This window comes from Ruditapes philippinarum, unplaced genomic scaffold (assembly GCF_026571515.1).
Source record: "Ruditapes philippinarum isolate M1 unplaced genomic scaffold, ASM2657151v2 ctg2363_1_1_1_1, whole genome shotgun sequence".
Taxonomy (NCBI): Eukaryota; Metazoa; Mollusca; class Bivalvia; order Venerida; family Veneridae; genus Ruditapes; species Ruditapes philippinarum.
In genome coordinates, this window is record NW_026853553.1 from 238544 (window position 1) to 310632 (window position 72089).

Consider the following 72089-nt stretch of genomic DNA (forward strand, 5'->3'; position numbering starts at 1 on the left):
TTACAATATTTCCTTTCTTTATAAAGAAATTGATAACATTAAATCAAGGTTTTCAATTATTTTAAAATACAAGAACAGACAACAATGGGTTAAAATAAAAAAAATGAAAATAGGTTTTTGCTTATCACGCCAATCAGGAAATTTTTTTTATCGTGGATTTGTCATGCTTTTCATTGGCATGGCTTTTTGTTGGGCAAAAGCAAGTCATTTTCCATCAATTTTCCCTTTTAGCAAAAAGTAGAAAGGTAGCTGGATGGGCGACTCGGGCTCGATTCCCAAACTTGACTTTCAGAATTATCAGTTACAGTTTTTTCGAAAAATAAGGCACTAACCTTGAAAATGCTTGAAGCCCATCCCGTAAGAAACGTGGGCATGGCTAACCGTGCCCTTTGGAAAATAAAAAAAGCTTCATGAGGGGGGGTAAAAAACCAAAAAACTTTATTTTCATCAGATTAGGGTTTTTTTTAAAGATAAAAATTTGTGTAAAAAAAATTTAAAATTAAAAAAAACATTTTTAAAATTTTTTAATTACACACAAAAATGAAAAAGGTTTTTTTTACAAAATTTTCCCCAGAAAATTTTTTTCCAATTTTTTATATTTTTAAAAATTTTTAAAAAAAAAAAATATATAAATTTAATATTTTAATTAATTTTGAAATTAAATTTTAAAGGGGTAAAATTAATGGTAAAATTTTATATTTCTACATTTATTGCGCGTAGAAATACATAATTGTTTTAATGTATTGATTTTATAAAACTAAATTATTTTTTTTAGACGTTTTTTTATAGAGTTTAAATTTAAAAGATACAAGAAAATTAAAAAAAAGTAGGAAAGGGAAACCATCTCTTTTGTAGTTTTTGAGAAACCAACTTGTATGCAAAACCTTAACCAAAACATCTCGAAAACGCTGTCTCGGTCGCCTTAGTAAGTTCAATAGTCCGAGCTTTTCATCGAATAAAACAGCCAAAATACCTTAAATCTAATGACAATATCTGTCAGACATGGATGTATTCAAACTGATATTAACCGTAACTCTGCTGGACATTCGCTCTTCGTTGAATTATCCTAGCTATTGAATTTGTTCATTAGATTAAAATGGTTTTAAAATTTGAACATGTTTTTTGGTATTACATGTGTTTTACAATATCACTTACTGTATTAGGACTATGAATCTATACAAACAGCAATTTAAAAAAAAAATCCGATCATGAAAACGAATAAGAACAAATAGCATGTGTCATATAGTAAACCATAACAAGTTACCTGTTTGTTTTTGTTGTTGTTGGTAAAGATAGGTTTTTGCGGGGTTTTAAGTTTTGATCTTTAATTAAATATTCATTATTTTTCTCTATTTTCATTATAACTTCTGGAGGCGTAGGTTCAGGTTTCTATGTGTCCTTTCTTTTCTCTTAATAGAAAATCAAACCACAACAAGAAAACTTTAAATTTCCCATGTATGTGCACTTTCAAAGATCTTTGTTTTTATTTCTTTTTCCGGAAAGTTCAAAAATAAGGTCAAATGTGACATGAGTTCATCTTAAAGGTTATTTTCACTTTATATAAAAATAAACTGAAGACATGAAAAGGCTTGCAATGTATTATTGCACATCTTAGTCTGAAAATCAAAAAAAAAACTTATAATGGTGTGAAAGAATGATTGTTATGTAACACTATTTCCAATTCTTTACAATTAAAATTACCCTTATGACTGCTTTTTTCCGGGTTGGATCTAAAGAATTGCAACACCGTTTAAAAAAGCTGCGTGTTCGAAAGAGGCGACTAAATGAGGGTTCGAATTAACTGGGAGTCCATGCATATTCTAGTTCCAACAGTCGGTTGGTGTTTGACCCCTCATAACATTCAAAAATGAATACCCCCCTTGGGAAAAAAAATATAATTAATTTTTTAATTTCTTTTTTTTTTTTTTGACGTACAAAGCTACGAATGAAAAAAGTTTCTGATAACTGAAACTATAGGGGGATTATTAAGTGTTCAGGGCGTCGTAAAATATGACTCACCAATTTGAAATGTGAAATTAAAAAAATAAACCCCAGGAAACAGGGAAAAAATTAAAGGGTTAAAACCCCAAAGAGATATTGCCCAAAAAACAGTTTTTGCTAAAAGGGGAACTATTTAAAAATTATTGAAATTGATTTCAAAAATCGATTGAGACTCTACAAAAACTGCAAAACCCTCCTTAAATTTTTGACATTACATTTTTGTAAAATTTGGGATCAATTATCTTTTCTCGGGCCCCCGGAAAGGAAGGCAAATTTAATTAAATAATTAATTATGTAAAATTCAATTTTAAAAAATGCAAAAGTGTTTCCCGGGAAAATTTGCAAAAAATGCTTTCAAAAGCTTAAAAATAACCCTTTTAATGATGAAAAGTTGTTTGTTTTTGTTTAGTTTTTTGAAAATTTTTATCTATTTCTTTTTAATTTTAAAAAATAAAATTTTATTTGATTACGAAATATAAAATTTAATTTATTTTAAATTTTTAAAGAACACATTAATTTATTCCCTTTTTTTATTTTAAAATTTAAAAAAAAAATTTTTTTTTTGATTTTGAAATGTAAAAAAATTTTATTTTGTTCTATTTTTCACCCTTTTTAATAATTAAAAAAATTTCGATTTCACAAATTGGGATTTAAATTTTCAAATAAAATAAAAAAATTTACAAAACAAAATTCAGTTTTTTTGTTTTTTATACATTTCCGTGAAAAGGGTGTATAGTGGGGAAAAATATTTTTTTTTCCCATAAAAGTTAAGGGATAATTTTTTTATTGCTGAAAAGTTTTCCTTTTTTTTTATTTTTAATTTAAATTTCATATTTTGACAAAATCTTTTTGTTAATAGCCAGTCCCTCAAAAAAAAATTTTGATAAAAAAAGAAATACGCATATAAAAAAAACTTAAACCCTTTGAAAAAGAGATTTTCTTGGGACGGATCACAGAAAAAAAAATGTGTCTTTTTTTGTAAGTAGGGAAATGGAGATTTTTGGGGCAATTCCCTTTTTTTTTATAGAAACACAAACTAAAAAAGTAAAATTTTAGTCAAATTAAAAAATTTTAGGGAAAAACATCCTTGAAATATATACACAGAAAATAACCTTAAGAAGGTTTTCAAAAATTAAGAAAAAAAGAGAAGGGAATTTTTTATTGTTTTTTTATGACTGATGATCGTTTTCCAAAAATTGATTGCAATTTGCAAAATTAGTGGTTAATATTTTTAAACTTAAAAAAGGCTGCTAAATTTCCCACTTGTTAAAATTTTGACTAAAAGGTTTTTGTCCCCGTAAATTTGCTGTTTTATTGTTGGCCCTTTTCCCTTTGATCCGGATCCACTTAAATAAGGGGGATTGTTATGTTTTTTTGTTGTTTTTTACCCCCACTTTAAAAAATTCTGTTAAAAATTAGAAAAGAAAGAAGAAAAAGGGCCGGTTTTTTTTTATTTAAACTATTTTTTTGGGAAAGGTACCCGAACTAACCCGCACGGCCCCTGGCGCCCATTAAAAAATTGGTTTTAAATAGATGAAACCATTTTCTAGCAAAAACAATGCTGGTAAAAACGGTAGTAAAGCAACAAAGAGTTTAATTGTTTTTTTTTTCAGGTGCTAAAAAAATGAAAGTATTTTTTAAAGGGTTTAAATAAAAAAAAAAAAAACAGGTTTTTAAAATTTACAAATTTTTACTTTTTCTTTTTGGTGAATTTCTTTTTAAGTTTAAAGGGGTATTTTTTACTTTGGATTTTTTACAAATTTTAAATACTAATATAAAAAAATAAAAAATAAATGTTTCTTTTTCTTTAAGTTGTTATTGCTAAAAAATTACAAAACAAAACCAAAAATTCCCTTTTATTTAAGGAATTGAATATAGCAATAGATCGTCCATTTAACTACTAATAACTAGAATGTGTTAAGCAATACTGTTGATTATAAATACTTCGGCCTTTTAAGGTTGGTTTATCAATTATATTTCTAAAACGTGCTTCTAAATGAATTTGTTACACTTGTTTCAGGACAGATACTTTATTTGTAAATCTTAGATTTTAAATGTTTTAATGTCTGTCAGGCGTGGTTGTAAACAATATCATATTGCCCATATCTGTTGATATTCGCTCTTTGTTGAACCATCGTAAATAACATCTTAAAAGAAAAAAATGTTAAACGCATTAGGAGTTTTAGAATTACAATTTTTAAATGGTTGTACTCAATATCGTATTGCTCATTACTGTTAGACATTCCTTTTTCGTTGACCCATTGGTAGACTTGTTATGAAAAGTAAACAAAAATATTACCTATCGCCTTATGAAAAAACTAATATTCATATATTGTGCAAACAGCAAAATGAATTTAAAGAAACCCGAAGATAAAAATAAAACTATTATATTATGAAGGAAACCTCAACAAGTAGCCTGTTTTTTTTTTTTTGTTGTTTATTAAGGTGTTGGTTTTTTTGTTCGTTTCTTTGTTAACGGTGCAACTTAAAAAATTCATTTATTTTCCTCTATTTCTATGTTAAACTTTCTGGAGGCGTTTAGTTTCGTTTTCTCGCGGTTCTTTTTTCTCTTTATAGATTATCCCATCAACAAATAGAATTTTTCAAATTTCCGGTGATTGCGCACTTTGTAGATTTTCGTTAAATTCTTTTCGAGTTGTTCAATTTATGGTCAAATATGTCAATGTTATAGTAACCATTAATTTCCCTTTTCTAAAACTATTATTAAAATAAGATAGGAAAGACTATTAATTGAATTTTGTTACGACAATCAGTGAAAAAATGAATTGAAAAAAGTAGAGCAAAACGAATTAGGTAAACGTTGATAATTCCATTAGCGGTAAAATTTTAGTAATATATTAAATCTGCTTTTTTATGGAAAAAATCATGGATTTTCCAAAATTTAAAAAAAAAGACTTTTTCCCAAAATTTTTTAGTCGTGCAGACTGACGGGTTGGGGGCAGGGGGGCTAGGCTTTAATGATGGGGAAAAAGTTTTACCATGTTTCGTTTTTAGCAAAGGGTTTTCCAATGAAAAAACTTTATCATATACATTTTTTCATGCTACGTACATGTTAAAAAGGACAGGCAGATTTTAATCACGGCATGATAGTATGCTATAACCGTGCTGCCCTGAATAACATTATTGGATATTTGCTTTCATAGACTTTCAAAGTTTCTCAATAACCTTTTGAAATGGCGTGTTCTATTTAAAATGTTGTTTTCTTGTTTGTGTTTATCCATTTCTTGTAAACAATTGTCACATTCTCTTAGAAAGACACGAAATTAATGCATGATAAATACTAAGATTTCTTTTTTACACAATTCTTTAAAAGGTAAATTGGGAATCTAAAATTTAGTGTTTTTAAAGGAGCCTACATATTTGACCTTTTACCTGATGAATTAGTGTAATGGATTGTCATCCTTTAAGTTTATGAAATTCTACAATAATTTAATCGGATCTCAATATCAAAATACAAACATTGAGCTACGAGCAGTATAGAGCTTGTATTAACTGCCCGCAGGCTTAGTTTGACCTGACTCTGTACACTTGTGGCAAAGACCAGTCAGTTTTGGTTTAAGCAGGCAAAGTGTTTAAACAACAAGCCGTTGGTTTCAGATGAGTTTGCACAAAACTCCATGACAAATGAGCCGCGTCACGACAAAACCAACATAGCACGTTTGCGACCAGCATGGATCCAGACCAGCCTGCGCATCCGCGCAGTCTGATCAGGATCCATGCTTTCGCTATCAGTATAGAGTTTGTAAGCGAACAGCATGGATCCTAATCAGACTGCGCGGACGCGCAGGCTTGTCTGGATTCATGCTGGTCTCAAACGCAGTATGTTGGTTTTATCATGACGCGGCTCAAATGCTCGATTCAATGACATTGATAGTGCAGTTTTTGAGCTTAAATTACCATCTGAACATTCAGAGGCAAATCACAATTGATACACTTGAACATAAAGGTGAAAAAACAAGGTTTGGAATACATCTTTTGTTGTTACACGTACGTATTTTCATTCCTTTGAATTTTTGTCAATTCCTTGACAAATGCAAAAACAAGTGTTTCATCTAAAGCATCATACATAATTACAACCGTAAATAATAATTTAAAACAACATGTATATATTGCAACAATATATTTTAAAAGTTTATTTGGTCGACCATGGACACCTTTGTATTTCAAATATTGATGTAAACAATAGATTTGTACCATTTGTATAATTCTCATAAAATATTACTTCAAAACAAAACATGTGGGTAGAGTTCTAAGTGATTTAGTATGAACAATTTCATTTTGTTCTTGAGTAAATTTTATATCGGATCATGCGTCTCACGTTTACCAACAACATCCATATATAATTGTTTAGTTGTTTGTTTTATGCTTGATACTAGATACTATCAACATAATTATTTATCGTATAACAGACCTTCCATTATAGATCAATTCACTTTAACAACTGCGTAGACGTTTATGATTTATTAAGTATTTTAAGTTAAGTTGTTATTAAGCAATAAATCTTCTGAAATTTTGTCATTAAATACATTGAAACGACAGACAGTTTGTGTGAAAGTTATTTATGACACACAATGAGTAAGCGGTAGTAACAGGTGTAAATAATTGTGCACCATTTTATGTTTCTTCATTATTATCATATTATTATTATTAATATTATTAAAACTGAACTATAAACGTAACAGTGAAACGTTTATAGTCATATTTCTGCAGGCCTGATTCTTGTATTAATGTTTTTGATTTCTTATATTTAACTAAGAATAACGGCTTAATTATTAATGTTAGTTTTGGTAAAACCGGTGCAATGTGCAAAGTTCTATTTTCTCTATTTCTAGTATAACTTCTAGAGGCATAATGTTTGTTTTCTGAGTACTCACTTTTTCTTTATAGACTTCCAATCACACCAAACAAAAGTTTTACTTTCCGGTGATGCGTAGTTTAAAGATTTTTGTAAAGTTTTTCGTAGAAATTCAAATAATGGTCTAATTTGGGTATGCCGTATAATAAGATTTCCTTCCTTTACAAAGAAATTGATAACATTAAGACGAACAATGAAAACTGATAAAATAAAACAAAAGGAAGTTGGTTTAGCCTTTATACATGCCAATGTTTTATCGTGGATTTGTCCTGCTGACTGTTCAAAAAAAAGGAATTTCAATATCAAATTACTAAAATTTAGCCTGGTAACACTGCACTGATGTGCAAGCTGGCCTGGGTCTATATGCTAATGGCAAATGTTCAACACTGTCGGGTCCAGTAGGTCAAGGGTTAAACGAATGTCCTTCCTATATCTGATTATAAATTACACGTGATAGACTTATTACCATTCTTGTTATATTGACACCTTAATCACATGAACGCTATATCATTAATCTTTTCTCGTGCAATGTAAAAAGGATAGGCAATTAATTAAGTCATGACATGAAAATGTATTATAATCATGCTGTACTTTTAAGTAATCTGAAACGAAATAATTGAATATGTGGTTACCAAGGCGTTCAGAGTTTCTCAACAACATTTCGAAATGACAAATTCTCCTTTTTATATTTTAAATCTCGTTTTATTGTGTTAATAAATTCAGTTGAACAACTGTCACACCCTCTGAAAAAGCCATATGATACGTTGGGGAATAGAGGAATAATTGTTCAAGAAATCATATCAACAGCTAAAAGTATATAGAATGGGGTGCAAAATTACGATGCGTTTAAGTAAGACTTCTTATTTAAATCTTTGGGATTTCAATATCAAAATTAAAAAAGAGAAACATATAGCCTAGTGAAACTGAACGGACGTGCAGGTTGGCTAGGCTTTACCTATGTTGGCAAGTGCAAGTCATTTCCAGTCAATATACTTTTAGTTCAATAGGTAGAGCGTTGGACTGTCAATCGGGCGACCCGGGTTGATTGTCGGACGATGCAGGATCCTTTCGTTGTGATTGGTCATGAAATCTTTTCTACGGTCGTTTGTACTATACCTCCTGCTCTGGCATGTAGAGAAGTTATTAAGTTACTGTTCCTTGCGAAAGTAAAGGCACTTGTACTGGTAACTGTGAGCCTAGGAACGGTGCTGGCATGGCTAACGTGCCTTGGAAATTCAACATGCTACTGATTACCCGGAGGTAAATCAACACATCTCTTAGTCAGATTAAGACGATTGTGAATGTCAAGTTCTGTGTTGCATGTCACATTTAAAAGAAAATTATGCTCTTACCAAGGAAAAAAGTTTGCTTAACATTATGAATGCTATTCACTACGCAGTTTTCCATAGATGTTTACAATTTCTACAATACGAAAACAATATATATTGAAGACTATAATTATATCGAATAAATTGATGTTTACTAGTGATAAACATTATATATTCTACATTTAATACTGGTAGCAGTACATAATGTTTTAATGTTTGCTAAGTGATCAACCATAGTTTCTATAAGTTATATTATTGTTATTTAGCCCTTTATCTTAGTTTAATTAAACGATACTAAGTAAGTTAAAACACAGTATGTGATTTTCAGAACTTAACACCCACTCTCTTAAGGTATTAGGACCCTAATGGGCACTATCAGGAACTAAAAAATTGACATCATAAGTCAGATGTATACCTTAAAGTACACCTGTATGCAAAATTTAAACAGAGTTTACCGTACGGAAATCAAGTTATGGCCACTTTTCTGAACTCAAGCTAGGATGTTATGAGGGCCCTTTTTTAGAAAGTAGGAACCTTTAAATAATCTGCAATAACATTCTAATGAAAAATGATTTCCCATTAATTTTTGGTAAGAAACAAATAGTACCATTCAGCTAACACTTCAAATAAGCAAAATTATGGTTTCTACTTAAAATTTATGAAATCTGTATAAAAATGTTACCCTACCCCACCCATTTTTACCACGTGTCTGACCATTTTTCTACTTAGGGAGACTAATTTAAAAAATTCTTAAAATTTATTCAAATGAGTGCCTGTTTTCAAAGTTTCCCTAAATTTTTAAAAAAGTATATTGGTTGATCTTGTAAAATATGAAATACTTTTACCGTCTAGTTTTGATTATATTACACTTTAAAAATATCAGGTACCATATTTATTACTATATTTAGCATAATTTAGCCAATAAATACCTATATAAATTAAAAAATCAAAATTAAACACTTTTTTCTTTCCAAATAGGACATGAGAGATACATAAATAATGTTAAAAGAAAAAAAGAAAGAAAAAAAAAGTTGACCCTTCTGGGGATTGAACCCATGGCCCTCATTTTCAATGTAGTTAACAGTAGTTTTAGCCTATTTGAATACTCTTCAAAGCGGAGGTAATGCATTAGGGTGCTAATACCTTAAGTAGTTTCGGTATTACCAACTTGCACGCAAAACTTTTACCAAACTGTCTCGGCGACGCCTACGCAGTCGAATTGGTGAGTACAATAGTCCACCCTTTCATCAAGTCAAAGAGCTGAAAACAGTTTATGAAAAATTCTTTTAATCTTATGACGATATCTGTCAGACCTGGATGTTTTCAAGATATTATTCACCATAACTCTGGTGGCCATTCGCTCTTCGTTGAACCATTGTAGCTATTGACTTTTAATTAGATTATAATTTTCATAACATGTGAACATGTATTTTTATTTAGTACTACGTGTTTTAAAATATCACTTACTGACTAAGAGAAAAATTATGATGTCATACAAAGATCAAAGTTTTTTAAGAAAACGAATGACAACAAATACTAGTAGAATATGTTATACGAATTATCAATTAATTTAATCCTTTAATGATTTCATTAATTAAATCGAGCAACGATATAATTTTATTTAACGTGCCGATGCACAAAATAATACAGAACATGCATCAGAATAAAATACACAATTAAACAGGTGCTGAATCGAGATCTCATCCGGGCGCTGAGGAAGAAGAGGAGCGACATCCCCGAGGAGCGATTTATACTGCATCACGACAATGCATCGTCGCATACGGCAGCCTCCACACAGCTCACAAATGGTGTCATAGGACTTGAACTCCTGCCTCATCCCCCATAATCCCCGGACCTTGCTCCGTTTGATTTCTCAGTGTTCCCAAATTTGAAACGCCAGCTGAAGGGCCAGCGCTTTGAGAATTTGGAGGAGTTACAGTCAGCGACAAACACCCTAATACGTAAGTATCCAGCAGAGTATTACATGAATATATTCTTCTCTCAGAGGCATGAACGTTGCATTGCATGTTCTGGCTCGTACTTTGAAAATGAGTGAATGTCATGTGCCAGTTGACACTTTTCCTTAAACACTTACGACACTGCGACGTCGCAAGAGTTTTTTGACGACGTTGGCCGGTACCGCGATAGTGACACATTTTCATGGTTTGTTATTCCGAATTATGTAAACATATTGTAAAACAAAATTGCATGTTGTTTGTTGATAAAACGTACTTTCATGTGATATAAGTTTTATGTACGCTTGTCAAACAATAAATGAGATATTGAGCCAGTCTACGTAATTCTTGATCACCCTCGTATAACTTGTTGGTTGTCAACAATAAAATACTTTAACTATCCGGTGATGCGCACTTTCAATATCTTTGTTATTTCCTTTTACGATAAGTTCAAATAATGGTCAAATGTGAACATGTCATGTAACATTATTTCCCTTCTATATAAAGTGAACTTTTGACATAAACGGCTCTTAATGTTTTATTGTATCATCTGAAGTTTGAAAATGAAAAACAAAAATAATGGTCTAAATTACGAGTGTCATAATTTATAAGATCGTTCTTTTCTGTACAATTTAATTGCTCCTTGTGGCGGAGCTGTTGCCTTTGCAATGTTGAGGCACCAGAAGTGCAGCCACCGTTTAACTCTGTGTAATCGTAAGAGGCCGCTAAATGGGTTAATATTACTGGAACATATGCATCTCCTAGCTACAGCAGGTGACATGATTTTAACCCTTGGTGTTGCTTTAACTTTGTAACATCCGTGGTGACTAAAAAATCATTTTCTCTGTTTCGGCGCCATATGACCTAATTATGTTATTGCTCCATAAAAACCAAACAAAAACAAACAAATTACAATAAATGTATTTATACTACATGAACAGAAAAAAGAAGTACATTTACGCTGGTTAACCATTAAACCTGCTGAAGTTAAAATTTACCCTGTTTTAAATTTGGAGCAGTCCATTCAAAGTTTAAACGATCCCGATATTAGAATAGAAAGAAGCTTCCAACAGTATACAGCATGATTTTGCAAGGTGGTCTGGCTCTATATTAGTCGCAGATATCAATCATTTACGGTTCTAGCAGGTTAAGGTAACAAGAGATGGCGTACGTGTGTGTAGACTTACTCCCATTCTAACAACACTAACATCTTATTCACATACAACTTTATAATTACTTGTTTCATGCATCGTAAAAGAACAGGTAATTTAATCATTACACGTGAACATTAAAGGTCTTTAATGAAATAATTGGATATTTGCTTTGTTTTTCTACAACCTTTGGAAATGTCGTATTCTATTTTGAGCGTGTTCTCCATGTATTTGTTTATCTGTATCTGGTCAAAGGAAATCACGTTCCTGATACAAGATACAAGATTGTCGCATGATACATATAAAATCACTTTTTTTAGATTTCTTATCAACAGCTAAAATGCGAAAAGAGGGATTCTGAATTACGATGATTTTAAGAAAGACATTAAAAAAAAACATTTAATCTGCTGAAATTGTGTAATGGATTGCCCTGATATAAATTTGTAAAATATAATAAACAAGATCAACAAGGAAACGTGGCGTTCAATGAACGCATCCCCACACGACCCAGCAATAAGGACCAGCGGCCAGGAGCCGAGGAGGACATGTAAGTCTATTTGAAATACAAAACATGATCTACCAACAACATAGGACACAAGACACAGTTATCCTGTACAGATGTGCAAGCTGGCCTGGCTCACTATATACTGGGGGTAAAGATCTGTCACTTTCAGTGTTTCAAATGTTTCAGTTGATTATACTGGTATGGTCTAACGTAAATGACAGATAACCAATGCGATTGCATTTGATTGCAAGTAAAGTCACATTGTACGAATCAAGGATAAAAAACAAGGTTTAGATTACATGTTTTTACTAGACTTTTACAACACTGACGTCTATATTGGCAAATTCAAAACAAGTATGTTATCCAAAGTATAATGTATAAACAGGCACGGAAATAATTTGATTTGATAGTATAAGTATTCAAGTAAATAATATCCGCACTACATGAAACTACTGCGTAGATGTTTATGATTGTTTAAGTGCTTTGCTAAGGTGGATCTTTCTCATTGTAGTATAAGTTATATTATTGTTATGGTATTAAGCAGTAAATCATCCATACTGGTTTTATTAAACGAAAAGATGAAATACAAAACAGAGTGTTAAATTTGATACTAGAATAACAAGAGTTCAATGTTTCATTTATTTCAAACACAATGAATAAGCCTTAGGTACATTAGTAAAAGAAGATAATTTTTGTTTTTTTTACAGAACTATATCCCAATAAAATGTCTTTAGTAAACGTTTTTTCCTGGTAAAACAAACGCATTATGTAATCTTTTCCTGGTTAAGATATTTTAGCGTCAATTGACTTGAACGTACAGTATGCCGCAGACATGCTTTGAATTGAATTCTTATTTTCCCAAACTTTTTTGTCCTGTTAAAGTTACCAAATAGTTACTAATTAGCCAATTACCTAAACCATCTTTATCTTATGTACCTAGTACTTTTTTAGAGATTTATGTATGGAAGTCATACTACTTTGTTTATTTTCCTAAAATATTAACATTAAGCGCTACTTCCTTCGGTTTATAAGCGTCTAACGTATTCTAAAACCATTATTTCAACGTTCTAAAACATGTTTGCCCTTTCTGATAAAAAGTAAAAATACATCCGTGTTTGCGTCATAATGTTCCTCTAAACTATTTCCAAGCTTCATGCTGATATATCTAACATTTTTATTGTACATAAAGTGTGCCGATGGCATTCATCATCGCACTATGAGGTCAATTGTTTTTGCCTAAATTTGGAAAGATGAAGCTTGCTTTTACTTAACAATATCGATTATTGGAAATGCTACACAACCTCGCCAGCTAGAAACAAAAAATCTTCTTTATACTTTTTTGCTTGGAAATGGAAACATTTTCTAAATATATCAGCGCGGTGGACCATTATAGGAATCTAGTAATGTTTATGTATGACTTCGTCATGTGTTCTTCTGCGAACAAAGAGAATCGGAAAATTCGCGTACAAACACCACAACATTAAATTAAAGAAAAATTGAGTCGCAAAGTCGACAACAACAAACGTATTATATACTTTATTTAAATGAAGCGCTAAATGTGATATAATAAAATGTTATGTTCTGTTCTCATATAATTCAATGCATCTCTCTGTTATTGATAAAGATTATGGCTTGCTGTTGATACACACTCGCCATTTCCCGCCATTTGAGCTCATCTGCTTTTTTGTTCGGTTCCCTCCTAGGGAGCCTTTGCGGTGGTCTTGTGTGGTTGAATAAGTCGAGGTCTGTGTTCTTGTGAACGTCACCCCAACTTGTCAATCTTTGTTCTCACATCTTGCTGAAAAGTTATAACACTAATTGAAACATCATTGGAATCTTGTACAGAGCGGAACAGAAAATAAATTTAGTTTCTGAATTCAAATTTTCACCATTTTCGAGCTTAAAAGTTAAGTTCTGCTTAAGCCGGTGCTGGGGGCGTGGACGGTCACTTGCACTTTCCATTACTGTTCATGAGCAGGCTCAATCAAACCGAGCCTGCTACATTTTCAATTTGTCGTTTTGGGAGTTCTTTATGGATTCAGTTTTTCTCCATATTGGTATACATTGCTATAATGTCATGAATGGTAAATCTTCTTATTAAGAACTCATTGTCCTGTCAAGCATATCCGTGAATCAAAATGTCAAATATACCTTTTTGCGTTTTAGCTCACCTGAGCTAGCTCAGGTCGAGCTTTTAGGATCGTTGAATGTCCGTCGTCCGTCCACACTTGTTCGTTAACACTCTAGCGGTCACATTTTTGCCTCTATCATCATCAAACTTGGTCAGGATGCTTATCTAGGTAATAGCTCGGATGAGCTTGAATATGGGTCATCTCAGATGAAAAACTAGAGCTAAAAATAGAAAAACCTCGTTTACACTCTAGCGGTCACATTATTGACTCGATCATCATCAAACTTTGTCAGGATGCTTTTCTATGTAATTGCTCGGATGAGTTCGAACATGAGTCATCTCGAATTAAAACTAGGTCACAAGAGCTAAAAATAGAATAACATTGTTAAAACTCTAGCGGTCAAATTTTTGACTCAATCATCATTAAATTCTTTTAAGATGCTTATCTAGGTAATAGCTCGGATGAGGTCGAACATGGGTCATCTCGAAAGAAAAACTAGGTCACAGGAGCTAAAAATAGAAAAACCTAGTTAACACTCTAGCAGTCACATTTTTGACTCATTTATCATCAAACTTGGTCAGGATGCTTATCTAGGTCATAGCTCGGAAGAGTTCGAACATGGGTCATCTCGGATGAAAAACTAGGTCACAGGAGCTAAAAATAGAAAAACCTTGTTAACACTCTAGCGGTAAAATTTTTGACTCAATCATCAATAAATTCTTTTGGGATGCTTATCTAGGTAATAGCTCGGATGAGGTCGAACATGGGTCATCTCGAAAGAAAAACTAGGTCACAGGAACTAAAAATAGAAAAACCTAGTTAACACTCTAGCGGTCACATTTTTGACTCAATTTTCATCAAACTTGGTCAGGATGCTTGTCTAGGTAAATGATCAGACGAGTGCAAACATGGGTCATCTCGGATGAAAAATTAGGTCACATGAGCTAACAAGAGCTGTCGGTAGGACAGCAACGCTCGACTATTCTTAGTGCTTGATACAGTTACCTTCTCCTGTTTACAGGTTGGGGTAATGATGGTGAACAAGTGTGAAAAGTTTCAAAGCCATATGTTAATGGACTTTAAAAATATTTGAACTATTACAAAAACTTTAACGTAAATTCTAAGTCGAAAAAGGGGCATAATTCTGTCAAAATGCTTGATACAGTTACATCCTCCTGTTTACAGGTTGGGGTAATGATGGTGAACAAGTGTGCAAAGTTTCAAAGCCATATGTCAATGGACTTTGAAAATATTTAAACTATCACAAAAACTTTAACATAAGTGGTTACGCCGACGCCGACGCCGACGCCGACGCCGACGCTCGGGTGACTACAATAGCTCTACTTATTCTTATCGAATATCGAGCTAAAAATAGAAAAATCTTGTTAACACTACTGTTTTGATACAAATACCCTGGAAATTGGTCTTAAAGTTTGTTTTGATGATTTCTAGGTCAAGTTCGAATATGGGTCACCTAAGAATAAAAACTAGGTCACACTGTCTAAATATTGAAAAACCTTTTTAGCACTCTAGTGGTCACATTTTTGACTCAATTATCATTAAACTTGGTCAGGATGCGTGTCTAGATAATTGCTCGGATGAGTTTGAACAAAGGTCATCTTGGATAAAAAAACTAGGTCACAGGATCTTAAAATAGAAAAATCTTGTTAACACTCTAGTGGCTACTGTTTTAATCCAAATATCCTTGAAATTGGTCTGAAAGTTTGTTTTTAGTGATTTCTAGGTTAGGTGCAAATATGGGTCACCTGGGGTCAAAATCTAGGTCACACTGCTCAAATATGGATATTTTTTGTTAACACTAGTGGTCACATTTTTGACTCACCTGTCATGAAACTTGGTCTGAGAATGTTTGTGTAGGTAATTGCTTGGATGAGTTCGATGGGTCAGGTGAGCGATCTAGGGCCATCTTGGCCCTCTTGTTAAAAAAGGTTTTGTTTTTTTTACTTAAAGGATACAAATTATACAGCTAATTCTTATGAAATATTTTTATAAAATTTATCAGCACTAAAATTATATTGGTTTCATAATCTATATAAGTTTCTTAATCTTATGGTATTTTTGGGGGGAATATGTAACATTGAGATTTACAATGTTACATACATGAATATTGTACGTAAGCAGAGCTGCATTACTGGTACTGGTACTGGTGCTGCAGTATGTACTGCAGTGATTTTGCGAGTACTGGTACTGATACTGAATTACTCTTACAAAATTTTGCTACTACTGGTACTGGTACTGCATTACTGTCTTAAAAAGTGGTACTGCTACTGCATTACCATGCAGTACTTTAGGTTTTGATAAAAATTATATAAATATTTCTCAAAAAGTGCAGCTGTAAATCCCTTGAATAGTATTTTTTTTTATTTTTGTGAAAAAGTAAGTTATCAAATCTAAAGATAATTTGCTGCAATATTCCTTCAAATGTTAACATTGTATTTATCATAGTAAAAAGCGCCAAAAATTAAATTGAGTTAAACAGACTCAATAACTTCTTACCTTAAAATGTCCTTATAACTATCTTTTATTACTTTGTATTTACTAGCAAAAAAGAGCAAGATAAAAACAAATTTATTGCTTCTATTCCAAATAATCCTACTTTAAGTGATATTGTTAGCACCATAGTTTTTATTTACTTTGGTATAAATTGAACACAGGTGTGAAGGTGTGAAATAGAGGATATTTGTTTGTTTTGCATGTAAGATTGAAATATAATTTCACTGAGTGAACACCAGATGCAATATTTTCACGAGTGGCGTAGCCACGAGTGAAAATATAATAGCTGGTGTTCACAAATGAAATATATTTCAATCTTATATGTAAAACAAATAAATTTTCTTTTTATTTTATGCTTTTTCAGCGATTTTAAGTATTTTTTTACTGATTTTGCCGCGTAACGTCACGCATTCTCCTTTGTGACGTCATATATATCATGACGTCACATCATCAGTTTTGAAATCTAGTTCCGTTGAATTTCTCTAATTTTGTTAAATTTCTAACATGATCTATGATGACATTGACTTTCTTTTCCTAAAGAAGCAAAATTTACGTATGACGGCATTTATTTCTGCCTGTTATTCCATTTAGTTATGATTTTCTGTTCATCCGCATTCAGATATAGTCCGGCTACAGTGAAACTTATATTTTATAAATTTCACTAGTGGTTTATCAGAATTTAATCATCTGATATATTACAATAAAACACTGGAAAGCATGAAATAAAGGCAACTAAAGACTGTTCTGTTTTAAATGAAAGTTGATTGCATTGTATTACAGTTGACTGGTTACTTAACAATAAGATAAGACATGAATATGATATGTTGTAAATATTGTTTTTAAAAAGTATGTTAAATCATAAAAGTTATAAATATGTAATGTTAACTATAAAGTAAAACTAAAGTAATTTTTTTTCCTGAATGATGTTTGCCTTTTTCTGAATTGAAACTATACATATGTTGTTTTTGTTTGACACTGTGCATTTATTCAAACTTCGATGAATACATAAAACTAACGGTACTGATAATTAGTTACTTTCCCCAAAAAAGTACTGGTACTGCAGTACCGAGCTAGAATCTAGTACTGGTACTAATACTGCATAACTTGGCAAGTACTGGTACTGGTACTTAAGTACTACACCCTTAGTACTGATGCAGCTCTGTACGTAAGTAGAATAAAATGTTCTGGAACAAGAAGATATATTATGCTGCTATTTAAGGTAGAGTTTTAACCGTTTAGGAATTTATAATACATGCACCATTCGCTTTTAAGGTAATTTTTTTCTTTCATACAAGCATTTTAGAATGGAAGTATTCGTTTTTAAAATTTAAACAATAATAGCCACGAGTGAAATGTGATAGTGTTCATACTACAAGATAAGAATAAAATCCTGTTTTTAAAGGAAAACCCTGAATTATCTGTTTATTATATACATTTTGTCTTTTTTCTCCCCATTTGAAAACTTTCCCTTAAACTTTGTGTACTCGCAGAATCTAGAAGAAATTAGTCCGGCAAGACACATGTGAAAACATGGAAAATATGCTTCACTGCAGTGAAAAAGTATTTTTTACAGCGAAAATACGGAACATTGAAATACACATTTTATTTCACCAATATATCTCAAGATTCCATTTATAAATATATTATAATATGGCAGTATACACTTTAAATATATGATTTTCGTGAAAAGTGAAATAGAACACTGAACCTTTGGAACTCATTTTTTCTCTTATCGTTTGCGTGTTCTGTGTGCACATTCTTAATTATATGACGTCATCCTAGGAACTTGTTAATATGTATAAAATGTCTAATTGAAATCGCATTTTTAATATTCTTTTTAATAAACAATATTCAATAGTTAGACTACTGTAGTTGCCACAGACAACCAATATGAGTGACCTACGCTAAAACATTGTCAGTATTTCTGTTAATGTCTAGTTCAACAGAAACAAATAAATCTCAAGTCAATGAGAATAAACTGGTTTTATAGCAACATGACACAGAACCTGGGTTTTTACATCGTCATACGAAGTAATACATATAACTGAATAATAATGTTGGGTCAACTAGGATCAGTTTACAAAACCCGGATCTGGTTGCTCAACCTGTATCCGTTTGTTCAACTTTTTATTTGTTTGTTACCTGGATCTGGTTGCAAAATCTGGATATGAATGCTCAAACTGGATCTGATTGCTCAACCTAGAGATATATTTACCTAATTAACCTGAATTGGTTGCTCAACCTGGGGATCCTCTTCTTTCTAAACTACGCGTTTAATTTTTGGTGAGTACATTAATAAGAAAATGTTACTTTACATTTCAATGCCATTCTCTTTTCAAAGGTAAGGAATTCAAATATCCACTTTTATATACTACTCAACTTTTGCTAAGCACCATTTGTTTGAGTGTGAAACTTTTTGGGGAACGGACCCCGCAGCATAAGCAATGTCATTTCGAAGAGAAGTTGTTATCGAACCTTTCACGACGTGCCTGACCGACCAAAAACCAATCCTGAGCTGGTGTTGTGACCATTTGCCGACCTCCAGCATGCCTCCTGGCGGGTATACCATGTGGCCGGTATCTTTCCGAGGCTCTGGTGATGACAGTGTGGTGTACACCAAGCGCCGCACCAACCTGGTGGAAGATGGCCCTCTGCTGCACCATCTCTACAGCCCTCCATTACTATGCTTCTCTCAACTGCCACTTAATATTAGCATTCGCCATATCAAAGAAATGTGAGCCCATTGAATGACAATAATGCCAGAAATGTCGCCGGCTAACAAAAGAAATGTGATTGTACACACCACTAAAAGCATGAAAATATTAGGGTGCATGCTTTACATGCTACCTAGACGAGTTTTAACGGATTAGTCAACAAGGCTTCATGTCAGGGGACTGTTTGAAAACATTGCTGAATCAGAATTTTATAAAAATTCGAAAGAAACCTGTTTATTACTTGTGATAATTTAATATGCAAGTTATTGTGCTTAGCAAAAGTTGAATAGTATATTATGCTACTATAATTTGTTTCCATATTAATCCAAGTGTATCATCTGCATAAACCACAAAAACGTTTCTATATTTCTTACTTAAATTTCGGAGTTATATTCCTTCTACAGTTTAAAAAAGACATTGAGATGGAGTTTAAAGAAGTATCTAGTGATTAAATTCAAAATTGGACAAATTGAATCGAGCTAACTTTTCTGTATAATTTATTATCTTTGTGCTAAGTTTGTGTTATGTTATGTTATGCTATGCTTATGCTATGATTATGCTATGCTTATGATATGCTATGCTATTTATGCTCTGCTATGTTATTTATGCTATGCTATGTAAAGGCACATTTAGCCTCAGAAATTAACACATTTCCATTCTGTAAAAAGAACATCCTTGTTTTTTATTATTTTGATATGATGAGAATACTAATCACCTGAAGAAAATATTGCTTAATGTGGAATAATGTTTAATATATACGTGTACATACATATAGCAAAATGTAAACAAAGTGGTATTTTGACTTCCATATGTGTTAGTGTGCGAATTGTTTACTTGTATGTTTGAAAAATGATACATACGGTGTCCCGGTACACTACACACATTACTTCAAACAACAAAAACGACAAGTTACGAAAACACGATGGTGAAAATTTAAAGGTACTGTGTTGAAAAGTCAAAAGTTCTATGTATGAGAGTCGAAATAACGACAAAACGATGGTGAAAACACGATGGTGACAGATAGAAAGTACGACACGCGAAATCATATCGTGTTTTCTGCATACACTGAAAAGTATAATAATAAATATAATATGATTATAAAGTTGGATCGACTGGTTGCGTTATTTCGACTTTTCACAATCGTACTTTCGATTATTTTATCACAAAACCTAAGCAAAAAAACCACCTTATCTTTGTGTTGTGTTTCTCTCTCCCTCGTTTATTTTTGAAATCATTTCCAATGATGATTTACTTTACGAGTAGTGTACTGATACCATTTATCATCGCATGAGAAATCTAAATCATTTGGCCTAGACTTAAGCAAATGAAGCTTCTCGCTATCGACTATTGGAAATGTTTCACGCCCACGCTCACAGAAAAATCCTCTTACCGTTATTCTTGGAAAAGAAGCTGTAATTTGCTTGAAATATCACCATGGAAAGCCATTATAGGAATCCATTCATGACAGCTGAATATGTTTATGTCTTCGCCATTTTGCTCTGTGATGAAATATCATCCGAAAAGTACACGCAAACAACTGACATAAAATCTTTCCTACAGTTTCGTTTATCTGAACTAAGAAAATATTTACAAATGAACACCAATTTGATGAAAATTATATACCATATTAGTATACATGAGCAGTAGTTAATGTTTCGGTCCAGTAGAGGGGGTTTGACAAAAAATTTTATGGTAAATTTGAAATACAAGTACTAACGACATCAACGACTAAATAATTTAAATACTTTGCGCCTTGAGACGTTAGAATTGCAACCACCGTTTAACCCTGCATGATCGTAAGAGTTGACTAAATGGGTTCGAATTACTGGCATCTGTGCATCTCTAAGCTCCAGCAGGTGATGTGGATTTGATTTCTGGTGGTGATGCTTTTAAGGTGGTAACACCCGAGATAGACGAAATCATCTTTCCCGTTTCGACGCCGTATGGCCTAAATTGTGTTGCTGCAAGGTAAACCAAACAAAACAAACATACTTATTTTCTAAGGATGTTCTAAACCGAAATATTTGAATGCACGTTCACAGTTGGCCGTGCATCATCAAGGGAACTGTTTGCGTTGTCACCAGTTATCATATGATAATTAAATCGGTTGTTTTTAAATAAAAAGAGTATGCTTGGGTCTGTTTTAAAGTACTGTTGGCTTGAGGACGGATTTTTCCTTCACCGTAGAAATGCAGTCTCGCAATGTTCATACGAGTGTCTGTAAAACCCCGGCGGCATATGACAAAAACAAAACATAAATTGCAATTGCAGTCGGTTACTGGGAAATAAAGTCAACACAGTAATTTTTTCCATGTCTTTATTTAACTTTTATACATACAACCCTGTTTAACATGGTTCGGTTAATATAATAAATACTCCGAAACCTACGCTAATATCAAATAATACTGACGTGTGTATATCGTTCTAAAGAATCACAATGTCAAATCCTTACAAATCGTGTGTGATACTTTTATATTAACAATATAACAACAATATATATTATACATACAAAACGTTCTAGGCCATTTATTGCGCAAATTATTTTAGCATTATTTGGTTAATAAACGGTAACGTATAATAACACTTTTCCGTTTAACTGCATAAATATACCAAATAATACAATAAAAACCTTTTAAATACCATTTGTTTTGTATAAGAATTGCTAAAATCATTTACATGTGTTCAGAATAGCAGACGAAAACGTAAATCGAATATGCATTGGTAAACAAATATGATTTAAACTTTTGAACGACATACTTTTGTTACTATATAAATTAAATATCACAAATTGTTTACGAATCAAAAATACAAAATGATATTTGATGGAATGCTCACATTGGCAAATGTGGTGGTACTACTTTTATTAAGTAACAAAACTATTAAAAGTGTATATAGCTTTATACATGTGTATAATGAAACATTTTTATTCTATTTTGTAAACAGTAAAAAATGTGTCAATCATCTTAAGGTCGATTCTTAAAAGAGTTACAATAAAGAATATCCCTGTAACTTAACGCAAAGGGGTATGTTTGAAAGCAGAAAATGAGCCGCGTCACGACAATACCAACATAATGGGTTTGCGACCAGCATGGATCCAGACAAGCCTGCGCATCCGCGCAGTCTGATCAGGATCCTTGCTGTTCGCTATCAGTTTCTCTACTTATTATAGAGTCTGTAAGCGAACAGCATGTTGGTTTTGTCGTGACGCGGCTCAAATGTTACATGCTATTTTAAGTAAGGTTTTAACTATTTAGCGACGATTCTGTGCATGTGCTATTTGTTCTGAAGGAAAAATTCAAATAAATTTCTATACAATTGTTTTGGAATTAGCCTTTAAAAAATTCAAACGACACTTTTGAAATCTATAGGCAGCATATACATCTATATATAGCTTTATACATTTTAAGAACACTAGTTTTTGTTAAACATTAAACCATCCTACCCGTAACATTATTTCTTAGATGTTTTTATATTTACTGATCTTACAACGTGATTCCTGAATTCTAAACACGTTGTTATCATTTATATACATAACTCATAATATAATAATAATGTAAAGTAAAAAATGCACAGACCATTTAACCATCCTCGTAAGGTTGTAAACACATTCATATAATATCATATACATGTGCAAGTATCATCCTGACTTTTGCAATGAGAGCTACATTAACTGTATAAAAAAGAAAACAATAATCTTAATAAATAATACATTTTCTACCTTTTTTAAAGTAGCTTGTCTTAATAAATATACCTTCAATTTCCAAACGTTTTACAAACACAACAGGTATAAATGCAATACTTATTTTCATATTAATTGCAGATGCAGATATATACAAGACAAAACAAAACAATTACTGAAACAAAGTTATTCAAGTAAGTTTCACATTCAAAATATGGCATAGATTGTGTTCACTAAACACAGAAGAACCTGAAAACTCGTTGGCATTAAAATTTCAACACCATCTACATTTCAACTGTTTATTGCTTAATCACGTTTTGTCTTAATATTAACAATAACATAGTTCTTCATCAATTCTGTGCGCAAACGTTGAAGCTGAAATGATTTGAAACCACAACCGGTGAACGCTCTGACGTCTTGGAGCATGACAATGGTGTCCGAGGAGACTTCCTGTCATGGACGGAAGGACATACAATCTCGCGCATGCGCTGTACAAGAAGCATGCGTTCAAATTCAAAAAGTTGTTGCATAAAGTTTAGATTTGGGGAGATGATGTCCCTCCGTGCACGGACGAACTCAAATGCTTGGTCCAATGTAAAGGACTGATTTGCCATGAGATAGGCAATACATATTGTAGCTGAACGGCTGATCCCTGCTCTACAGTGTACAAGAATAATGCCGCCTTGTCTACGGATGGATTCTGAAATCAGGACAAAATAAATATGAAAACAAAAAATGTTAAATGTAATGAATATTATTATATGAACTTTTTGTTAACTTTGTAGTATTGTATGTATATAAAAAAATAGTATTGTTATTGAATGGAAAGATATCAATTACTAGTCAATACAAAAAACACTCATAATTTCTTTCGCTAAAGTGTGGTGTCAAGCATTAACGTTTGTGCGATGAACAGAAATATTTCCATGTCATATCACAGGGTTATATTGTCAATGAAATTTACAATTGTAATATATGTTTTCTTGTTTTTTGTTTGATTTTTTTTATTTTAAACGGATTATCGGTTTTCATAGATTTTATACAAAAACTTAATATATTTACCTATAAAATGGAAAGCTTCGCTGAACCAGCTCGATATATTTTCTGATTCGTTGTCTCGGACAGGGATACATTTGTACTCGAATTCAGATATCATTTGATTTGAACTCTGCGTTGAAACATTCAAGATGGCGGTGACTCCGATCTGTTTGAGGAGATCAGTGTCGAGTGAATTTCGTTCATTTCCGATGAACAAATGAGGTAAAAGTTGCGTAGGGGCATGCTGTAATAAAACAGATAAGAACTTGAATAAAAATATATAAAAAAATATTAATGTTTAAGGTTTACCACTTTACATGCTGACTGCGGAAGTTAACCTAATTTTTGTTTGAATTTAAAAAAAAAAGAAGAAGAATATTATATGAAAGAAATATGTTGGTATTTTCCGTTCCGAGCAAAATACACATGCACGTAATCATAGCTAAACGAAGCTATCTAAAAATGCAGCATAATATTTTGCTTTGGAACATTTTATTCTGTTTACGCACAGTTTTATGAATGATAAAAACTGAAGTTTTGTATAATAGATGTTACAACTCTTTTGAGAATTAGCCATTATATTATCAAAACAAAAATATTTTACAGTTTTTAAATGTTATGAAAATATTTCTTTAGATAAAGCTTCATATCCTTTAAGATAACGTTTGTCTCATTATTTGCAATGTTTAATGTTTCGCAGGAATGCAACAATTGTACAAAAGTAACGCCAAATTTGTGAACGAGTAACGTGGTAAGTCAACGGACCAGTGCATTGTATACCTTGTCCTAAATTAAATTAAAGAAAAATGAATTATTGCATATGACTCGTGACATTATGTTTGAAACCATATTCGAAATATTTCTAGAAAAATGTTTGCGTATCAAGATCATTGTTTCACTGCCTGGCTACCAAATCATGTGCATGCGCTAACTCATTGTTTTTTCAATTTGAATAACTATAAAAAAATATTGGTCTGTTCACATTCAGTGCTAGTTTCTTCGGTTATAAGCATCCAACATTCTCTAAAATCATTAACTAAACGTTTAAACACTCCTATTTACCCTTTCCAAGGAAGGGACTTTTTTATAAGGCATAATGTGTCTTTCACAGTTTAAGGAATACATCCGGACGGCATATTTTAATTAATTTACATTTACTCTCGAATGACGTAGGTTTAATTATCGAAAGGATTGTCATTTTGTGAAAACTGTTATTTCCAATTAATATAGTCCTTTTGTTATTAACATATATAACTCCTGTTATTTTCATTATTATTATTTTCATTATTATTATTTATTTATTTATTTATTATTATCATCATCATTATTATTATTATTCATGCATATTAAAGCGAAATGTTGGAATAAGCCGAAATGTAAATTGCATACTTAAATTATTTTTCACCTTTTTTCATTTAATACTTGTGATAAGACCCGTTTTGATAATATAACATATATTAGATTTAGTGTTGATTAAAACAGACTATAATTTATTATGATTATTGTTTTAAGAATTATTTTTAACGTTAAAATAAAGATAAAACTTTATTAACATTCTGGTAGCTTTTGTTTAGACAAGAACGTCAGAATGTTGCAACAGCGGATATAAAATTAAAGTGTTTCACAAATTCAAATTGTTTTTATCAAAACAAGAATTCTTTGAAATAAAAAGTGATATAGTAAAAAGGAAAAGCAGATTAAATTATAATTTTATTGGACATTTATCTTTAACTTACCTTAAAATCAAAGGGTTTCTGGTGACGAATGGCTTTCACGGGCGATAACTTTGATATGGCACTGGACGGTATATCACGTGGTCCTTTCTGACCAATACAGCACGAAGGATATTTCGCTCGGAATTTTTGAAAACCACCTGCAATAGAAAAAAATTATACAATTACATCTAAACACAAAAATTCATTTTGAAAATTTAAATTACCATCTCTATTTCAAAAGTTTTGTAAGCAAAGAAAAAAATTAAAATAATCTTTAACTAGTCATTTGATAAAAATAAATAAGTGTATTACAAACTACATATTACAGAGGTATGGAGATGCTTCTAATGTATTCAAACTCTATATGGTACTTTGATATAGCAATTGCATCAAAAGAACGACACTTTTTAAATTAAGATTCTCTCTTAAACTTCGATCTTATAATAGTTTTTTTAACATATATTACTTCAAGGGTGAATTGTAACGACGTCTTTATTCCAATTCAGTGAAAAAGATTCGAGCCCTAGTCTGTAAATGACCATTGTTAATGGCCATGTTTCCTCGTAATTATGGCAACAATATTTCTTAGCTCTTAAAAGCGGGCTTCTTGGTTAAGTATAATTATGCTTCTAAAGACAAATAATTAAGATTTTGTACATGTTGTTATAATATTACCTTTGAGGACATAAACTGTTTTGAAGCCGTATCTTTCATTGTTCAAACCCTGAAGGACGACGGCAAGGTCGGAGGTATCCCTGATAATATCATCTTGGTCATACAGTACAAGCTGCGTGTAGTCTCCGTTCCTCAGTCTTTTTCTCACTTCCGGTGTAAGGACCGATTCTAGACGTAAATATCCGGTAGCAGCGAAACGGCGTTTCAGAATGGGCGGACAAAAGACATTCACAGCGCCCTTAATTCTGTCATTGTTGTACGCCAAAAATGACCGGAAGTCCAACAGCAACAATTTTGCTGATAGTTGAGAGTCAATTATTTGTTTAAGATGAGCAGCTGATAGTTTATTTACTTCCATCGGCATTGTCGGTGTAGATCAAATATCTCTTAAATTCTTAGAACGGCTTTCCTATAAGCGCTCCTTTTCTTATTGTATGATGACTTACTTACCAGAACACCAGCATCACTAACTTACTTAATGTGTAGTTTCCTTTCATATAAATAAATTACCAAAATGTCCTGTATATATCACTAATGAATTATACTATTTTTTTCCTTTTTTCAGAGTATTAATCCGCACACAATAAATAGTTCCTGTCTTTTCATTCATGAAAACATTATGCAGTGGTAGTTATTGAGAAGTGGCGACACATAGCGTTGTGAGTTCAATAGACTTAGTTAACGCTGTATATTGGGCTATATAAATGGAACAAAAATCAATATTGGGAAGAAGCGGGAGAATGAAGAAGGCGTTCAATCAATATAGAATCTGTCGTCTGCTACAGAAACTCTCGTCTGCTGTCATTCAAGAAAATAGTCTATACCTACAAACAAAATCTTGGAATCGATTTGAAAAAAAAACGCTTCTCTTGTAGTTTTGTTTATACAAAACTGGTCGATACGGTTCTGTTTACTTAGAAATAGATGAAAACATTCGTAACTAATGTTTGTCCTTAAAAGGGCTAGATGAAAGTAAGTTTTGACCACTATTTAGGTCATCTGACTTTTGATATATTTCTTAAACTATTCATTGATGCAAAATTGTGAATAAAAGGGGAAAAACTCATTGATACACAATTGTGACCGGTTGCGTTCATTGGCACTATATAATTTTATATGCCCTGGCATATACAAAAGTAACCAGCTTCTTGCGAAAGTGGGGGCACTTGTACTAGTAACATACTTGAAAGTCTTCCCAGGAAAGATGCATTGACTTTGCTCTGGTAAATTCAAAGCGGTTTACTGTCGTGATCAGGAAAGTAAACTACAAAAACCATCACCACCACCAAAATAACATCAGTACAGGTACTCACAAGATACATCTATTCAACCACTGTTCGGTTTTTATTGTTAATAAAAATATACTGAATTTAGCATTGTTTCGTTATAATATCTTGCTTTTTTGTTGTTGTTTTTTTTTTCAAAGTTGACAAATATTACAAGGATTTCGGCCCAGTATTGTCTCACCTTTCTTAGCATTTGTTCATTCTGGTTTCTATGTTCATTTTTGATTGAATCATAATTCGCCTTGGCAAAGATATGTTTTATTATTCAGTAGATGTACTGTTTTGAATTAGTCAAAATATATAACATTTTAGTAAATAAAACAGTACAATGATTTTTTAATGATATTCTTCAAGATTATTGTTAATGTCTGTTATAAGAAGACCGTTCATGGTTGAACCGGAAATAGAATTAAAGGCGCCCATTGATTGGCCTTTTGAGCTGCATGTAGGCGTGGTTTACAACAGAGCTATTTGTAAACGTATTTAGAGGCAAAGTATAAATTTTTCAAAATTGCTAGCCCATAAGGTCTCTTTCTGGTGGCGAGTGTAAACAAACCCAAACACACAAATTTACGCACGGGTGACACTTATAAATAAAGTACAACGTGACTTTAGAAAAATAACTTATTTGTTCAACAAAAAGACGGAAACGAACAACCTAAAGTACTGCAAAACGTTTTTTTTTTCTAATAAAAGTTTTATTTGACAATGTTTTCTTTTTCTTTTCATGATTCACAAAGAAGATATAGAATTGTTTACTTATTAAAAATGGAAGTTATAATTGTAAATCAAAAAAAAAATATATATATACTGTCCCATTATTATGGAAGATAATTGCTGCCAAATTTGCACCCTGCTTTCTTACATTGCAATTGAGGATTTTATATATCTGCATTGAATATTTAAATGGTTATATAGATTGTAGTTGTTTTTTTCTGTCATTTCATTGGAGAGTGTGCTTTCTCCCTACTCACTTAATCAGTTTTTTTCTGACATGATGTTGTTTACTTACTGCTAATGAATAGATAATACTTGATGATTAGTCCTTCATTTCACTACTGTAAGCATTCGTTGTAACATTTAATGAAGTATTCAATATGGTTATTATGATGTGGTTGGATTTTATCATTTATTTTCCTAATATCGTCTCTTGATAATGGTGTGTCTCTTGTTTTGTATCGACCTTGTCAATAGTCAATAAATGTATTAATTAAATACCATAAAAATACACTACGCAGTATTGAGTGTTAACTACGCTTTTTAAGCGAAATAATATGCTTGTATACCGCAACAAGATGGAAGTGATCAGGTGTGTCACGGTTAGAAAGAGTACCACCAAAAATAACTGCCGACCTCGGTCAATAAAAAAGCTATATGAGCAAAGGCGTACAAATCTATATGAAGCATCAATGACCTTGACCTAACTGATTCCTTACTACACCTAAAGTTAGAAAACTAAGGTATCTACCTACCAAATATAAAATACCTCGTTTAATGAATAAAGGTTTTACAATAATACAAGTAATAGTTTAACAAGAATTACTAAGCAATCCTTGACACTGCACTTCCTCAAGGGATATAATTATAAAAATTAGCATGGTAGATAGGTCAGGGACACCTTACTGGTATATATTACGAAATTTTAATCATACTTCAAAGATGATGAACACCGCCCCCACCTCCTTTTTTATCACAGAAATTCACTGCTGATCACAGGACTGGTATAAACGGACCAATGTAAATACTCTAGTAAAATATTATTCTACAGACAAACTAATGAAATACATTGTACTTTATTCTTTCTGGATTTAATGAAGTGTTACTTTCTAAAATAGTTTTTTATACTAATACACATTACATTTTCATCCAATCACATGATGTCCCATTAAATCGTACGGTTTTCCCTGCACTTTTTTTAGCTAATAGCTGCGCGTGAAAAATACCATAATTTTACCAAGTGACAAAACAAACACCAAACTTATTGAAGATTTTACGGAAACTGTCGAGTATTCATTAGAGCAGCACCGCTTGGTGTAATTAATGCAACTAACAATTATGTTTTCGAGGAATTATTTGATGCTTACTGCTTCTTCCATAACTTGATTAGTGGACGTACGTTCGGTTTGCAGTATAACACGTTATTTTGTTTAAAATTTATGACTGTACAGTGCATTTCCAAAACCTTTGATTAATGCATGTATTGACATGGTTGATACAAGAACCACAGATATAACAAAAAATATTCACTAATGGCCATATTCAATATTCAATGTAATGTCTCAGAATAAGAAAAGAGTAAGTGCTTACAGGAGTGAGATTAGAGACTCACCATTAAGCATTATCTATTTGACCCGCATCATGACAAAACCAACACAATGGGTTTGCGACCAGCATGAATCCAGACCAGCCTGCGCATCCGCGCAGTCTGATCAGGATCCATGCTGTTCGCTATCAGTTTCTCTACTTGTAAAAGGTTGGTAAGCGAACAGCATGGATCCTGATCAGACTGCGCGGACGCGCAGGCTGGTCTGGATCAATGTTGGTCGCAAACCCATTCTGTTAGTTTTGTCATGACGCGGCTCATTCATTAGCAGTCAGAATAAATTATCATGACTGTAAGAAAAACTGACGTAGCGAGTAGGATAAAAGAATACTCTTCAATGATAAAAAACTTTAACTTACAATGTAAGAATGCAGCATGTAATAACCATTTCAATTACATTTACTTGCAGGAATGTGTAAAATCTACTATTTACAATGCAAGAAAGCATGATGTTATTTTGACAGCGATTATCTCCAATTGTTTGTTGGGGACGGGTTGTTGGTATTTGTTGGTTTTTTACTTTTGTTGTTGTTTTTGTGTTGTTTTAGTGTGGATGGGTTCTTCTTCTTCTTCTTCTTCTCCTTCTTCTTCTCCTTCTTCTTCTTCTTCTTCTTCTTCTTCTTCTTCTTCTTCTTCTTCTTCTTATTTGTACTGAGTAATAAATACATTTGTGCACTGAAAGTGTTTATTTTGTTTTGATAAAAAAGTAAAACAATAATAGGATCGGATGGTGAGAAAAGTAAATCAGAAAGTGTTAATTAGATGATCACGTAGGTAAGTGTTGACAGCGCAATGATATTGTTGTTAATGTGACAGGAGCGTTAATATTTGTTTGACGCATGAAATCATCGTAAAAGGCACGTTATGCCTCAAAAATGATTGTGTTTTTTTTTCTTCTTTAGAAAAAACATGAGTTATAAAACGTTCAAATCATGAGTTTAGGACATATAGACCGCTATTTACCTGAAGAAAGTGTATCGCTAAATAATTATTTGTCATAAAAGTAGCAAAATGTAAACCAAGTACTATTTTGACTTCCATACAAAATACTAGACCACTACTGCTGTAGTTATTGTCAAAAGCAGCAAAAGTAAATATAAACAGGGTTCAGGTAAATGGCTTACTATATAGCATTTCTTCTTTCTTTTTATAAACAATAACAGAACACCAAAAATAAAAAGCTTTTGAGAAGTAAAAAATAAAAGCATTTTCGGGTAAAATAGGACTTTAAACGACTGGAACTTAAACACTTAAAATGTATTTGATTTTACGTGCTTATTATTTAAATCATTTCGCTGTAATCTAGAGCAGGGATTTTCATTGAAATACCCTTTCTAGAGCAAAAATATAAACTAACAAAGAAAAAAAATTAAAAACACAAGATCGAATCATTATATTGAATTTGTGTCTCCATGCATTTAACAAAGTTTAAAGAGGGAAGATATTGTATTGAGGAGACAGACCCTACTGTTAACATGGCGTTGACATTCAAAGATAAAGTGGTAATGTTCAATTGTAAATGTTTAAATGGTTCTGCATTGAATCAAAGAGCAGGATTATTTCATTATTTATACACTTTAAAGGTTTTTGAAATGAAAAAGGTGGAAATCAACAATGTATAACATTTTTTACATTTTTTTCCCTTAAAAAATGTGACGAAGATATCAGTGTTTCTTTCAAAGGGACCTTCACATTACAAAAACCAATAACAAATTCAAGTATAGTACAATACACTCCGTAAAATACAGAACACATGTATATCCATGACCTTCATGCCATTCCTTAAAACGTCTAAATTATCACTTTATCATGGTTTCGGTATAACTAAAACAGTTATACAACATAATGTATTTACCTGTTTTCTAATGAAATCAACAATATTGTATTTACCTGTATTATCTTATACATTATAATTATATCATTATACTGGTAATTACATTATTATAATTATAATTACATCATATTATTACATAACATTATATGTCCTTGGTATTTCTAGAACAGTTTTGGTTTTGCAAACTAATGAATGAAATAAACAAATAAATCACAATAAAACACAAAAAATTCAAAAGCTATTTCATTTCCGTCATCCTTTTTACTTTGCTTATACAACAATACAACGTGTGTTCTAAATAAGCTAAATCTCGGGGTTTTCATTGGTCAGTGTGTATTCTGTGACAGTTTCTGAACAATCAATTACCTGACAGCTTGGAGCATTTCTTTATGACCTTGTCCCCTGGTTAGTTCCAGGAACGAATTCGAAAGTGTGTCTATAAGCTTATAGCTTCCTATACGAAACTGAAATATATTCTGTAAAAACCAATAAGTTTTTATCATAATTTGGGCCTTTTGACTAATAGAATTGTCAATCGAAACATGTTCTTACTTCATCATCATATTTTAGGATACAGTTCCTTCTATGACATGGTTTGGACTTAAAAGGACTCCACTAAGATTTTTTTTAAAAAAAGGTTCGGCTTTAATAGAACTCTACTTCTGTCCCATTTGATGGAGGTCTGGACGTGCAGAATTTCAAATCATTTTGCTCTATTGTTTGCTTTTTCCAGACTTATATATGATTGTGCAACACGAATGAGAATTGAAAACATTTAAAACGCTTATCACTAAAGTCAGACTAAAATTCGCATTCCGCTCCACATGAAATTAAAATCGGGTTTTGTTTCTTTTTTATCTGAGATACACTTACTTCCGCTTAGTGTCCCAGGTATTCAACAAGTGCACTCGGTTCTCCATATAAATTTGTTTTATGTTATCTTTTATTTTAAACAGTAAGTGCCCTGAGAAAAGAAAATTTAAAGTGGCTAAAGACGTATGCTGTTATTATATAAAGACATGAAGACAGACAGAAAACTGTTAAAAAGAATTTAAATGACAACAGCAGTGGAGTTCGTGCTTAAAATAATAATTAAGGGAGATAAATCGTATGTAAACGTAGTTATACATGGTAACGAGGTTATTTCCCTTCGTGAGCAATTCATTCACTCCGTTAAACTCGTATATATTGCAGAATCCATTCTTGATTATGTCTGGGTTACACTGTAAAGATCTAATTATAACTTAAGATTTATTTCTTTGTGACTTAAGGTGTTTGGTCGTGCATTATTTAAAGCACGAGAGGACGCCTGAGTAGAATCTTCTCCCTTTCATACGATATCTTGATAACTTTCTTAAAAGTGGAGATAATTCAAAAATTGAGCAAAACAGAGTTCTGTTTTTCTTTGTTTTGTTTTTTGTAATGCACTTTTGTCTGGCTGTATTGGTACAGCCGTAAATAAATTATTCAGTTTGCTATGTCGCTTGTTCGAATCTGGATGTTAAAAGAATCTGTTATACTGTCTTAGTTCCGCCCATCATAGCTGTCAAGTAAGACAGGAAGTTGTCATAGGCTTTAAATAATAAGAAGTAAAAGAATCATCCCTTGGCCAGGAAAAACGGTCTTAGATTCATTTTTTGTAAGTTAACAGGGTTAATTGTGATTTTGCTAAAAGAGGAGCAATACACCAGTAAATTGTAGCCTCCTTTCGCGACAATGCGGAATGAGCGGTGTTAATTATCTAAAATATTTGTTTCTGCGGCTGTCGGATCGGTTGTTTCGTTTTATCTGCAAAAATGATACTACTGTGGGAATGCTGTTTTATTTTATCATTATTATCAGTATTATTTGTTTTGTTTTTCTTTTTCAAAATAGGAACCACGTAAAAGGTCCGATTATTTAGCTATTTTATTAGTTTACATGATACATTCATTTTTAAATGATCATTTCAACATACAAAACATACAGGTCTCGAAACTATACCTACATTTATATGCATATATATACTAGTGTATAATTGTATGCATACTACTTTATATTTGTATGCATAATAGTATATATTTGTATAATGTGAATATCTTATAGAAAACTACTTTAATCACAATACGAAAACGGAGAAACTTTGTAACACCAGTCCATAATGGGGACCAAACTCCTCACACTGATTACCTCCCTTGGCAGAATTGTAATCACTGCCTTCACAGACGTCACATGATGATGAAAGTCACATGACGTAACGTCGAAATTCAAATGTAAATATCTACCGTTACATAGAAAATCTAACGTCATTTTTCTCTTTCTGTTTTATTTTTATTTTGTTGTACCTACGTCCGTTATATTTTTTTCAAAAAATTATCAAAAGTATACAAAATAATGAAAAAATAAATTTCCTTTATAATATCTTTTTCAAAAGCGGCCATTGTTTTGGAATGAAACGGTGCATTATTAAAAACATTCTCATAATATTGATAATATTTAAGTTTTCGAAATTATTTTTTATTTTAGTTCACATCTAATACATTATAGTCTTGAAACATTAGCAAAACCGTGTTTACTTAAAAAATTGAAAAAAAAAATTATATCGTCAAAAATCTTCACGAAAATGTTGTGATGGCAGAAATCTAATCCTGCTGTAAGGGGAGATCACTGCGTAGGAGATTGAATGGGGACGTGAACATATTGTTACACTTGGTTTATGAACCTTTTCGCTAGCCTTTATATATATCAAAGGGCTGCAAGCTCTGTGGTATTTTCTGATCTTTGCAATCTAAATCATACTGACTATCTGTATGTATTTTCCTATATAAGTTTATTTTTATATACTATAATTTATCTTACGCAGCGACTGCGTTAAGATTTTTTTCTATAACAGTTTGAGATTGATACATATGGAATTTTGCATGACTAGAGTTGCATCAAAAATCTTTTTTTTTTATGACAGCCACACTTTATCCTTGCATATCGTGGCTACTTCCTTAAAAAAGACACTTCAAAAAAAAAGTTGCCTCGACTAGGATTTGAACCTTAATTAGGCCTTTCACACCCTAAACGAGCGCGATACAAGCGCGATACCCCTGCACCACGGTGAAGTAATACGTAATATGTAGCCTGAATAAAAACAAAAACATTGTAATTCTAAATTGAGAATTTCCATTTCGTGTTTGTAATCCTTATCAATTTCGAGGTATTTTGTTCACGATAAACCTGTTTAACACTGATAAAAATAATTTAGCGAAAATCTTCTCGCCAAAACAGTCCGACATGTATATATTCCACTACTCGGCAGTCAGATTTATTTGTGTACTACGCCCTGGAGTATTCAGTAATCGACATAGCTAAAATAGCATTTTCATTGATTAAAATGATATTCATCCGCGAAATTTGTGATTGTAACCTCATATTTCTATTGACTAATCTGAACTTTCAATGCACTGTAATTCGTTAAATGCCTACGTTAAAAATTATTCTGTCTTTTAAATTGCTGGTTTTTAAGCAGTTTTGAGTGAGAACTACTTTGCGTTGTTAGGTCATTAGGAAATTTTGTGTTAGACCGTGGATGTTAGCTATGTATTTACTGATCTTGCGATCAGAAAATACAACTAGATGAACCCAATTTATTATTAACACAGGCACATTTTCATTCAATTTGTTCACACCTGGTTTTTGAATTGATGTCAAAACTTTCATCAACAGTTTATAAACTGAATTTAAGTATAACAGAACAGCTAATGAATTATTCATCGACTCGAGTTTAAAGTAACTTCTAATTGAACTTTGTTGTAAAATGGAAGAACTTGTATAAAAAGCATTCAAATTGCATTATACACATTGATCAAAAGAACTTCTCGTTTCACCCATTTGGTTAAGGCCATCGTTAAAGACATTTGAATTGAAGAAAGCGCATTTGATCATTTAACATTTAAACTTTATTGTAAAAAGGCTACAAAAGGCATGAGCCATGCTATGATAAAAGCTATTGTTTTTGTTTTATTGTTAAACCAACTTATACTTGTGTACAACTCATAGATGCAAATATTTTTTATAGTAAATTTATGTACAATTAGATTCCAGTTCTGTGGGGTCAGGTTAAATACTTGATTTGGTTGATACTCTTATTTCATCATCATTCTCTGCGACTGAAATATTTGATATATTTTAATATTTTAAACTTAATTGAACTGTACTTTTTCTGAAATAGCAGGTTAAGCTATAATTGTACATCTGCCTTATGCATGATGACAAAACTGGTTTTAAGAATGCTAAAAGTGGGATGTTGGTTTAAAAAGAGTCTACAGTGGCCCATGGAAAATATACACGTAGTTCAGTTTATACGTAATTAATATTGTTGCCCAGAGAAATGTTTGAGCCGCGTCATGACAAAACCAAGATAATGGGTTTGCGACCAGCATGGATCCAGACCTGGATCAGGATCCATGCTGTTCGCTATTAGTTTCCCTACTTCCCAATTTTTCTTCTAATGTTGCAATTCATTTTAATTCCGTAGATCATTCACAAGCTAAAATATTGCAGCGAACAGGTTTTATAGTACTGCTAGACCTGTTTACTGTCGCAATGTCAAAATAAAGGCGACTTATTAAGTTATAGAAGCCAGAACTAATCATTCACCAATCGCAACTACTCGGCCCATTCCGTCAGTCTTCGGATAAGGACCTCGAACACAATAGTATGAATACACAGAACGGATGCGGTTTTCGGTCTAACCTACGCTAAGAAACTAAACATGTAAACAAATAGTAATTTAATGCTGGGAGTTGTTGACAAGTTTATTTCCAATATATGTAGTAAAAGTCCACCTAAAATAAGTGAATTCATAGGTACAAAAGAAAACAATACATTATTTATATATTTATTATTATGGTTGTAGAAACCGAAAGTACAAAAAACCAACACGTTGGCATTTAGTCGGATTTGTTTAAAATTGAACCTCAGTGGCCATATTTAAATTACAAATTGTTGTCAGACATATTTTCAAGCAAAAGAGTACCGGAACACACATTAGATGTCAAATATATACATTCGTTTTACATTATCTCTGTTTTTGTTTACATCTGAAACCACGTGGTAGAACTACTTTCAATCCGTATTGTTTCCGAGGTTATTATAGATAATAGCCGAGGCAGTTCCAAATGATCATTCACTTGATGTATTTTCCTTTTTGCCGATTGATAAACTTCATGATAGTATATGCAGACTTTAGAAGGAGACATATTCTAAAACATTTTTCCCTCATGCAATTCATAAAATTGTTTTTCAAGTATATATGCTTGTAAATTTTTAAAAACCTGTCAATATCCTTTTTAGTACATCGGCATAAAAAGACTATTCTATTTTAATAGTCATTCACTGCATCTAGAAATGTTATTTATTTATTTTAATCAATACAAATACATTATTTATGTCAATGATATAAGTATTTAATTACCTCCCTTTATTCACGCATAGTTTTGATTGCTATGTTTATATACTACATTATTCATAATGTATTCATATGATTTTTTATTTTTTCATATTACATAAATTGATTTTGAGCATAATATCATAACTTGAATAGATAATAGATAGATCATTTTAATTTTATTTGATAGCTTTATAACATATACTGAGTGATAACGATGTTTCTAAATTATTATCTCCCTTTTTTACAATTTTCAACATGTGATAAAAGAACTTTTTATTTTCGAAATTCTAAACTTTCACATAAGAAACTGTTATTTTCATACTTGTAATTATTTACTAGCTTAGTTTCTCTATGAAAATATATGTATCTTTTGATCCAGTTATTTTATGTAAACTTTTCGAAAATTATATATGCTATGTCAAAAAATTACGTTTATACATACATATGCACATGTTTTATTGTATTACTTATGGTAAAATTATTATAACGTTTCTTTTACGCGCCAAGTGTGACGTCTATTAACGTAGACGTTTGTTTTGTACGTTTACGTCATTTCTCTTTATGTATCACCTGAGGAAGCTGAATAAAGCGAAACATGTTTTGTATATGATACTTAATTTGTGTTGGTTTTTGATCCAATGTCATGTCCGAAAATAAAAAAACGCATTTTATTTCGTATTAAAAGTTTTCTCTGTATATCCAAATATAGTTCACTAATAAATCTAGCTGGGCAGCATTGTTCACTATGAAAAGCTGCTTAACTTATTATTTAAAATAGTTACTAATATTGTATAAAAAAAATTAAAACATTTACGTCTAGACATAATTTTTCCTTATGTATCTAATGTAAGTGGTCAACAATTTTCACTGTAAGTTTAACTGGTCACCAAATTGTTGTATATGTTTAACAGGTTATCAGTTTTTCGCATGACAAGTTAAGTCAAGTCAAAAAATATTTATTTCTCTCATACAAGCAAGACATAATGAGGTGACAAACATGGATAAAAGTACAACGAGGCTCAAATAGCAGTTTATTAACATATAAGCGAAAAACGATGATTGGAAATAATTTGATATCAAATGTTAGGTTTGCATACTTTAAAGAATCATATATGAAAAGAGCAAAAACGGTTAAATATATTTATCACATAAACCGCGGCACAGGAGTGTAATAAATAGAGGATATTCAAGTTTTTTCTATAAATACATGATTTATTTTCATCGAGTGGAATGAAAATAAATATTTCATGAGTGGCGGTAGCCACGAGTGAAATATGGTAATTTTCATGCCACAAGATGAAAACAAATCATGTATTTATAGAAAAAAACTTGAATTTTCTGTTTATTATATACAATTTTCTCTTTTTTTTTTTGCGATAAAATTTGAAAGACTTTCCCTTAAATTTGTGTACTGACAGAATTTAAAAGAAAGTAGTCCGGCGAGACACCAGTGAAAATACGGGAAAATATGTTTCACTGCAGTGAAAAATAATTTTTTACAGTGAAAATACGGAAAATGAAAATATGCATTTTATTTCATCAATATTTCTCCATATTTCATTTATAAGTATATAATAAAGCCATTTAATAATCAAAGGGCTGCAAGCTCTGTGGTATTTTCTGATCTTTGCAATCTAAATCATACTGACTATATGTATGTATTTTCCTGTATAAATTTATTTTTATATACTATAATTCATCTTACGCAGCGACTGCGTTCAGACTTTTTTTTCTATAACAGTTTGAGATTGATACATATGGAATTTTGCATGACTAGAGTTGCATCAAAAAATCATTTTTCATTTTTTATGACAGCCACACATTATCCTTGCATATCGTGGCTACTTCCTTAAAAAAGACACTTAAAAAAAAGTTGCCTCGACTAGGATTTGAACCTTAGGCCTCTCACACCCTAAACGAGCGCGCTACCTCTGCACCACGGTGAAGTAATACCTATATAGCTTGAATAAAAACAAATACATTGTAATTCTAAATTGAGAATTTCCATTTCGTGTTTGTAATCCTTATTAATTTCGAGGTATTTTGTTCACGATAAACCTGTTGTTTAACACTGATGAAAATAATTTAGCGAAAATCTTCTCGCCGAAACAGTCCGACATGTATATATTCCACTACTCGGCAGTCAGATTTATTTGTGTAGTATTCGGTAATCGACATAGCTAAAAATAGCATTTTCATTGATTAAGCTTTACGGAAATAGCCGAACATTTTTCATTGGGTAAAAAAGTTATTCATCCGCGAAATTTGTGATTATAACATCATATTTCTATTGACTAATCTAAACTTTTAATGCATTGTAATTCGTTAAATGCCTACATTAAAAATTATTCTTTCTTTTAAATTGCTGGTTTTTAAGCAGTTTTGAGTGAGAACTACTTTGCGTTGTTAGGTCTGTAAGGAAATTTTGTGTTAGACCGTGGATGTTAGCTTTGTATTTACTGATCTTGCGATCAGAAAATACAATCAAAGGGCTGCAAGCTCTGTGGTATTTTCTGATCTTTGCAATCTAAATCATACTGACTATCTGTATGTATTTTCCTATATAGGTTTATTTTTATATACTATAATTCATCTTACGCAGCGACTGCGTTAAGATTTTTTTCTATAACAGTTTGAGATTAATACATATGGAATTTTTGCATAACTAGAGTTTCATCAAAAATCATTTTTTATGACAGCCACACTTTACCGTGGCTGCTTCCTTAAAAAAGACACTTCAAAAAAAAAAGTTGCCTCGACTAGGATTTGAACCTTAGGCCTCTCACAGCCTAAACGAGCGCGATACAAGCGCGATACCCCTGTACCACGGTGAAGTAATACGTAATATGTAGCCTGAATAAAAACAAAAACATTGTAATTCTAAATTGAGAATTTCCATTTCGTGTTTGTAATCCTTATCAATTTCGAGGTATTTTGTTCACGATAAACCTGTTTAACACTGATAAAAATAATTTAGCGAAAATCTTCTCGCCAAAACGGTCCAACATGTATATATTCCACTACTCGGCAGTCAGATTTATTTGCATACTACACCCTGGAGTATTCAGCAATCGACATAGCTAAAAATACCATTTTCATTGATTAAAATGATATTCATCCGCGAAATTTGTGATTGTAACCTCATACTTCTATTGACTAATCTGAACTTTCACTGCACTGTAATTTGTTAAATGCCTACATTAAAAATTATTCTGTCTTTTAAATTGCCGGTTTTTTAGCAGTTTTGAGTAAGAACTACTTTGCGTTGTTAGGTCTGTTAGGAAATTTTGTCTTAGACCGTGGATGTTAGCTATGTATTTACTGATCTTGCGATCAGAAAATACAATCAAAGGGCTGCAGCTCTATGGTATTTTCTGATTTTTGCAATCTAAATCATACTGACTATCTGTTTGTACTTTCCTGTATAAGTTCATTTTTATATACTATAATTCATCTTACGCAGCGACAGCGTTTTGATTTTCTTCTACAACAGTTTGAGATTGATACATATGGAATTTTGCATGAAAAAAAAAAAATAGAATTGCCTCGACTAGAATTTGAACCATAGGCCTCTCACACCCTCAACGAGACCGCTTACATGTACCTCTGCACCACGGCGAAGTTATACATATGTACCTTGAATAAAAACGAATACATTATGTAATTCTAAATTGAGAATTTCCATTTCGTGTTTGTAATCCTTATTAATTTCAAGGTATTTTGTTCACGATAAACCTGTTTAACACTGATGAAAATAATTTAGCGAAAATCTTCTCGCCAAAACAGTCCGACATGTATTATATTCCACTACTCGACAGTCAGATTTATTTGTGTACTACGCTCTGGAGTATTCGGTAATCGACATAGCTAAAAATAGTATTTTCATTGATTAAAATGATATTCATGATAATCCGAAGCTTTGCGGAAATAGCCGAACATTTTTCATTGGGTAAAAAAGATATTTGTGATTGTAACCTCATATTTCTGTTGACTAATCTAAACTTTTAATGCACTGTAATTCGTTAAATGCCTTCATTAAAAATTATTCTTCCTTTTAAATTGCTGGTTTTTAAGCAGTTTTGAGTGAGAACTTCTTTGCGTTGTTAGGACTGTGAGGAAATTTTGTGTTAAACCGTGGATATTTGCTATGTATTTACTGATCTTACGATCAGAAAATACAAAAACGACATACACTAGTGTAATAACACTTGCGCTATGTTTAAGCGCGCTAATGTGAGCGTTACACTATAAACGCGTCGTTGAAAATATACTCATTTTAACAGTTTACTGTTCTTATTTTATGTGTGTGATAAAAAGAATATTCTAACACGACTCGCAATTTTCCCTATTGAACATAGAAGAATCGAAAGTGTGTGTTATTATGCTATAAAATCACTGTTTGAAATTCTATATTTAGACATGTGACGTAATCATAATACACATGACGTAACAACTAAAAATGTGACGCGCTGACAATTAGTACGGAAACAAATCAGACGCAATTTAGCTAAATATCAGGTACGGCAGCATTTATTTGTTGATGTCGTGTTAGAATCGAAATAATATATCCAAATCGGTGATTTTAATGCTTGATAACATCACTGTTTGTCGTTCGGATGCGCATCATTATATCACTCGGGCTACGCCCTCGTGATATAATTCCTGGCATCCGAACTCCAAACAGTGATGTTATTGAGCAAAAAAATCACAGTTTGGGATATATTATTTTAGATTCAATACTAATTTATTGAACTCGTTGAATAAAACAATATTATGCTCGCCAGAGGCTCGCATAATATGATTTTATTCAACTCGTTCAATAAATTTGGTATTAAACTATAAAAAAAAATTAATTTTAATTCATGTACCAGCTTTATTTATAGAATAAATATTTGTTTCTACATGTTATCATAGTTTTGCCGCTAAACGCCATAACGTTTTTCGCGCGTTTAACGCGTGTTCCGTTATGACGTCTTTTCCGGTAATTTTATTATGTTTTGCACTGATGAAGGCATATAGCCGAAACGTTGCACAATTAAATTAAATTACTAAATGTTCGTGTTTGTGTGGCTTGTCTGATTATTGTATTAAACTATACTCATTCAATATCTTCTAAATATTACTAAAACATATGAACTAATAGAGAAAGCTGATCTAATATTCAAAGATAGTTTTTCATTTTTGTCGTTTAGTATGTTAAAACTGCATCCCATGTGGTATAAATAGAAAATACGGCAAAAACCAGCATTCTGTTTTATATTTAAGTTGCTCAGGAGTGATTTTATCAGCTTTCGAGATAAAGAATCTGTTACAACTGGGGGTGGTGAGTGTGGGGGTGGGGGTGGGACTGTTACATGAAGATTGGAGTTCTTATGATAACTTGTCAGGAGTTATTGTAATTTATTACATGCTTTTCGGTGCTTTATAGAAATAAATCAGTTATTAAATAGAGGATATTTGTTTGTTTGTGTGTAAAATGAAATTTTACGCCACTCGTGAGAATACTGTTTTTAAAATTCACGAGATGAAATAAAATTACATCTTATACAACAAACAAACAAATTTTCTTTTTATTCTATGCTTAAAAACAAGTAAAAACGAGATTTCCATAATTTTAACATTAATATTAAAATTTGTTTTCCCCATTGAGAGCCCGCATTTAGTCAGAATTTCTCATTCAAAACAAGAAGTCTTGAGCTGAAAAATAAGTCCGCCAATCAACGTTAAATGATGGTGATATTTATTCATTTTATTAAAAAAATATGAATGATCTCTTGTTTTAATAATAAAAACATACAATTCTTGTAGGAGAAAAAGTCCAACCATCCATCCATATTTCTGTTACTTACTGCGAATTTATATTTGACCTGGCTTTGTAAAATGTAAACGGCAGCCATTTTTTAAAGTTGAGTATTTTATGGGAGGAAAATATTTGTGTAAGATTCAGAGGGATATAACTTGGATTTGTTAGTCATACACCTTTTTAAAAGAAAGAAAACTTATTTGAGGATTGTAACAGACAAAAAATAAGTGTTGACAGATGTAAAAACATTTAAAAAAGGAGATAGGAATATGTAAAACTTGGAAGCTTGCTATAGAACGCTGGATTGTTTTACTTATTTTTCGAGTGATGGCTGTCAATGCTTTTCAGTTTTTCATAAAGCAGACGGCAGTTATTGCTCGTAGGATACTTTAATATGCCCAGAAGTCATCAAGAGCAGTTTTGCATGGGGAAGGAATGTATTTTTCAGACTGTAAAAATGAAACATAAAAATTTAGAGACGAAATTTGGTGATTGGAATTTGAATGAATAGAAGTAAGTTTTCTTCTTTTTATTACTTTTGACATTTAAGTTATTTATCAATTTCAGCTTTGCTTTTTCTTTACACAGCCTGACAGAATTGTCAGTAAAAATAAAATTGAGGAATCACATGGAGAAAATATCAAAAAAGTAGTTTCGTCATTGAAAAGAGTGAAATTATATTTTGATAATTTTCACTGTGAAATTATCAAATATAATTTTCACGGATAAATCAGTAATCCACTGAAAAGCATAAAATAGATAGAGGATATTTGTTTGTTTGTGTGTAAGATGAAATTTTATTTCATCGAGTGGGCTTTAAAAACAGTATTTTCACGAGTGGCGTAGCCACGAGTGAGAATACTGTTTTTAAAGTTCACGAGATGAAATAAAATTACATCTTACACAACAAACAGACAAATTTTCCTTTTTATTTTATGCTTAAAAACAAGTTAAAACGAAATTTCCATAATTTTAACGTTAATATTAAAATTTGTTTCCCCCATTGAGAGCCCCATTTAGACGGAATTTCACATTAAAAACAAGAAGTCTTGAGCTGAAAAACAAGTCCGCCAATCAAGGTTAAATGACGGGGATATTTATTCATTTTATTAAAAAAATATGACTGATCGCTTGTTTTAATAATAAAAACAAACAATTCTTGTAGGAGAAAAAGTCCAACCATCCATCCATATTTCTGTTACTTACTGCGAATTTATATTAGACCTGGCTTTGTAAAATGTAAACGGCAGCCATTTTTTAAAGTTGTGTATTTCATGGGAGGAAAATAATTGTGTAATATTCAGAGGGATATAATTTGGATTTGTTAGTCATACACCTTTTTAAAAGAAAGAAAACTTATTTGAGGATTGTAACAGACAAAAAATAAGTGTTGACAGAAGTGAAAACATTCAGAAAAGGAGCTAGAAAAATGGAAAACTTGGAAGCTTGCTAAGGAACGCTGGGTTGTTTTACTTATTCTACGAGTGATGGCTGTCAATGCTTTTCAATTTTTCATAAAGCAGACGGCAGTTATTGCTCGTAGGATACTTTAATATGCCCAAATGTCATCAAGAGCAGTTTTGCATGGGGAAGGAATGTATTTTTCAGACTGTAAAAACGAAACAAAAAAAATTAGAGACGAAATTTGGTGATTGGAATTTGAATGAATAGAAGTAAGATTTCTCTCTTTATTACTTTTGACATTTAAGTTATTTATCTATTTCAGCATTGCTATTTCTTTTAACAGCCTGACATTGTCAGAATTGTCAGTAAAAATAAAATTGAGGTACCACATGGGGAAAATCTTAAAAAAGTAGTTTCGTCATTGAAAAAAAAAGTGAAATTATATTTTGATTATTTTCACTGTGAAATTATCAAATATAATTTTCACGGATAAATCAGTAATCCACTGAAAAGCATAAAATAAAAACTGGTTATTTCACTGTTTGAAACAGTGAAATTACCACTTTGATAATTTCCCTGTTTTGAATTGAAGCCCTTTACGTTGTTTCAGTGAAATACCAGCGTGCACAGAACTGGGTACCAACTTAATGACGTGACATCATAAATGACGTCACGTTGAATTATTATTTGGCGCGCTTTACATTGAACACCAAAAGTTCATATTTCACTCGTGGCTGCGCCACTCGTGAAATATACCTTTTGGTGCTCACTCGGTGAAATATATTAATCCGATCTAACACTGAACTAAACAAATATCCTCTATAACTTTCACGGCGGGTAACAGTTCCTCCCCCGTGGTTATATTTATATTCCCCCGCCGATGGAATCGGGAGAGGATATTGTTTTGGCGTTGTCCGTCCGTCCGTCCTTCCTTACGTCCGAATTTCGTTTCCGCATTAGTTCTCTGAAACTACTGACTGGAAAAATCAATGAAACTTTATGGGAATCATCAATATCAAGAAGAGATGCGCATATCGTCGGCTTGTTCCAGATCTTAAAACTCAGAGTTATGGTCCTTGATTACTTATGCATTATGCATATAGAGCAAAAATCGTTTTCGCGCTACTTCTCTGCAACTACTGGCTAGAATTCAACAAAACTTTATGGGAACCTTAAATACTAAGAGGAGATGCGCACATCCTTGGCTTTTCCGGTCAGACACTTTAACTCAGAGTTATGGCCCTTGATTAGTTATGCAGTATGCATATAGTGCAAAAATCGTTACGCGCTACTTCTCTGCAACTATTTGATGGAATTCAACGAAACTTTATGGGAACCTTAAATACCAAGAGGAGATGCGCATATCGTCAGCTTGTTTCGGTCAGACACTTCAACTCAGAGTTATGGACCCTGACTAGTTATGCAGTATGCATATAGAGCAATAATCGTTTCCGCGCTACTTCTCTGCAACTACTGATTGGAATTCAACGAAGCTTTATGGGAACCTTCAATTCAAAGAGGAGATGTGCATATCGTTGCCTTGTTCCAGACAGACACTTTCACTCAGAGTTATGGCCCTTGATTAATTATGCAGTATGCATATAGCGCCACTATCGTTTTGGTGCTATTTCTCAGCACCTACCGGCTGAAATTCAACGAAACTTTATTGGAACATTCAATATCAACAGGATATGCGCATAACGTTGCCTTGTTCCGGTCAGACACTTTAACTCAAGAGTTATGGCCCTTGATTTGTTATGCATTGTGCATATAAAACAATAATCGTTTCTGTGCTACTTTTCTGCAACTATTAGCTGGAATTCAACGAAATTTATAGGAACCTTCAATACCAAGAGGAGATGCGCAAATCGTTGGCTTGTTCCGTTCAGACACTTTAACTCAGAGTTATGGACCTTGATTAGTTATGCAGTATGCACATAGAGAAATAATCGTTTCCATGCTACTTCTCTGCAACTACTGGCTGGAATTCAGTGTAACTTTATTGGAATCATCCACATCAGAAGGAAATGCGCTTCTCGTCCGCTTGTTCCGGTCAGACCCTCAGACACTTGAACTCAGAGTTATGGCCCTTGATTAGTTATGCAGTATGCATATAGAGCAATAATCATTTCTGCGCTTCTTCTAAGCAACTACTGGCTGGAATGCAACAAAACTTTATGGGAACCTTCCATACAAAGAGGACATGCCCATATCGTCGCCTTGTTCCGGTCAAACACTTTAACTCAGTTATGGTCCTTGATTAGTTATGCATATAGAGAAATAATTGTTTCCACGCTACTTCTTGGAATTCAATAAATACTTTATTGGAACCATTAATACCAAGATGAGATGTGCATAATTTGTTGCCTTATTCAGACCAGACCCTTCATTACAGAGTTATGGCCCTTGCTTAGTTATGTAGTATACATATAGAGCAATATTGCTATTTCTTTGCAACTTCTGTATTGATTTCAATAAAACTTTATGTAAACCAGGCAATTTACATCTCATTTCCATGTCCAGATATTACTATTTAGCACCGAGATAATTAAGGCTCTGTTATTGCCCCCAATATTTAATATGTACTAAGAATGTTACTGTTTACGCCATGATAAATATATAAATATTCAGTTGTTGTGTTAGTAATAGCCAGTACTCGGCGGGGATAAAAATTCAACGAACTTGCTTTTTAAAATTACAATATGAATAAGAAATTCAAGGCAAAATTAAATGTTTCTCTAAATATCTAATTGGTCAGCAGTTCTGCTATACATGTGTACCTTTAACTGGTCAGCGTTAAATTCTTAATGCATACACCACTTTTAAAAATGTGCGAAATCAAACAATTTGGTACTTCGAGACTACGTTGCGTGCCTTTAATAATATGAAACTTTCAGATCACGTTTTATTGTATCAGCGATGTATACTTTTTCGAGATTTTAATGAAAAACTTGCGGAGACAAATCGAAATTACGTGATGTGGTATCAATTATAAGTTAACGCTAGAACTCTAAATCATGTGATGTTGGCTTTCAAAATATGAGTGGTTAAGGTTGAGATCACTGGTCCCTCACCGCTGTTAGTTCGATCCTCACTCGGGTCGAAATCTTTCATGTGAGGAAACCATCCAGCTGGCTTACGGAAGGTCGGTGGTTCTACCCAGGTGCCCGCTCGTGCCTGAAATAATGCCCGGAGGGGCACCTGGGGTCTTCCTCCACTAACAACAGCTGGAAAAAATCGACGAAAAAAATTCGGCGGGACGCTCTAGCATGGCCCGACATGAGTGTTCGGTTTTCAGGTAATAATGACCGCCGGTACTTAGCCCTTCTTCCTCATGGCTGGAATTATCATTTCAACAGTCAATATTGGTTTTGCGACATCCGGATGTTTACCAACGTCGACTGCCAGTCCCTTATTATTTGAATCCGACGTCGGTTCAAAACATACATTTAACTGGCCTGTGCATAAGCACAAACTTTCATTTCGAACACCTGTGGAATGCAACTGACTTTCGGATATTTGTAGAATAGCCATTAGATAACCTGTAACCGATGACGGTACAAAACAAAACACTGTTTTCAGATGCCATAATTAACTTAACCCATGTGTAAATAAAACACACATTTTTATTGATAATATTTACATAATATAATTTATAGCCTCCGATTATTATTATACGTCACGTTGTAGACGTCACACCCTGTTTACGTTAGTGTAGTATAAGAATTCGTCTTTTCAGGTTCGTACCTTTATTGAAATATACAAACATAACGTAAACAGGATGTGACGTCTACAACGTAACGTATAAATAGCGGTAGACGTTACGTGCATAAGAGCACTAACGTACATATCTTGGCACTGGGGGCACGAAATGATATAAAAATGCAGGTACAATGTTCTGAAAACGTTCTGAAATATTGTTAAATAGAGTATATTCAATGAGTTCAATACTGAATTAATTGCACGAGTTGAATAAAATTATATTATGCGAGCATCTGGCGAGCATAATATTATTCTATTCAACGAGTGCAATAAATTCAGTAATGAACTTACACGAATTTAATATTCTATTTATCACATACAAAAAATTAAGACCATTTATAGTGAAAAAAGAGTCATTTTTCATTGACGCGCCTATAGTATAGCGCTAACATTTAGCGCGTCTTTACACTTTGTATAACGCTAAATTGGGCGTCACCCTCAAAAATTTTTTTTGCACGGGCCCTGCAATACCATTTTTTACGGAGAATATTTTAAATTCCCTGTAAGTTTATTACAGAATTTTTTGCACCCCGTTGAATTAAAAAAATATTTTTGCTCGCCCGAGGGTCGCCCTTTAAAAAATTTTTTCAAATCGTGCAAAATTCAGTATTTTAATTTAAACACTCATTTAATATTTCCCCTATTTATACCCCAATTTTCCCAAAAAAAAAGGAAAGTTTTAAATTTAAAATAAGAGTCATTTTTTTTTAATGACCGCCTTTTCAGTATTAAAAATAACGCTAACCAATTTTTGCGGGGTCTTGACACTAATTTTGTTAAAAACCCTAATGACTTCAAAGTTTAAAATATATCCAAAGGCCCCTCAATAAACCCTATTTTCGGAGTCGTAAAACGGGACGGGTGTTTTGATAAAAAAATTTTCAAAATGTTACGTCCAATACATTTTAAACAGTGTCCTTTAAATCAATATTCACTGATAAAGATATTGTTACCTGGAAAATTGAATAGATATTATCACTTTTAAATCACTTCTAACGGATAAAGTTTCACAACGGCTCTGTATGTAACACCATTTTTTGGTTCTTATTTTTGCTACACGTGTAAAGCCATCTCTTTCGGTAATAAGTTCCTCCACTACAGCGAGTTTCCACTGAGAACGTGTTTTTTCGTCTTGGATCTGCACTACATCTCTAGCTGATATCGTCTGGTTTAGCATCAGAAGAATCGGAAGAGACGTACGTTAGTGGTCTGTCATTCATCACGGCTTCTACTTTCGTCACAATTGTTTGTAAAGTTTCAAAGCTTATGTATGTCCGTCCGAGAATCTTTTTCAATGTTGTTTGTGTCAGGCCAATAAGTCTTTTTCCCCCCCCAAACCCCCATACCTGGGGAAAATTTAGGTTTTTTACCCCCTTTTTACTAATTGTTGATTGGGAAGGGAATTTTAACCAAAAAGGCTTTTTAGTGGTTAAGGGTGCCTTTCCAATAAGTGTAGCATTGTCAAAAATTTTTGGAACTTAGGGCACGGGCATACGACTGCAAAATCTTCGGGAAAGCTGAAAAATGAATCTTCACATTAAAAACGGGGAACCCAGTTTCTTAAAATGTACGGCCCCAGTTTATCCCCATGTAAATAGACATTTTTAAAGCCTTTCCCTTTTCACTTCCCGGGTTTTAAACTTTACGTATAAAGCGGGCCCCGTAAAAAAACTCAGTGACTGAGAAAAGGTTTTAGCAAATTTTTCAACTAGGGGGTGGGTTTTGGGCGTTGTTTTGGTTTTTTTTATCTGTTTTTCGGGGAAAAGGGGCCCTTTTTTTTTTTAAAAATTCCCAACAAACCTTTTTGGATCGACGCAAACCAACCCTTTTTTACCTTTTGTTTTTATTATCAACCTTTTCCCCGGGGGTTTAGTTGGGTTCATGAGCATCTAATATTTAAAAAATTTTAAAGGGGGGTAAGAATGATAATTTTGGAAAATAAATTAAAGGGAACTTTTTCGTTTTACAAAGGGGGGGCCAAATTTTGAAATTTTCCGCCACAACGAAAAAATCCCCGGATCTATTTAAAATGGAGTTGTTTTTTTAAAGTGGGAAAGGGGATTGTTAGAATATTTTTGGGGGTTTTTTGATTTTTTTTCCCTTTTACCCTTTTTAATCCGTCCAAAAATGCCCCAGCATTTTTTAAGTTTTTTAAACTGGTTTTGGGGGTTTGGCACCTTTGGGTTTGTGTTTTTTTGAGCCGACAAATCTAAGTACCGGGGTTTCATTTAAAGCGAAAGAAGTTTCTATATGTCTGAATTTTCCTTTTTGTCAATAATGTTATGTAAAAAACCAGGGGACATTTTTGTTTCTTGGGGGCAAATAAATTTATTTTTGAGTTTCTGGTTATATCCATGTTCATTTCCTTAATAAAATTTTTAATTTTGTATTTTTAACTGTTTTTCTTTTGAAATTTTAAAAAAAAGTTAACGTTTGTGAATGTTGGGCCCGGCAAAATTTTTACTGTTTTTTCCCCTCGGGCCCTCTACGTATTTTCGTCATAGAGGGGTTCCCCAATTTTAAAACGTCGCAAACATGATCATAAACCAACGTGACTAAAAATTAAAAGTATTAAGTTTTAAATTTTTAAACATATAATCAACCAAAATTTTTTGGGTTTCAAGTTTGGGTTTAAAAAAAAGAAAATTTGGTAGGTAATAAAAAAAGTTTTTTGCACCTTTTATTTTTTGGGAAAAGTCAAACAGTTTTTCCCTCCCGTGCGGGAAAAGTTTTTTTGCCGTTGCCCAAGGGCGTACAAAACACTACCCCCTCCACCTCAGGCCAACATTTTGACTGTTCCCCAATCTCATATGAAATAACTGTTATCATTGTCAAAACTGACTTATCTTGTCGATTCCATGTAGGCCATCTTATAGGGTCATATATCCATGTAGGTCCAGATATCCAGAGATCATTGTGTTTGTTTTTCAGAAATACCAAGTGTTAAGAGATCAGCAAGGTTTTCATTGGTTTGGGCAATATCTCCAGTTTCGTGGTATTTGTCAGTTCCTTTATTCTTGCACTCTGTTTTCTACGAATCGATTTTTCTGTTTAGATGTTTGTATCCAATGCAGAACTATCTGACCACATGTATCTACTGAGCATGTACGTTGTAGAACAACTTGCGAGTCGAGAACCTACAACAGCGGCCATCTAATTTCCAATCGTGGTAAAACGTCAACGTTATTAGAGGTGCTACACGGTTGTTCGCTGTAACACATGTAGATTTCTGTTTTCCGCACAAATAGGCTACAGCACCATAAGACTGTTCACTTGCATTCGACGAAGATGTTAAGTGTACATGCGTCGTCTGCTGTACGACAAAGTATGCGTACTGCTTGGTAAGTACTTGGTAAGTTGTGTAACGTGGAATTTTAGTTTTCATAGTCAGGTTCAAATCTCTAACAAGCGTTTGACCATCTATTTTGTAGGTCTCTGGTAATGGGGTATCCCAGGAATACTTGTACTTCCAGAGGTCTTGTAGCATAATCTTTGCACGAATGGTAACTGGACTCAAAATACCAAGCGGGTCATATACTCTGGACGTCTGCTGTAGTATTTCGCGTTTGGTGACGTAGGCTGCAACGGGAATGGGTTTGTCTATGAATGATAATTCATCTGTTTCTGTGTTCCATAGCATGCCAAGTACTTTGGTGACTGTGTCGGTGTCAAGGAGTTGTTCGTAAATGATCACAAAACTTGGCTATTGGAAGCCCATGATCTAAGGTTGAAACCTCCGTCTGACATAATATCTCGGGTATGTCATATCTGACTCAGCTGGAAAACTTGACAAAGTGTTATCAACGTATAAGTCTCTCTAAAAATATCAATTATCCATATGTTTTTTGTTTTCTTCAAGATGTTTTAATTTTGTCGCACTAAGGATAAATGGAGAACAGGTTGCACCAAACAGAACAGAGTTAAATCTATAGGTAGTTAATGGACTATAAGCATCACTTGGGTTACTCAGCCACAAAAAATCTCGTGAAATCTCGATCTTTCTCCTCCAATTGCACGTGCAAAAATGCCTCTTCTATGTCAGTGGATACTGCGTATTTGTGTTGACGGAAGCGGATGAGGATATTTGTCCAGTCATTTAGTATCGATAATCGTAATAGTGTAGTATAAGAATACGTCTTTTCAGGTTCGTACATTTATTGTAATATACAAACATAACGTAAACAGGATGTGACGTCTATAACGTAACGTATAAATAGCGGTAGAAGTCACGTGCATAAGAGCGCTAACCTACATATCTTGACACCGATATCAAGTGTTTATCTGGCATTTGTCAGCACGTTGTCTCTTTTTTTAAACATAACTTTAATTGATTATATATGAATAAACATATTAAGCTTCCGATATCCGGAGCAATTTATAAAATGTCACTTCCGACTGTTCGGATATGAGCTTTAGTTATATAATATTTAATTGATATACATGTTATTGTTAATATTATTCTATTACAATTTGTCTGGAATATTTAATCACGGGGGAGGAAGTGTTACACGAAGGGTGGAGTTCTTATGATAACTTGCGCAAAGGATTAGCGTACTGCATTTCATAATGATTTACAATCTTACTGAATAATAAAAAACGACAAAACGTGCCGTGATTTAGCGCAAAAAAAACACACTGGCAATAACAAAAGTTATCATAAGAACTCTGTGACATCTTCAGAGTTATCACAAGAACTCCGGGACATTTGAAAAATCTGGTATAAATCTGTTAGCCGGTGCTTTATGTTTGCAATTTTGCATAATAATTAGGTGATTATGTAAGGATGAAGACTTGAAATAAACAGGTCAAAACTTGTGAATTGGCAAGTAATTTGGACATTTTACTGAAAACTGCCAGAATTGAAGCAAGAGGCGATGAAAAATAGCATGTGAATTAGTTTTTGACAACATAATACAAGATGTAAGACAAGCTTAATCATTAAAGTTTAATTTAGCACCTAAACTCCTTTTTGAACGATGAAAATAACCATTTTTGACGAGTGTTTTTGTAGTATATACAGATGTTTTCCGACGAACTCCGTGACAGTTATCACAAGAACTCCTGAACAAGTTATCATAAGAACTCCATCCTTCGTGTAACACTTCCTCCCCCGTGTTAATGCTCTTATTCAGCCATGGATAAGGCGAAAATCTAACATAAAATTACAGGTTTTTGCAATTGATGACGAAGCAAAACCTATTTTATAATGTTCTATTTTATATAAAAGGTTCAAACTCGATTAATTTTATGTTACATAATGACAAGTCATGACGGAAATTTTATGCCAACCATAAAAAATAAGTTAAACATATATGTTGCATTTATAATCATTTGTTCCTTTGATGTCGGAAAAATAAATGCCTTATAATATTTGCAGCTGCCATTATTCAATCTTAAATGTTCAATATTTCAATGAAAAATGAAGAATAAAAACACCCTACACGTGTCGGTACGTGTATGCTGCTATCAAAATACAGGGTACACAACACGATTTACAATGTAAATATCATGTAGAATGCACGATGCTATGTGGAAAACTTGGTGCTTAGCAAACTTTGAGTTCAGAAATGTTCACTATTTAGGGGAGAAAATGTGTAAGCGGCCGGATAGCTCAGTCGGTAGAGCCGCGGTACGGTATTCCGGGTGTCCCGGGTTCGGGTCCCGCTCATGCTGCACTTTTTTCTCACCCTGTGACATTTGGCACCAATGGGGGACCGTGACTGATATAGCTCAGAGTTTAATTTACATTGCTCTGTAACTCTGTGAAATTCAAGTAATACGCGGAAAGTCCGAGCGGGGCCGAAGGCCCCGCGAGGGCTGTAGCGCTCTTAGATAACATGTATGACGCGTATCAATTCAAAAGAAATCAAATTAAAAGTTAATGAAAAATTCAAAAAAATATATATCCCAAACCTAATGAGCTGCGAAAAAATCCTTAGTTAGCGGGCGCCGCCATTTTGAAATCTATGTTGTACAACGCTTGACAAGCGCCTCTTGTAAAACGCTTAACAAGCGCCTCAATGGCTGAATATTTAGACTGGTTTAAATGTTATGAATAGCGGGCGCTTTTTGATTTTCATTCCGAAAAGCGTGTAAACTACACTGATTTTTTATCATTAAACGGCCCAGTCGTCTGCTTTTTTATCGCTGTCGTCTCAACAGGCTGAACGGTACTATTTTGGCATAATTACATTTTCCTATTTAAAGTCCTAGAATTATATTTACTTTTGCATATTTGGACTACCAGAAATTTTACATGTTTCTTTTTGTACATTTAAATATATTTTAACATTTTTAATTAAGTTACTTATGCAAGTTTATGCAATAACTTGAGCTATACCTACTGGACTATACTGTATACAACTATACCAGTTCTAAATATGTTTAAGTGAAATTCCAAGCATATTTTCACTTGATTTCAATTGATTTTTCTGAAGAAAAAAAAATCATAAAAATTATATAGACTCTACCAGATCTTATGCATTATTTTCACACTTAATAATTGTCTACATTCAGCAAGCATACTGGTAAATAACTATGTCTATTTTCAACAAGCATAATTATTGGCTGGACAACAATATTGTAGGAAATCAATTCCAAGAACTTCAAACAAAATGTTTAGGTAATAAAGTAACAAATATTATATCTACAAGCGTGAATTTACCTTTTTACTCAATATATATATTTTCTACAAAAAGTTAAACATTCAAATGAAATATACCAAGAAAACAATTATTGTACAGAAGTAAATAATGATTAACAGGCTTTTACACAGGTATATTTACTCTCTCCAAATCAATCTGAGCATTTACATATGCAGAATGATAATTACAATGACCATAATTATTGTCTGAACAACAATGTCAACCACTAACTGATACACTTTCACAAATATAAATATCAGAGAAAATATACTTTCCATTATATCTCCAACAACACATTTCATCACATTCAATTATTTTTCAATTAAACAACTGTTTCTTACACATCTATGGACAAAACTAGATAATTTAAAAGAGACTAATAACAGAAGATTTTTTGGTGGGTGGTATGTCAACCACTAACTGATACACTTTCACAAATATAAATATCACATAAAATAAACTTACAATTGTATATGTACTTTCACCAATACATTCAATTACTAGTATTCATGTATTTTTCTAAATCTACATTAAACATATTTTCATCATTTCGTCTACACCTTTCTCTCAACATTTTTTGTCATAATGATTTTTTAATTGATGTCATGTTTATTATTTCTATGTTTCTTTTCAAAATATTCCATGACATTAAATGTCATCATGACATTTCACCACTGATTAAAAGAATCTGTCTAAATTTAGAATTTAACACCATGAATAGCTACAAAACTGTATATCAACTATTTATTTAGACACTAATAAAAAGAATTTAAAGTCCTACCCATATGTTGCTCATTTTGAATATTATCAATGTATTTTTTTCTTACTAGCATGCTTTTATTACTTAATCACATGTATATATATGTAATTCAAACATTCATGTTATTAATTCATATTGCATATTTCTTTTATGATTATTAAGCTAAATTTTATGATCAATTATTCACATTTGTAATCAATACTTTTAACATTTATTGATCACAGTTCTTGGAATTGGTTAATAGTTTGTCAAATTTTCTTTAAATATTGTCATATAAATACATTTTAATACGGGGAAGTCAAAGACCGGGCCCGCGAAGCGGGTCCGGGCTTTGGCTTGCCCGGCTATAGACTACACGTGTATATTTAAAAGAAAATCAAATAAAAAAGAATTAAAAAATATATAGAATTCTATACCTATCAATGAAATTTTCAGTGTCAGTTCTAGTCGGGCGCCGCCATTTACAATGTAACTCAATGATAAAAGGCGGGGTATTCCGATAACGGAACAAATCTCAACTTTTCGGATCAATAATAAACGTCGAGTGTTCCGAGTGAAAACGGAAGCGGTACATGTAATACCGAATGACAATTTTAAAACGGAAAGAATGAAAGGAATTTTTAACGACTTCCCCGTTCATAGGCTTTGCCTAATTTCATATTATATTTAAACTATGTAGTTTTTTTTCACATGAAACAGTGAAAAACTTTTTCTGTTTTGTTCTTTTCACAGATGAATCATCTGATATTTGCAACTGACTCAAGAGGGCGTATCATATAAACATTTGTATGATGGTGTTCATGCAGATGAACATCTAAAGAGAAATGGTTCACATTTCTTTGTCATTCTGTAGAAAATGATTTAAGGTCTTGGGACTTTAAACAATAAAAAAACATTCCTGTTACACAGTACTTAAATACATAAGGACAATCATCAAAATTTCAATTTAAATTTGCTTACATAACTGAACGTCTTTTAATGTTTATAAATATTCTGTAGTGTGGGACATGTCAGTCTCTAACCAACAGAAACATTTAATTGAAAAGTATAAATCTATCGTTATTAAATACCAGCTATATATAAATACCAGCTATATTCAATAATTATACGGGGAAGTCAAAGACCGGGCCCGCAAAGCTGTTCCGGGCTTTGGCTTGCCCGGCTATTGACTACACGTGTATATTTAAAAGTAAATCAAATAAAAAACAATTGAAAAATATATAGAATTCTATACCTATCAATGAAATTTTCAGTGTCAGTTCTAGTCGGGCGCCGCCATTTACAATGTAACTCAATGATAATAGGCGGGGTATTCCGATGACGGAACAAATCTCAACTTTTCGGATAAATGATAAAAGCCGAGTGTTCCGAGTGAAAACGGAAGCGGTGCATATATATATATAGTTATATAATTATATATATATTATATATATATACAATGGAGCCTTGCTAATCCGAACTCTTCTAATCCGGAATCCTTTCTTATCCGAACGAAGTGTCCGTTCCCGGTTTTATTCGTTCTATTTTCAATATTAAAAAACCTTTCGGATCCGGAACCTGTCTACTCCGAATTCCGGACGATTTTTGTTCTTATTTTACTCTACAATTTACCTCTCGGATCCGAACAGATTTTGCCAAATGTCACACCTTCATTCAAAATAGCAAATAATCGCACATCTTGCAGGTGTGAACATACACCAAACTGATAAGTGTTATTTCGCTTGATAAATGGGTGAAACGTATGATCTGCGAATGTGTGAAAATTACACTTAAGTTGCCTTGTGCTTTTATAATTGCTAAATTGATTGTTTTTCGTCAGTTTCTATGAATATTTTGATAAAGTGCAATAGAAAATTCTTTTAATTCCCTTTTTATTCCCTTGTATTGGATTCAATGATACGTGATTAAATAATGAAATTTATTGGAAACTGTCAGTGAATTCGGATAGTCGCTGAATCGGATAAAGTAAACAAGAATTGACAATTGCTTGTACGAATATATATAATCATGTCTCGGCCTCCTGTTTAACATCGTAGGTTCACTTACCCTTGAGGACATAATATTTTTGCTTATTTATTTATTTTCATTTCTTTATTTTTGTATTTGCATGTATTAAAATCAACGATAAAAGACTGCAAAAATGAAATATCTAAATTGCAGTTTCAAATGCATTCCCGTTTTCTTTCCTTAAACGATTTTGCAAATAAGATGAAAAAAACATGTTAAACAACCTTCTAATTCGGAAACCTTTCTAATCCGGAAACCTTTCTAATCCGAACTTTTCTTCTGGCCCGGACGAGTTCGTATTAGACAGGTTCCACTGTATATATAAATGTAAATATATCAAAACGCTTGTTAGGCCACAGGCCCAATTACAAATTGGGTCAGACCCAAAGTTGCAGGATATTCAGATCCCGCTTTGTCTGCATGAAATGCTGAGATATATATAGGTATACATATTATACTGAAGATAAACAAATACTTTTTGTGCTCATTTAGTAGTCCAGTTAAAGTGAAAAAGAAACGTTAAGATTTGTTCAAACGTTTCTTTGTTTGCTTGTAAAGTAAAAATGTCGAGCGTTGCCCCCGCCCGGCGGTGGCTCTTGTTATCTATAGAGCGCACGTGTTAGTATCATGAGCGCACGAGCAAAGTTCTCTGTGTGCATTCGTTATATGTTGCAGTGCAGTAAAACATACGTAAAGAAAATACCATACTTTGTAAAAACATTGTTACAATGCGACTTCATTTCAAAATGTAGATATCGGGCAATTGGTCCAGTTAAACCAAAATTTATATATCAACTGTGTATAATATCTTCATGGTTTCAGAGGGGTCGGAGAGCGTTTATTTCACTTGAAATATATCTAAAAATAACTAATTTAAAAGATGTACGTACTGTTTTTAAAATAGTTTTTTGTTGTGCGCAAGTATAAAAAACGAAAACGCAAAATTGATTTCCAATACGTTTTTGTATTTTCTGATCGCAAGATCAGTAAATACATAGCTAACATCCACGGTCTAACACAAAATTTCCTAATAGACCTTACAACGCAAAGTAGTTCTCACTCAAAACTGCTTAGGTAGCACTCCACACTATTTCAAGTTTCTGCCGTCAATGTCCTAATAGCAATATGTCTGATAAATCTGATCCCAAACTACACCACCTGGAAAAAGAAAAAACACATTTTGTTAAGAACATATATCTCATAACATTGCAAATCTGTAATGAAATCATACCATGTGCAACAGTCAGGCAGTTAAAAAAAATCCAATTCATTCCGTAAAAGCCAAAAATCTATAGTGGTCCGAGACCCAAAACAACATTTTTCGTCCCTCCAGCAAAAAAATACCTGCAAATATACGGTCTGCAGTCACTGCTTTAGCAACTCCCTATGCATGCAAAATATCATAAAGAAATAGGTGCTTGGCCTTGTAGTTTTTTTGCTATTGCTGAAAGTTTGTACCCCCCTGTAAAATTACTTGTTTTCACCAAGCATGCTGTTTAAAAGCAATGTTTACAAACAATGGCGACCTTGACATCAATAATTATCAGCTTGTGATTTCTAACCATGTTTTCGAATTTGCCAATGATCATATTACATGTCACAAAAACAAATTTCATGCTGAAAATGCATTTTAAAGACAACCAGTCATTTAAATCCACAATAGTCACTATATCCATGAAATCCTCCCTGGCCATTCGAAGCTGTGGCTTCATTTAGTGTGGTGTGCTGCCTTAAAAACCAGCAATTTAAAAGACAGAATAATTTTTAATGTAGGCATTTAACGAACTACAGTGCATTGAAAGTTCAGATTAGTCAATAGAATATGAAGTTACAGTCACAAATTTCGCGGATGAATATCATTTTAATCAATCAAAATGCTATTTTTAGCTATGTCGATTACTGAATACTCCAGGGCGTAGTACACAAATAAATCTGACTGCCTAGTAGTGGAATATATACATGTTGGAATGTTTATCGTGAACAAAATACCTCGAAATTGATAGGATTACAAACACGAAATGGTAATTCTCATTTTAGAATTAAAATGTATTTGTTTTTATTCAGGCTACATATTACGTAATATGAAATTAGGCAAAGCCTATAAACGGGGAAGCTTTCATTCTTTCCGTTTTAAAGGTGTCATTTGGTATTATATGCACCGCTTCCGTTTTCACTCGGAACACTCGGCATTTATCATTTATCCGAAAAGTTGAGATTTGTTCCGTCATCGGAATACCCCGCCTATTATCATTGAGTTACATTGTAAATGGCGGCGCCCGACTAGAACTGACACTGAAAATTTCATTGGTAGGTATAGAATTCTATATATTTTTCAATTCTTTTTTTATTTGATTTCTTTTAAATATACACGTGTAGTCTATAGCCGGGCAAGGCAAAGCCCGGACCCGCTTCGCGGGCCCGGTCTTTGACTTCCCCGTAATATGAAATTAGGCAAAGCCTATGAACGGGGAAGTCGGTAAAAAATTCTTTCATTTTTTTTTCCGTTTTAAAGATGTCATTCGGTATTTTATACACCACTTCCGTTTTCACTCGGAACACTCGACGTTTATTATTTATCCGAAAAGTTGAGATTTGTACCGTTATCGGAATACACCGTCTTTTATCATTGAGTTACATTGTAAATGGCGGCGCCTAAATAGAAATGACACTGAAAATTTTATTGATAGATATAGAATTCTATATATTTTCTAATTGTTTTTTATTTGACTTTCTTTAAAATATTCACGTGTAGTCCATAGCCGGGCAAGGCAAAGCCTGGACCCGCTTCGCGGGCCCGGTCTTTGACTTCCCCGTATTACTTCACCGTGGTGCAGGGGTATCGCGCTCGTTTAGGGTGTGAGAGGCCTAAGGTTCAAATCCTAATCGAGGCAACATTTTTTTTTTGAAGTATCTTTTTTAAGGAAGTAGCCACGATATGCAAGGATAAAGTGTGGCTGTCATAAAAAATGATTTTTGATGCAACTCTAGTTATGCAAATTCTATATGTATCAATCTCAAACTGTTATAGAAAAAAATCTTAACGCAGTTGTTGCGTAAGATGCATTATAGTATCTAAAAATAAACTTTTATAGGAAAATACATACCGATAGTCAGTTTGATTTAGATTGCAAAGATCAGAAAATACCACAGAGCTTGCAGCCCTTTGATTTTATTTAAATTTGGATAGTTAATATTACCTTACTGAATTGACAGTCAAGAACTTACTAGAACAGGACAGAACAAGACATAAAATATGGTTAAATGTGTACCATTTTATTAATAATTATTTAACGGCGTATATTCGGCTATCCCTTATTCAAATTATAGCACACTTTTCAGGAAGGAAAGGAATGGTTATAGGTACATGTAACGTTACATTTTATGGTATAAATTTGCATGTAGGTATTTTTTATATTTCGAATCTTATTGGATATTAAGGAATAAAGTAAGGTTTGCATTTATAAAAAATTCCCGCGGCCTATTACATCTAGGACCAAAAATATACATTTTGGTCGCAGCATCGTGCATTCTACATCATATAATTTTATGATATTTGCATTGTAAATTGTGTAGTAATGTATCGAGAGTGTACCCTGTATTTTGATAGTCTTTAAAAGACACAGCATAGACGTACCGACACGTGTAGGCAGCTCATTCTTCATTTTCCATTAAAATATTGAACATTTAAGATTGAATAATGGCAGCTGCACATGTTAGAAGGCATTTATTTTTCCAACATAGTCACTTTTAAAAAGGAACAAATGCTTATAAATGCAACATATATTTTATTTATGGTTGGCATAAAATTTCCGTCATGACTGGTATTGTATAACATAAAATTAATAGAGTTTGAACATTTTATATAAAATACAATATTATAAAATAGGTTTTGCTTCGTCGTCGATTGTTTATGTTAGATTTTCGCCTTATCCATGGCTGAATAAGAGCATTAAATATTCCAGACAATTTGTAATAGAATAATATTAACAACTACATGTATATCAATTAAAATATTAAATTACTAATGCTCATATCCGAACAGTCGGAAGTGATATTTTATAAATTGCTCCGGATATCGGAAGCTTAATATGTTTATTTTCAGATATAATCAATTAAAATTATGTTTCGAAAAAGAGACAACGTGCTGACAAATGCCAGATATGATAAACACTTGATATCGGTGTCAAGATATGTACGAGGGTTGTCCCAATATTCTGTGACAAGATTGTTTAAAACCTAAATAAAATAGGAACGAATTTGATATTTTAATATGTTATAAACCCATATAATTGAAACATTTTCACAAATTTACATAGAAAACTATCAACAAACAACAAAAATACGTCATAACCACACTGGCAACTAACTGAATCGCGGCGCACGTCAAACGTCAAAGACGACGTTAAATCTATATCAGACGCCTTTCTCAAATACTCTCAATGGCTTTCAATGCAATAATGATGCAGCTTTACCCATAAATCGTCAATTACAGACTTAAATAATGTGGTTGTTAATGTCTGTTGCATGTTTGGATGACATACATTAATTTTTGCTATACGTGAACTTCCGGTCTCCTTGCAGCTGCTTTTAGCTATACGAAATAGCGACGAAGATCGGTCTTCCTATCCGTGTTTTCCTTATTTTCGCTTTTTGTAGCGCAAAACTCTGGTTCCGTTCATGCCTTTAGTAAACAAATGCTCAGGATATGTTGCTAAACTGTTCTATTTTGTATATTTGTTAAAAATCGTAACATGTGTCATCTCGAAATAGTCATAAGACCTGAGTGACCTGTTCACTGCGCCGCAAATTCTTAGAACGTCGCTATTTTAACTTTCCTATTTTATTTGAGATATTTTCATTTATTCGTATCTTTTTCGTTTCTTAATTTATCTAAATAAAATTTTCTGAGATGATGTAAACTTAGCAGCAGAGAAGTCAACGTAACATTGTGCAGATACATCATCAGATATTTTAAATATACGTAATTAATTTAAGCCTATTCATAACAAAATGCAAATTATTTGACGTGCGCCGGCAACTCAACCCAATGTCTTTCATACTGAAAATTTCTAAGTAACTAGAGTGAATATTTTGTAAATGATTTGTTGTAATGTTAAATAATAAACTTAACGGTTATATGTGTGAATTATTTTCTATTGGCGTTAAAAATGAATCGTCTATAAAATTTGTCACGGACTTTTGGGACAACCCTCGTACGTTTGCGCTCTTATGCACGTGACGTCTACCGCTATGTAATAGTTATAGTATATGAAACGAGTTAGTTACGAGGGTATAACACTGGCTGGGGCGACATCAAGGGGTGTTCCTGCTAAAAAATGGCGAGGCCGTTAGGCCGAGACAATTTTTTTTTTGGCAGAAACATCCCGAGATGTCGCCCCAGCCAGTGTTATACCCCCGTCACTAACGAGTTTCATGTAATAGGATACATAATTAAAAGAATTGGAGGACTTAGCATTGTAGTGATGACCGCCTCCATGGTCGAGGGGTTAGAGTCGATGACTTCTAATCGAGTTACCTCTCTGGCGTGGGTTCGATCCCCGGGAGATGCTTTGGTAGTTTAGCGCGGAGGAAGGTAGTCTAGTACTGGTGGAACTCTCCAGGAACGATGGTTAGGTAACTACCTGCCTATATGGCTGAAATACTGTTGAAAAAGGCGTAAAATGAAACAAACAAGCAGCATTGTAGTTAACACATCGTATCCTACCCGCCCACCAATAAGCAATGCTTTTATTAAGCCATAATTTCGCATGTTAGCGAAACAGTGTTTGTTTTGTTTGAATTAACTTGTAAATAATCGATATAATAGTTTATTCCGCAGGTTATGAGCTTTCAATATTGCCTGTCCAGAGACCATAAAACATGAATTAATTAAATTCACAGAAATACCAGTTATGATTTTTTTATTGATTTGTATACAGCGATTTTGAAACAATACGAAGGCCTTTATCCTACTTTAGTGTTGTTTTTTATTCTGTCCAAGACTGAAGGTTTCATAACCTTTATTTGGTGATAAATAATTTATTTTCGGTGAAACAAAGCGAATTAGAGAATGATACCTATTTGCCACACTTCTATCAGCGAGATATAGTAATGTAGTGGTAGCGTGCTGGTCTATCACCTATACAGGTGTCGGTTCAAATCCCAGTATTTGTTTTGTTTGTTGAACTTTTTTTTCAATGTACAGGTATTCAATTAAGCTTTTGTGCTACGCGTGACATACTGGCCTGCAACGAAAATCACCTGTTTATTTTGAGTACACGAGTCCTGGGCTGTTTGGTTGAGGTGCATATTGTGGCGCTGTTAAAAGGACGTCATCACTTTTGTACTTGGTGAACACTTTGTCATTCTTTGTCCGTGGTAATCACCTATTGAGGTACTCTCTTGGCACCGGAGACGAACATGCCAGTACCAGCGCAACTTGAGTGCAACAGAGTTTAAAGGCATTGTTTGATTGATTAATTAAATAGAATTTTAACTTGATATATATATACTTACTATATATACTTTAGCATTCTTGTGAATAAAAGCAAGGGAAACGTATATACATGTATAAAAAATGTAAATAGAAAATAAATACAATAGAAGATGAATAAATAATAAAATACAAAAGGCCTAATAAAAGTATAACCTCCTTGACGTCCTTGTTGGATTTAAACTTCCGACCTTCCGCATGCAAAACAATCACGCTATTGCGCCAGATAATATTCAATTTCCTGTTTTCCTGGTATTGTACTTTCGAACGTGGCTTTTGTTATGTACGTTTAGAATTAGTTCTTGATCATCGACTGAAGTTTTTTAAAGAAGCAAAATAAGGAAACATTAGCTGCTCGCTAATTTATCAATGACCCTTTTTTCTTCTAAATGCCGAATTTTGTTTCAACTTTAAAGGGAGACACAGGCAAAATTTTCATCTTAGTTTTGAATTTTTCATTCATTTTTCTGTAAATGCCTGCAAAATGTATACATTAGACAGTCAAAGGAACAAAAATTTTCTCAATATAAAGAATAAAATGGTGGTTTCCTAACTTGAGCCACGTGGGTCAGGTTAAAGCGCTAGGATTTCACAATAGTAGCTGTCACAGTGGACTGATCAATGACTTAGACTTGTTTCAATCGTACAATATCCACTATATCTGTTATTGTAACATCACGTCACATGACTTGTTTTAAAAGTATTCTGTGATTCTTTTAGCGTCTATATTTTGTTCAACATAATTATATAGATACATGTATATTTACGCTTCAAACCCAAAATATATAGAATTTAAACAGAAATTCATGCTGAAATTATAAGAAACGTCATTTTAGCGTGATTTGAGTACATAAAAATCCGGAAACAAAGTGATCCCTCGGAAGCATTAATAACAACAAAATTACAAGAGAATTGCAGACTCGGTTTGATTGAGTCTGTACATGAGGGATAATGAAAATGTGCAACATCCCTCACGCCCCCTAGCACTTGCTTGAGCGGTACTCAATTCTCAACACTTAATAGTGCTTGCATCAATGATCTCGAAGGACCAGAAAAATATAACAACACTGAAGTGAAGTACGGGGCAACTTTTTACAGCTGCCACACAGCACTCGACACCTGTTGTTGTATAAGATCATTTTAATATTTTTTTTTCATTATTTTGCCTGAATATCCCTTTAAGAATATATAGGAAATATAGGGAATTAGAAAAAAAGGATTTCATTCCAAAATGTAGGAAAATAATAATACAGGAATCAGTTGACAGGCTGTATATTGATTCCAAGCAAAATGTTTGCTTTTATAAGGTCGCATGATGTTAATGACATTTTATGAATTTGTTTCATTCGCTATACAGTAATGACCAAAACTTCATAAATACTTGACGGATTATATCATAAATACTTGACGGATTTCAGATTGGTTGCTTATTCCATACTTTCATAGAGTATATTAAACGAACTAAATAAAATTAAGCAAGGGATTTTGTTGTTGTCATATTTGATGTGAATTATTTATAAAAATCGCGTGCCTGGCGTAAAATAGCAGCGTGCGATAAAATATAAAATATGAGCCGCGTCATGACAAAACCAACATAATGGGTTTGCGACCAGCATGGATCCAGACCAGCCTGCGCATCCGCTATCAGTTTCTCTACTTGTAATAGGGTTTGAAAGTGAACTGCATGTATCCTGATCAGACTGCGCGGATGCGCAGGCTGGTCTGGATCCATGCTGGTCGCAAACGCACTATGTTGGTTTTGTCGTGACGCGGATCATATATTGTTCACTTTGAATTAGTCTTTCATTCATTAATGGTCCTGTTATATTTCTAGAAATCCCCTTCAAACCCGAGGCACCTCCTTATTTATTTCACGTTTCTGAATGAAAACAAGTGAGAAATGGGCGGTTAAGTCCGAGTAATCCAAAAGCTTATGGCCTATACCTAGCGTACCTATGGAACGTTATTCACTAAATTCCCTAATTGGGCCTGAGTCCTTTATAGGATGAAAGACAAAAGTAAACCCATGTGCATATTTAACTATGAATGTTATATACGGCAACATTAGAAAGTATTTGGTATGTGACACAAAAAGATTGAATATATATTTGAAGCTCAAGAGTTGACAGTGGGTACATAAAGCATATCAAATCCAATATATATGCATGTTTATTTATTTTTGAAAGTTAAATATTGGGTCTGTGACAAATTCTGACCCAACATATGCATACATAATTTTGAAATTTATATATAAAATAGTAATTTGGGTTTGTGACACAATTTGACCCAACATATTAAAATATAATTTTGCAAGCAATATATAACAAGTCGAAAATCAGGGCCTGTTTTAATCTTATATATATTGCTGCTAAAGTTAATTGGGTCTGCACATAAGAATACCCATCAAGTCTTTCTTTATCACATATACTGATGCCTGTGACCAGATGAAGTTCATATATCAGGAAGTTTATCGCTACATTTTGCAGTCATCTTCTTTCAATCAACATTCCATGTGTATTTGCATGTTGGCATGTACTTCAAAACTTGAAAATTCACTGAAGCCTTACAGAAGTTCCCTAAACATAACATTATGTAGAACAAGTTTCTTAAATGTCCAGTGTAATATTTCTCAAAGTTTTCAGTGTCTAGAAATATTTACACTTAAGATTAATCAGAAATTGTAACAAGTAAAGGCCTATTAAAACTCAGAAATGATATTTTTATTTTTCAAAAGTTTCTTATTTTTGGTGTCCTGGTTTAGTTTCCAAAATGTTACTTATTGCCAATATAACTGAGACATCTTTCGACTCTTTTTGCATTTAAGCAATGAGCACATTTATATTTATTTCATATCTTGTATGGAAGTCAAAATACAACTTTGTTTACATTTTCTTTACTTTTATGACAAATAATTTCACTTTCAGCACTACTTTACTCAGGTGATAAACATTTAACATTCTCTAAACCTGTTTTTTTAAATGTTATAGAACTCATGTTTGCCCTTCCTAGAGAAGGAAAACATACTCATTTCTGAGGCATAATGGGCCTTTAACATAATGTTAGTGGGACAGAGAATCTACTAATGCACCTGTTACATCTGTAGCTGCTTTACCTTCAAGACAGACATTCAACTTTTGTTCAAAACAACATCAATAATTATCCCTCAAAGTTAAAAATACAATCTAGAGAGGTTAAAATTTCTACTAATTTTGAGCAGAGTCATTTGAACTTAAATTAGAGCTCTAAATATGGGCTGTAAAAGACAATAATTTTACCAGCTTCATAATGCAAGACAGAAAAAAGACAGAAAACTGTTACACAATGGACAGAAAACCAAGTTAGGAGCTTTCTTCAAACAAATAAGCAATTGTCTTAATTTACAAAACAAAAATGCCTTGTCAATATCTGATTTGTTAAAGTATGACCCATCTAATGGGCACTATTTAAAACTGTAAATTTTTTGACAAAGGTCATTTTAAATATGCTTTAAAGGACACATGTATGCAAAATTTGATATACGGTATACAAGTAAGAACATTTTTCTAGCTATTAGCTATTAGAAAGACTCTTTTTCAGGGATGAGGAAACTCTTAATAATTTCTAACAGCAACATTATGAAAAATGTTTCCTTATTTATATTTTATTAAGAAACAACTAATAGCATTCAGCTAACAAATCACACAAGCAAAATTATTGTTTATGTGCAAAATGTTTGAAATATGTACAAAATTGTTACCCCAGCCAACTCATTTTAATCACTTGTTTGACCGTTTTCCTACTTATTCAAAATATCCCTTAAAATTACCAAAGTCACGGGCTGTTTTCAAACTTTGCTTAAATTGTCTTAAATTTTTACGAAGTATATGGTCAAATATAAAATACTTTTAACCGTGTAGTTTTGATTAGCATGTTTCTTCTTTAATTTGGCATTTTAGTCAATAAATACCTATCATATTCCATTATTAAAATTAAATACTTTTTTACTTTCCACGAGGGATCTGAGACATACTGAAAAAATATAAAAAGAAAAATAGTTGACTCTTCTGGGGTTTTGAACTTATGCCCCTCAGTTTCTTTGGAGTGGACAGTAATTATGCCGATCAAAGCGGATTAGGGGATCATAACTTAAAAAACTTGTACACAGCATGCAGGATGCTTTTTGTCTTTAGAAGTATTGACTATAGAACCATGCCCTCTGTCCAGCATTTCTTCCAAGAGCAGATATATACATATAGAATCCTGTAAACAAACAATAATAAGATCGTTAACATTGTTTTTTAAACATATTTATTATTCTTTGTATTATACATTCCATGTTTTTATATTACTAGAATACACTTATTGATCATCAAAAATAATTAATTTATTACATTTTCAATGATTCACAAAATAGTAACAAAATAGAGAACATACTTACAAACAAAATAAACCTGCTAGGCTATCTAAATCACTTAATGACAGAATTAAATGCAGCCTACGACCTCACCCCCAATACTTGTCCAAAGCTTGCAATCAATTAAAAAATAACATAAAACCATATCAATACTGACAAGCAATGCATTCATAAATGCATTACAAAAGCAGTAGGGAAAAAACAAATCATTAAAAATCTATCAATAAACTACCATAACATCATCACAATACTATAATCATTCACATGCCAACCAGTAAAACTATCATCTACCTCATCTGAATGTGTTGTCAACAGACGAACCATCACACCTGTTAGATCGCTTGAGCCTAGCACTTCTAACCAATCAAAATTGTCGACATTGTGTTACCACCCACATCTGTCAATTTCACAAGTTAACAATCTACCAATGTGCACTTTCAAGGAAGTACCACTGAACCCATCAAATCAATAGCTATCACCCTTAACCATGTCCCAACTTGCCCTCGAAATATAGCTAAAAAAAAAAAAATATCGCAAAACATGAAATCACCCTACAAATCATGAACCGACCCTTCACTCTAACCAAATTGGAAGACAATTAATTAGCGTTTCAGGTACAACCATCAGTAATTTTCTAGCTTAAGCGTTGCACCAGACTTAAGTTCACTAACTAGCCATTAATTGACAAAATATGCAAATTAAACTCGGTATTAACCCAATTATTCCAATAGCATGTAATATCATCAGAGTGTTTGCAAAAACTTTAACCATGGTTTAAGTAACAACTAGGCAATTACTAAAATCCATCTAGAGCTCATGCCATGAAATTTACCTCAAAATTAGGAATACAAAAACATATTAATTCAAGGAAATAACTTCATACCTGAAGATATTGCATGCCAAAACTGCTCACCAGAATACCATACTCAAGCGGGCAGGCGATTCCATCAAATCCTATACATAGACATTATGCGCCCTTCAGAAATATCCCATCCATTATCTACATCCAATCTCACAAAGATATGTCGTAATTTTCCACCAAAATCTCTTACATGTTATAACATGATTTGTACACCCAATTCACACATAAAGCTTACAAAATTTATCTACTCGTGAGGGATAGCACCACATATTCACTGAACTATCCCAACTAAAAATACTAAATTATGCCTCATCCTTTTTTCATTCTCAATAGCGATCCGCCCCACCCCCCAACCACACCCAACACCAATCCCTCATTTCACTTATATCCTAACATCGTCTATCATCACCACCCTGCAAAAGCACTCACACACTCTTTTTGGTCTCACCGAAATTCTTAGACCTTCTTCCCTCATCATCCAAATACCCTGTAATCCACAGGTCTCACTTTGATTACTTTTTTCGATCTGGAAACACCCATCTTTTTTTCGCTGCCACGACCATCTTGTAATTACACCGAGCTGCCCGACATTCTGCGTCCATACATGTCCATACCAGAGGTAAACAAAGATCAACTGCGCTATTAGAGAACTGTGGGGTTGTTATCCTGGCACAGATCATACATCCTCCTTGGAGATGAGGGACTCAATGTACAGGAAATAACCCTACAGAGATCTAAAATGCAACCTCTAATAAAAAACCTTTAATTTGCTTTCTTCCCATCAATGACTCTTACATGGATCATGATTAACGAAACAACCTGCCATCACACATGTTTATCTTATTGCTTTCCTCATCCTTCACTGATCCTAAAAAGATTAATTAGAGAATGACAACATACCGTAAAAAAATGTACTTGTCCAGTAACTGCTCAATATCATTCCCCTATGTATATAATCCTAACAACACTAATACTACTCTCACCAAGTTACATACAAACCACCACTACACACTATATATATATTCATATATTATCTACAAAATAAAAAATAAACAACTTTATCCACAATATTTGAATAATTCTACTTAAAGCTAAACAACAATAAAAAATAAATAATCTGAACATGTTACCAATCGCTGTATTTGTATATTACGATCTGCCATCGTACTACCGGACATCCTCATTACATCTCCCGACCCAATAACCCAATCAAACGTCATATCACTGGTATCCCATCGCCATAAGGGGTCTGCCCTCAAAATCGCAAATTGCTGAAAGTATAACAATTCTCATCTTAACTAACAATCCTATCTATTTGTCTGACACTTCCTGAACAAATTGTCCAAAGATTCCTCTAGCACCAAAAACATACAAACTCCATAGCACAACTAGAAATCTTATCAAAGTATCCAACAACTTTCAAAATCTTTCTTTTCTGTCATCCAACAACACTTATCACACATTCGTCTTCTACAAACGAGAAAATCAAACACAAAATTGCTTCCCACAACCTTACCGCGGAATCGTACCATCTTTTCTTGTATTAACAGATATCAATCCATGTCAAATCTCCCTGCCAACTAACATCCCTACAATCCTTCACATACATTAATCTCACTTCCAGAACCCAAGCATCATCCTATCTTCTACACGTCCCATCCTCCAAAACTTCTCCTGATTCTGACCTCGACCATATCATTGTCCTGTTCCCTCCTGGCTTCAGATAACATTCAGGTACTGACATGCGCACCAAACAATGTCCAGACCAGAAAGTTAAACACCTGGCCACCAGCGAGAGTGCTTTGAAACCAGCAGTCATTACGTCTCTTCAACCAAGGTCACTGACTGAATGAATTTCCAATCAATATCAAGTTCCTATATGAAAAATTGATAGTCTTGTATATTAAAACAATTCAACTCTTCATATAGCTAGTACAAACTTCCAAAATGGCAGAATTTAACTTATATTTGAAAAAATAAAGAACAAATAAATAAAAAAAAAAAAAACAGCATGATCCCTGAATGCTTCTGACCATGTCATTACTTAGGTTTTATTAGGAATTTGAAGTGGTGGAAAATGACAAATTTATCTAAAGATTTTAATATATTCTTCAATATAAGTAACTTTTTATTATTAGACAATTGCCTAACATATAGATTGACAGTTCAGTTCCAGAAATTTTATTAAATAAAATGATAATCATGCTAACTTTGCAATAAGCGGGACTGTCTGTGCCACTAGCATAAAGCTTACCTAGCCTATTCGGCAAACCTGACCGAGTTATATACCGCTAACTGATCAATTTTAGTATTTTGAAATTAGTAATTCCAGAAACAAACACTGGACTGCTCCAAAATTCCTTAATATAACAAATTCAGACAAGAAAGTATGCTGAATAACCAGTCGTCAATAGTTTTATATCTTCTAATTTCTTGTATCATTGTACTGTATATTAATGCGAGAAATACAAAGAAATGCAAAACCCATTTCCTTGTGTTTGGTCTCTATCCACCAGTATCCAACTGTGATGTCTTGTATTGGTCCATGTCCATCAAAATCATCAGTGTAACTGACGAAATACAGATCCATCCAAAGTGCAGTTGAACAGCTTTAAAAAACAAAAGAAAACATTGTAAAATATAAACAAATATTCATAACATGGTATAGCCACTAGATAGTCAATATCCATCAGCTCCCATCCCCCTACAATAATGACAACATCACTAATTTACATTAAGTGGAGCCTTCCATAAGTAGTTATAACTATCCTTTAGTCAACAAACAACTACATAGAAATATTACATATCAAATTCTT

The 72089-nt window shown here is 32.8% G+C and overlaps 1 protein-coding gene across 1 annotated transcript; it reads right to left on the minus strand.

The window, feature by feature from the left end:
* Positions 1–21490: 21490 nt before the first annotated feature.
* Positions 21491–27015, minus strand: LOC132737183 (dual specificity protein phosphatase 4-like). Its single transcript, XM_060724440.1, has 4 exons — positions 26284–27015; positions 25630–25766; positions 23918–24137; positions 21491–23555 (listed from the first exon to the last, which is right to left on the minus strand). Exons 1-4 carry the CDS (start codon positions 26645–26647, stop codon positions 23206–23208), a joined length of 1071 nt encoding a protein of 356 aa, XP_060580423.1. The 5' UTR covers positions 26648–27015; the 3' UTR covers positions 21491–23205.
* Positions 27016–72089: the final 45074 nt, after the last annotated feature.

Excerpts from the sequence above, each read along its gene's own strand:
- LOC132737183 (XM_060724440.1), bottom strand. The coding sequence starts at position 26,647 with ATGCCGATGGAAGTAAATAAACTATCAGCTGCTCATCTTAAACAAATA. Across the intron at positions 25,767-26,283 it reads AACAGTTTATGTCCTCAAAG|GTGGTTTTCAAAAATTCCGA; the intron begins GTAATATTATAA and ends TTTCTATTGCAG. Across the intron at positions 23,556-23,917 it reads CGAAGCTTTCCATTTTATAG|AATCCATCCGTAGACAAGGC; the intron begins GTAAATATATTA and ends TCCTGATTTCAG.